The sequence below is a fragment of the Sphaeramia orbicularis genome, chromosome 13 (genome assembly GCF_902148855.1).
Source record: "Sphaeramia orbicularis chromosome 13, fSphaOr1.1, whole genome shotgun sequence".
NCBI classification, from domain to species: domain Eukaryota; kingdom Metazoa; phylum Chordata; class Actinopteri; order Kurtiformes; family Apogonidae; genus Sphaeramia; species Sphaeramia orbicularis.
Genome location: NC_043969.1, coordinates 50409011 through 50479068, shown reverse-complemented (window position 1 = coordinate 50479068; position 70058 = coordinate 50409011). Strand labels below are relative to the sequence as shown.

At 42.1% G+C, this 70058-nt stretch overlaps 3 protein-coding genes across 4 annotated transcripts; all 3 read right to left on the bottom strand.

Annotated features, from left to right (window-relative positions):
* Positions 1 to 9780: 9780 nt before the first annotated feature.
* On the bottom strand, positions 9781 to 14468 carry LOC115431206 (uncharacterized). Its single transcript, XM_030151437.1, has 3 exons — positions 14213 to 14468; positions 10281 to 10376; positions 9781 to 10055 (listed from the first exon to the last, which is right to left on the bottom strand). The coding sequence occupies exons 1-3, from the start codon at positions 14466 to 14468 to the stop codon at positions 9781 to 9783; spliced, it is 627 nt and encodes a 208-aa protein (XP_030007297.1).
* Positions 14469 to 18032: 3564 nt separating this feature from the next.
* Positions 18033 to 48926, bottom strand: LOC115431743 (endothelin-converting enzyme 2-like). 2 transcript variants are annotated; one of them, XM_030152381.1, is made up of 19 exons: positions 48682 to 48925; positions 33615 to 33701; positions 33290 to 33425; positions 32309 to 32524; positions 31936 to 32060; positions 30649 to 30795; positions 30173 to 30238; positions 28780 to 28968; positions 23485 to 23627; positions 23220 to 23334; positions 22448 to 22558; positions 22258 to 22356; positions 21537 to 21614; positions 21331 to 21434; positions 19881 to 19991; positions 19251 to 19318; positions 18830 to 19020; positions 18662 to 18757; positions 18033 to 18523 (listed from the first exon to the last, which is right to left on the bottom strand). In XM_030152381.1, the coding sequence occupies exons 1-19, from the start codon at positions 48712 to 48714 to the stop codon at positions 18347 to 18349; spliced, it is 2292 nt and encodes a 763-aa protein (XP_030008241.1). In that variant the 5' UTR covers positions 48715 to 48925; the 3' UTR covers positions 18033 to 18346. The 2 variants fall into 2 exon arrangements, with proteins under 2 accessions (XP_030008241.1, XP_030008243.1); XM_030152383.1 differs by lacking the exon at positions 19881 to 19991 and having other exon boundaries at positions 48682 to 48926.
* Positions 48927 to 56457: 7531 nt separating this feature from the next.
* On the bottom strand, positions 56458 to 60755 carry sst1.1 (somatostatin 1, tandem duplicate 1). The gene is made up of 3 exons (XM_030152434.1): positions 60624 to 60755; positions 59246 to 59254; positions 56458 to 56780 (listed from the first exon to the last, which is right to left on the bottom strand). Exons 1-3 carry the CDS (start codon positions 60753 to 60755, stop codon positions 56565 to 56567), a joined length of 357 nt encoding a protein of 118 aa, XP_030008294.1. The 3' UTR covers positions 56458 to 56564.
* Positions 60756 to 70058: the final 9303 nt, after the last annotated feature.

Below are 70058 nucleotides of genomic sequence, written 5' to 3'. Positions count from 1 at the left end.
TTGAGGTCAAGTTCATCCACACCAAACTCTGTCATCATGTCTTTAGGACCTTACTTTGTGATTGTCCAAAATCTCTGCTTCAGAGTACAAACAGATTTTGGACAATGCCATACTCCCAACTTTGTGGGAACAGTTTGAGGATGGCCCCTTCCTGTTCCAACATGCTGTGCACCAGTGCACAAAGTAAGGTCCATAAAGGGGTGTACAGGTGAACAGGTGTACAGGTGAACAGGTGAACAGGTGAACAGGTGTACAGGTGAACAGGTGTACAGGTGAACAGGTGTACAGGGAAACAGGTGAAACAGGTGTACAGGTCTACAAGTGTACAGGTGAACAGGTGAACAGGCGTACAGGTGAACAGGCGTACAGGCGAACAGGCGAACAGGTGTACAGGTGAACAGGCGAACAGGTGTACAGGTGAACAGGTGTACAGGCGTACAGGTGAACAGGCGTACAGGCGAACAGGCAAACAGGCGTACAGGTGAACAGGTGAACAGGTGTACAGGTGTACAGGTGTACAGGTGAACAGGTGTACAGGTCAACAGGTGAACAGGTGTACAGGCATACAGGTGAACAGGCGTACAGGCGAACAGGCGAACAGGTGTACAGGTGAACAGGTGAACAGGTGTACAGGTGTACAGGTGTACAGGTGAACAGGTGTACAGGTCAACAGGTGAACAGGTGAACAGGTGTACAGGTGAACAGGTGAACAGGTGAACAGGTCTACAAGTGTACAGGTGACAGGTGAACAGGTGTACAGGTGAACAGGTGTACAGGTCAACAGGTGAACAGGTGAACAGGTGTACAGGTGAACAGGTGAACAGGTGTACAGGTGTACAGGTGTACAGGTGTACAGGTGAACAGGTGTACAGGTCAACAGGTGTACAGGTGTACAGGCGTACAGGCGAACAGGTGTACAGGTGAACAGGTGAACAGGTGTACAGGTGTACAGGTGTACAGGTGAACAGGTGTACAGGTCAACAGGTGAACAGGTGAACAGGTGTACAGGTGAACAGGTGTACAGGTGTACAGGTGAACAGGTGTACAGGTGTACAGGTGAACAGGTGAACAGGTGTACAGGTGAACAGGTGAACAGGTGTACAGGTCTACAAGTGTACAGGTGAACGGTGAACAGGTGAACAGGTCTACAAGTGTACAGGTGAACAGGTGTGCAGGTGAACAGGTGTACAGGTGAACAGGTGTACAGGCAAACAGGTGTACAGGCAAACAGGCGTACAGGTGAACAGGTGTACAGGCGAACAGGTGTACAGGTGTACAGGCGAACAGGTGTACAGGTGTACAGGTTAACAGGCGAACAGGCGAACAGGCGAACAGGTGTACAGGTGAACAGGTGTACAGGTGTACAGGTGAACAGGTCTACAGGTGAACAGGTGTACAGGCAAACAGGCGTACAGGCGAACAGGCGTACAGGTGAACAGGTGTACAGGCGAACAGGCGTACAGGCGAACAGGCGTACAGGTGAACAGGCGAACAGGCGAACAGGTGTACAGGTGTACAGGTGAACAGGTGAACAGGTGTACAGGTGAACAGGTGTACAGGTGAACAGGTGAACAGGTCTACAAGTGTACAGGTGAACAGGTGAACAGGTGTACAGGTGAACAGGTGAACAGGTGAACAGGTCTACAAGTGTACAGGTGAACAGGTGAACAGGTGAACAGGTCTACAAGTGTACAGGTGAACAGGTGTGCAGGTGAACAGGTGTACAGGTGAACAGGTGTACAGGCAAACAGGTGTACAGGCAAACAGGCGTACAGGTGAACAGGTGTACAGGTGAACAGGTGTACAGGTGTACAGGCGAAAGGTGTACAGGTGTACAGGTTAACAGGCGAACAGGCGAACAGGCGAACAGGTGTACAGGTGAACAGGTGTACAGGTGTACAGGTGAACAGGTCTACAGGTGAACAGGTGTACAGGAAAACAGGCGAACAGGCGTACAGGTGAACAGGTGTACAGGCGAACAGGCGTACAGGCGAACAGGCGTACAGGTGAACGGCGAACAGGCGAACAGGTGTACAGGTGTACAGGTGAACAGGTGTACAGGTGTACAGGTGAACAGGTCTACAGGTGAACAGGTGTACAGGCAAACAGGCGTACAGGCGAACAGGCGTACAGGTGAACAGGCGAACAGGCGAACAGGTGTACAGGTGTACAGGTCTACAGGTGTACAGGTCTACAGGTGTACAGGTCTGCAGGTGTACAGGTCTACAGGTGTACAGGTCTGCAGGTGTACAGGTCTGCAGGTGTACAGGTCTACAGGTGTACAGGTGTACAGGTGTACAGGTGTACAGGTGTACAGGTGTACAGGTCTACAGGTGTACAGGTCTACAGGTGTACAGGTCTACAGGTGTACAGGTGTACAGGTCTGCAGGTGTACAGGTGTACAGGTAAAGGTGTACAGGTGAACAGGTGAACAGGTGTACAGGTGAACAGGTCTACAAGTGTAGAGGTGAACAGGTGAACAGGTCTACAGGTGAACAGGTGAACAGGTGTACAGGTGTACAGGTGTATCTCCACTCACCACTCGGTGTCTCTGTGTTGTTGTGAAGAACGTTCTTTGTTGTCACTGCCCAGAAACCTGTAGAACCAGAACCAGGTTATGGTCAGAATTAAACCTTTGAGCCTGAATGAGCTTACATTTATGGAGTTTCAGTGTCAACAAAAAGTTTTATCTGCTGTCAGTATTTGTCTGTATTAGTGTGTATTTGTCTGTACTTTTGTCAGTATTTGTGTCTGTTTCTGTCTGTATTTGTCAGTATTTATCTGTATTTCCGTCTGTATTTGTCAGTATTTCTGTCAGTATTGATCTGTATTTCTGTCTGTATTTGTCAGAATTTGTAATATTTATCTGTATTTGTCAGTATTTGTCAGTATTTGACTGTATTTATCTGTATTTCTGTCAGTATTTGTCAGTACTTGTGTCAGCACTTGTGTCAGTATTTGACAATATTTATCTGTTTCTGTCAGTACTTGTGTCAATACATGTGTCAGTACTTGTCAGTACTTGTGTCAGTATTTGACAGTATTTATCTGTATTTCTGTTGTATTTGTATTTCTGTCAGTACTTGTCAGTACTTGTGGTCAGTATTTGGGAGCGGGTTGGTACCTCTGCAGTTTGCTGGTTCTGAACTGACAGCTGTAGTACTCCGGTGGGGGTGTGGGAACGTCCTGGGCCATGAGGTTGGGGAAGGACACCTTCTTCAGGGATCTTCTCAGACCATTGATGTTGGACTGATTGATGATCTACCAAACCCAAGAGCAGTAGAACCAGGAGACTTCAGATGTCAGACCCATGAACCACAGAACAGAGGAATACTTCAGACTCCCGTGAAGTCAAACTAAACTGAACGGAATGTTCAGTTTGGATCAGATGGACCTGGGTTTATCTCCCAGTTCCGGTCCAGTATGGACCAGTGGATGGCATTCATTCATTAACCCTGTCATGGGGGAATTAGGAGAACCCCGAATCCAGATTGTTTCTCTGTTTTTTTCCTCTTAGACATGAGAAAAACAAACAATGCAACTGAAATTATTTCTATGACCCTTTTTTCATGTAGTTCCATAAATGTCCACTCAGATGGACACCATGAGTTTAACTTTAGAACCAAGTAATATGAATTTAATCAGAAAATGATAAAAACTATGAAATTAAAAACACTTTTAATGCTGATAATGTGATGTTTTCTCACAGTTTAACATATTTTAACACTAGTCACTTCTCACTTTATAGAGATAATATAGAAAAAAAAACCCTGTTAATTCCATTCTAATAATAATTTCCATTGACTTCCACTCAAACCTGTTGGTTCAGATCAGGTTTATCCACAACAGTAAAGTTACACTAATGGGATGAAAACAGTGTAAATACAGACACTGATGTATGAAGTCACATTTAATCCACATGGGACTAGTTGTAAATTTCTTCCGATATTAAGTAAATCTGTGTAATTTTGACCAATGATAATCCTTAGATGTTCTTCCATATTTGTTCTACCTTCAGGGTGTTTCCTGAAATAGAAGGATTACTGCATATCATGGGATGGTCCGCATTTAGGACTTCCTGTCGGCCATCTTGATATGTGTAAAAAAAAAAAAACAACTGCACTTCCCTGACTGTCCACTAGGTATCAGTGTCTGTGATGATGCCCCAGTGTCCAATGTGTCGGCTGATATGAACTAAACCAACCAAACCATGAATACACAACGAGACAGCAGGAGAACAGAGGAACCCTGGACTGAACTCTAGGGGTTCTGATTTACTAAGGTTTACTCGTGTAAAAACCTGCATAAACTTGGACTGTTCACACCAAAAACAGTTTAAAAGTTGATCTACTAACAGGATGCACTGAGGGTTTGTCTCTGAAATGGTCAAAATAACTCGTCCAACCATTTAACATGTTGTCCTGTTGAATATGACATATGGGGCTTTCTGCCAGAACAAGAAAAATTATTGGAGGAAGTAGATGGAAATATTATTTATGTGTGGAATGTGATGACCAAACCTGAAACTGGTTGCGGTGGCTGATTCTGCGTCTATATTTAGTCTGGTCTTAAAGGCAGGTTTGAACTGGAACAGCTTCACCACAAACGGACTGAGGGGGCGGGGCTTAGGCCCAACCAAAGGCAACGCTCAAAACCAATCTGTTTCTGATCACATTAACATTTATGGAACGACCCAAACCAAATAATACAGACGTATGTCCTACCCACAATGCCATTGGAGAACTTCTAGATGAACGAGGGGCTGATCTGGGTCCAGTCCAGTCCCGGTCATCAGTACCTTCTAGGACTAAACTCCTCCTACGGTTCATTTAACGTCTGCATCATTCCAGTCACTGTTCCATTAGTGCTGGTGGATCCCAGAGCAGTTTATACAGCCCACTGTCTCCATGACGACAACCGGTAGCACACGCAAAAACCCTCATTCAAATAGGGTGGTCTGCAAGACTTTGACCTGGTGTCATTCATGCAGGAAATCTGAGTGATCACCTGTGACACACAAATCAATAGCACACACATTTTTAGTGTGAGCAAGTAAATATTTGATCTTACTAAATCAGACCCTTGGAATGAAGGGGTTCAAGTTCTAGAAATCATGGATTTCCTCATAAAAGCTGAAAACTCAAACCGAATTCCAACAAGTGGTTCCAGGCACAACAAACTCCACCCCTCGCACGTATTGTATCTTATTTTGGCATTGATCCTGCGGATGTCATCAGTCTATGCATGTGGCTGATGTCATCATAGACACATTAGACTCTTTATAAGTAAACACAGAAAAAAAGATTTAAAAATCCATTAAAATGTGAACTTATGACCTACTTTTAACTGTAACCCATCTATTCTGGGTCAGCTGATAATCTATTAAACCAATATGGTCTGAATTAACCCATAGTTTTTTCTTGCTAAGTGTAAACAAACAAACAAACAAACAACCAAACAGAACCAAAACAGTCCCCCTCTCCTCCCCTTTGTGGGCGGGGTCACACAGTCAGCTGATGTGAGTAAAGGCGTCCAACCTGCAGCGGCGCTGCTGAGCTGATCTCCTCAGCGTAGAAACACATGACGCTCCCAGAGCGCTGAGGAGGATGAAGGACACTTCTTTCTTTCTGCGGAACCAGCCTCGCCTCTGCAGAGAAACACCGTCACCATGACAACCGGAACAGCGCGGCATCAGGATGAATCAGCTGAGCGGAACATGAAGTAGCGTCATTTGGTCCACTTTGGACCAAGATTAAAGTTATTCGTGTGAGTTTATTATTAGGAATGGAATTAACCCTTTCAGACCCACACCTGCTTTTATATCAGTTCAAACTTCATTTTGTCTCTTTAATCTTTCTTAAGCAATTTATCACCATTTACCTCTAATGTTATCCTCTGTATTTTACTTTTTTTCAGTGTAAATCCTGTGTTTTCTCTGTTTAATTCACTGATCATGTACATGTTCATTAAAGCACAGATTAAATTCAAGGTTATTTTATAAAATCAGAAAAAATAAAAGAAAAAGTGACTTTTTCAGTCAAATCTATCTATAACTGAACATAAAAAACAAACATCCACAACCCTATAATGTTCATGGCACTTATTATTTTATTCATTTGTTTTATCGTTTAATTTTATTCATTTTACTTGGTATTTTATTAGTTTTTGTTCATTTGTTACTTATTTTATGTATTTAGCTTTATTCTCTTGCCCATTTTATATTTTTTCTTCAGTTTTGTTCAGTTTGTGGCTTATTTTGTTCATGTTAATTATCATTTTATTGGGTAATTATTCATTTTTGTTAATTTTACTGATTACTTTGGCTGTTAATTTTGTTGCTTATTTTTTCTCACATTATTTATTATTTTGCATTTGTTCAATAATTTTTGTTCATTTTATGTATTATTGAACATGGGTTTACTGGTGAATCAGTGTTTTACATTTTTTATTCATTTTGTACTTTTCTTAATTTCTCCAAGTTATTTATTATTTTGTTAACATTCTTATTTGATTTTGTTCATTTTGTTCCCCTTTTTAAATGTTTTTTCTTCAAATTACTTCCGTTTGTGGCTCCTTTTGTTCATGTTAGTTATTATGTTGTTGATTTATTAATCCTTTTTTTTTCGTTTTGTGACGTATTTTACTTTTTTATACTTAATATTATGACTTTTTTTGCTAATTTATTGAACCAGTGAGTCAGTAATAATCATAAACAGGTCATTACCTTCTCCTGCTGAAGTCCCGCATGTTTCAGTCGGTCCAGAAACGCCTCCCTCCACTTCCTGTGGGCGGAGTTAATACTGGTCGTTTCCTTCAGAGACTCCTCCCACACCAGCACGAAGTCTGTCCAATTTGAGCAGAGCATTTGACGTCTAACCAAATACACACCTCAACCAAATCTGATCCAGATTCATCCTCATACAGGAGCTCAGTACTCGCTTTTCCACTGATCCTCAAATTGCGTGAATATAACTTATGCATAAAAATTTGTCTAATGGAAAAACACAAATTTCACTAAAACTCATTTATCGACGTAAATTTTTTGTGCTGGCAAGAGATGGTTTTTCAGGCGTAGTTAAATTGGTATATCATGCAAAACTGTAATGGAAAGACATTTTAGTCCAACTAGAGTCACATGACCAAAACAAACAGATGTTAATGGATGTTAGAACAAGAGAAGAAGAAGAGTTGAACCCAAACATGTGTGTGTATGTGTGGACACAGCAGGAAACCACATCAGTTTAGAATTTAGTTGGAGATAGAGGGGGAGTGAGCATTCTAGATTCAAAACAACACAGATTATGTTCGTGTTTATGGAAGGACTGACACTGACATCTACCAGAAGAAAGAAACTAATCAGCACATTTAGGATTGAATGGAAAAACTAACATTACACACTTGTGTTTGGAACACATTTAGGAAATATGGGGAAAGTTTAGCTCAGATGGACCATGGAAAAGCAGCTACTTCTTTCTCAGCGGCCAGTGGGACATGAGATACTATGAAAGTGTAGTGTCCAGTGTTGTCTTCGTCTTCGTCATCTTTGTCGTCATCATCGTCTTCATTGGCATGTTCATTGTGTTCACCCTCGTCTTCATCTTCGTCGTCATCCTCGTCTTCGTCATCTTTGTTGTCTTCATCAGCGTGTTCATCGTCATCTTCATCTTCATTGTTGTCTTCATTGTCGTCTTCATCTTTGTCGTCTTCTTGTCTTCGTCTTCACTGTCGTCTTCATTGTCTTCCTTGTCATCGTTGTCATTGTCATCTTCATCGTCCTCATCGGAGTGTTCATCGTCGTCTTTGTCTTTAATGTTGTCTTTGCTGTCATCGTTGTCATTGTCCTCATCGCCGTCTTTGTCGTCATCCTCGTCTTCATCATCTTTGTTGTCTTCGTCGGCTGTTCATTGTGTTCATTGTTGTCTTCGTCAGTGTGCTCATCGTCGCCTTTGTCATCTTCATCGGCACGTTTATCGTCGCCTTCGCTTTCATCATCGTTTTCTTCATCATTCTCGTCTTCATCATCGTCATCTTCATCATCATCATCGTCTTCATCATTGTTGTCTTCATCATCGTCATCTTCATCATTGTCGTCTTCACCATCGTTGTCATCTTCGTCATTGTCATCTTCATTGTCCTCATCGGCGGGTTCATCACTGTCTCTGTCTTCATTGTCATCTTTGCTGTCATCGTTGTCATTGTCATCTTCATTGTCCTTGTTGTCATTGTTGTCATTGTCATCTTTTTCGTCTTCGTCATCATCATTTTCATCGACGTGTTCATCGTTGTCTTTGTCTTCATCAGTTATTTCTTCAAACATCTTCTCTGAATCTTCGGTCAGATTCATTACATATTTGATCTGTTTTTTCTTTGGACAATGTTTACAAAGTTTGTTCACAGTTTTGAGAAATCTTGACTTTTGAATTTTTTCTGAAGTTTTTAAATATTCTACCTGTTCCTTTCCTTCTACTGGTCCATATGTTGATGGTTTAGAACATGTAAATGGTTCCAGATATCAGTCTAGTTCCTGTTGGTCACTGATTGGAGCCACAGATGGACGTTCGTTAACTCACCCACACGAGTCGTCCCATCGCTGAACACGTTCCTGTCCGGGAGCCGAACAGCAGGATTCTGGGAAAAAGCAAAGACAAACATGTTTACCTGTCAGGCTGTCACCACGGTAACCAGGTAGAGGGAGGGGTCGTAGGTCAGGGGTGTTTGTCAGGGCTTAGTAAACGTCCTGCTCATTAATGTGTCCATTGTTCTTAGAGACAAACATGGACTGTTTTGTCCTTAAACTGTTTAATCTGCACAGCTGATCACACTTCCTGCTTCCTGCTGCGAAAACACCAAAGTAAACTGGACCGTTTCAGACTCTGGAGCAGTTCCAGGTCCTCCCAGGACACACCACAGACCCCCAGAAGTCCACCAGGAGAAGCTGATCCACATCATGGATCTGAGGTGGTTTAGTTCATCTTCATGTCAGTCTGATTTAACTCTTTCATGCGCCAACAGAGCAATCTTAGTTCAGATTTTTCTTCTTCTTTAGGTTTGGAAAAAACAGTGCAATTGAATTTTTTTATGCACCTGTTTTTCATGGAGTTCCATACGGAAGAGGATTAGGGCCACTTGAAAAAAACAAAAAGTCCAATATCATTTTAAAATTATTATTATTCTGAGAAAAAAGTCTGATTCTGACTTTAATCTTGGAATTCTGACTTTTTTCTCAGAATAATAATAAAAAAAAAATATATTGCACCTTTTTTTTTTTTCCCACTGTACCTAATTCTCTTTCATAGTTCCATAAATGCTGGAAGCAATTATATATGAATTAACAAACCAATGTCAGAAAAGGATGAAAACTACGAAATAAAAACACTTTTAATGCTGATAATCTGACATTTTCTCACATTTTAATATATATTAACACTACGTGTTACTCACTTTATAGAGATAAGATGAAAAAAACAACAACTTTTTGTTTAAAAAAACCTGTTAATTTCACTCTAATGATAATTTTCCATTGATTTCCACTCAACCCTGTCGGTTCAGAGTCAGGTTTATCCACAACAGTACAGTTACAGTAATGATATTTAATGGAATTACAGTGTAAATACAGACACTGATGTAATGGAGTCCATTTAGTCGACAGGGGATTAACAATAAATTTCTTCCAATATTAAATAAATATGTGTAATTTTAAAAATTATATTAATCCTTAGATGTTACTTGATGTTTCCATATTTGTTCTACCTTCCTGATATAGAAGGATTTATTACATATTCATGGATGGTTGATATTGATGACTTCCTGTCGGCCATCTTGGTTATGAGTAAAAAATGTAAGGGATGGTCCAAGGTGGTCCAGGATGGTCCAAGATGGTCCAAGATGGTCCAAGATGATCCAGGATGGTTCAGGATGGTCCAGGATGGTCCAAGATGGTCCAATATGGTCCAAGATGGTCCAATATGGTCCAAGATGGTCCAGGATGGTCCAAGATGGTCCCAGGATGGCCCAGGATGGTCCAAGATGGTCCAGGATGGTCAAGATCTTCTCACCTACAGCCTCAAAGCTTGGTTTGGCATCCACAAAAACATCACCAGTCCACATATACCTGTCCAGGTGATGGACTACAGACTCCGCCCACTTCCTCTCCAGCTGTGTTTATCTGAACATCGTCCTCTTGGACCTTGACTTTAGTTAAACTGTTCTGCTAAAGATGGGACTTTTAATCATCCCATCCTCAGCCCATAACATGACTGATGACAACACACTGACGTTACCGTGGGTGATGCTGCCGTAGGAGTTGTCGGGCGGGGTCTCCATGGCGATGAGCGTGGCGCCGTCCTCCACATGCTCCGCTGTCATCTTCATCCCGTCTGTGGAAAAAACATCATGAACACATGGTTTTGACCTTTTACTGGATCAGTGTCTGAGCTTCTACTCTAATGCTGCCTTCATGTGCAGTGGGAATTATGGTAAATACTAGTTTATGAACATGAAACTACACATGAACGCCTCCTCATGTCATTTTACATACTGGAGAAAAAGTCTGTGAATTATAATGAACGTGTAAATGATAAACTGAGGCAGAATACTGTTAAAATTAAACTTATTTTCCTTAAAGCACTGATATTAGTCTTTTTGAAATGTAATTCTTCATTTTCCCACATTTCCCTGTGGTCTCCATAAACTGTAAATGCTCTGCTTGGCTCTGATTCTTCATTCATTCAACTCCACAGGTCCATCTTCACCCTATTTCTGAGGAATGACACCAGAAAGGTGGTTGGAGCGCTGGCCCTTTAAATACACCATGAGGCACTTCAGGCCCCGCCCCCTCCATGTTATTGGCTGTGCTGCTCTGTCCCGTTCAACCAACAACTGAACATTTGAGGTAATAGGCTCCAAGTTTGGACATATTTTCAGTCTGGACTACAACCGCTGATGACGACAAACAATTATGGAGAAAAACTGGAGAAATGTTGGACTGAAGTCTGGACCTGATATGAGCAAATGTGGAGACGGAACGAGTAGAGACGCAACTAATTAAGAAAAATTCAAATGAAAGAAAACGAATGAAAATCGAGTAAAATAATAAAAAAATTAACAAACCAAACAAAAATCAAGCAAAACAATAAAAAAACTAGAAGCACTCGGAGAGCGCAGACCTCCGCCAAGGCTGATCAGTGGCCCCCCCCGTGGGCCCCCCACCCCCGATCACCACCAAAATTTAATCATTTCTTCCTTATCCCATTTCCAACAAACCCTGAAAATTTCATCCAAATCTGTCCAGAACTTTTTGAGTTATGTTGCACACTAACGGACAGACAAACAAACAGACAGACAAACAAACCCTGGCAAAAACATAACCTCCTTGGCGGAGGTAATGAACAAAACCAAACAAAAAATTGAGCAAAATAATGAAAAAAATAAACAAAACCGATATGTGCAAATGTCGTAACTAGTTATAGACACAACTAATTAAGCAGGAATTCAAACAGGTTGTAGAAATCCACTGGATTTTTGTCCAAATGAATCTAAAGATAGTTTTGCAGCAGCTGGAGGGTTCACATTCAAACTGTCTGAACTATTAGAGTCCAAATACACAAAGAAATGAAGCACAGACTAAGAAAAGGGGGTTTAGACAAATATGAACCTTTTAAAGACCCACAGCTACTTTTATATCAGTTCTAAAATCATTTTTCTCTCTTTTTAATCTTTCTTAAACAATTTATCCCCATTTACTCTAACATTATCCTCTGTATTTTACTTTTTTTTTTCAGTGTAAATCCTGCATTTTTCTACATTTAATTCACTGATCATGTAAATGTTCATTAAAGCTGAGAGTAAATTCAAAGGTTATTTTATAAAAACAGAGTAAAGAAAATAAAAATAAAAAGATAAATATGAGCCTTTAAAACATCTCAGGTTGTTCATGTTCTTCATTTTTTTTAAAGAATAGTTTATAAATGTAAACATTTCCATAATGCAAGTTTATTTTTTTCTCTTTAAAACATAGAGAAAAGTTTGTATTTGTCATTATTTACAGTTTATTCTGTTCTTATTTTCCTGGTTCTGATCACTTTAGATCATATGGATCTGAATGTAGAACCTGAACTATGAGTTTAACATTTCTACTCTACACTGGAAAAAAATCTAAATCTTACTAAGTGTATTTGTCTCATTTTAGTCCAAATACCTCATCACACTTAAAATAAGACAGAATCACCTAAAGAGGAACATTCCAGTGAGATATAAGACCTGATTTATAGACGATTTTGCTAATTTTTTAATAAACTAAAACCTAACTAACCAATGCACTGATATCTATCCCATAATACAAATCTCTATTCGGACATTAGTCCTTATTGTTTTTATCCCAGACCCCTGTTAGAAAAGAAACACCTGGATTCAACGGGCCCACAGACTGTGGTCCATATGATATATGACAATGGATATATGGATATAAGACATATGATGTGACTGAAACACAGACCATCCAGTGTCCATCAGGTAAATATTCACATTTTTAGTATTACTAAAGGTGTGGATTATTTTCATTCTACGTGTTTTTCTTCCTTTATTTAAAGTCTGTTTTATTGGTCTAATGCGCAGGTGTCAAACATGTGGCCCGGGGGCCAAATCCGGCCCGCCAAAGGGTCCAGTCCGGCCCTTGGGATGAAATTGTGAAATGCAAAAATGACACTGAAGATATGAACAATCCTTTTAGTTCAGGTTCCACGTTCACACCAATTCAATCTCAAGTGGGCAGGACCAGTAAAATACTATCATAATAACATAAAAATAATGACAACTCTTAATGTTTCTCTTTGTAAATGTAAATATTTAATGTATTTACACTACAACAAAGTATAATTTCGCAGAAAATGTGAATAACCTGAACAAATATGAACAACCTGAAATGTTTTAAGAAAAGCAAGTACAATTTTAACAATATTCTGTCTGTTATTAAATATTTTTGTCTTTGTAAATCCACTGGGATCTGTACGTTAGAATGTACATGTGTAAATGATAAACCGAGGCATAATATTGTTAAAATTAAACTTATTTTTTTCAGTTTGTTCATGTTATTCACATCTTTTGAAAGGATAGTTTGCAGAAGTAAACCTGTTCATAATGTAAGTGAACTTTTTTCGCTCTAAAACATAGAGAAAAGTTTGGAGTTGACATTATTTATATATTATTATGTTATTGTTTCACTGGTCCGGCCCATTTCAGATCAAATTTAGCTGAATGTGGAACTGAACTAAAATGAGTTTGACACCTGTGGTCTAAAGGGTCTGGTCTAGTCTGTAAAGTAGATCCACTGTCAGTGAAATCAGCTGTTTTACTAAAAACACATTAAAAACACAAGCTTTACAGATGTGCAGTCATTGGTTTCTGTTTTTCTTTGTTTTCTTTAAATGTTACAGTGAAATCCAGGATTAAGACCCAATGACAACTCAGACCTGGACCTGGACCGGATCCTGGATTCACATCAGAACTCCACTGTCATTTTATTAAATTAGTCATAAATTTAATATTTGAAACAGAGTCAAACTGAGTTAGAGTCAAACATGTTTGGATTTAAAGACATGAGATTAGGCTTTAATTAATCAGACTTAATTAGACTTTATTTGACTTTACTGTCATGTTTTAGAGTATTAGAGTCCAGTTCAATCCTGGATCCAGGTTTAGTTTCAGTTTTATTAAACTCTGAAACATCCGCATCAGCTCAGATTAAACGCGGCAATTGTTGTAGAGGTTCATTAATACGCACTGTTCCTAATAAATAAATAAATAAATAAATAAATAAATAAATTTCGGTTTGGTTTAAAAGTAAAAACAATAAACACCAGTTTTTAATCACTTTTAATGAATATTAAATTTTTCTACTTGTTTCACTGTGAACATCAGTGTTTTTCCATAGATTTAGTAATTAAAAAAAAAAAAAAAAAAAAGTTTTTCCTGTTAAATAGTTGAATTTTCTCTCGAATTAAAACATAACTTTTGCTGTATTTTCTTTTACATTTAAAACTTTTAATCAAACTAAAACACAGAAAACATTCGCGTCACGTTTTTCTATAAAGAAAATCTTCATTTACTGACATTAAAGGATCCTGGACCTGGAGGATCCTGGACCCGAACCGGGTCTGGGCTCAGGGTTTAGACTCCAGAAAGTCTTCAGGACCGGAACGGCTCGGGTCGGACTCACCTGAATGCGCGGAGTCCGGGTCCGGGTTCTGATCCAGGTCCGGGTCCGTCCACAGAGTCCTGCCTGAAATGAGACTCAGATCCAGACTGTGAGTGGCAGCAGGAATCCCCGCCCACCTGTGGCCCTGACCCCGCCCCTTCACACAAACAAACACCTGATCGGCCCAGGTGTCCGTGTCCGTCACGTGACCGTCGGAGAGGATGCAGAAAAACACGGTCACGTGATAAATGAAGCAGATTTTATTTACAACCAACATATTAAACCATTCAAGTCTGACTTTATCCATGAGATACAAATAAAAACAAGAAAAAAATGATAAAAAAAAAAAAAATACGGATGAAAAACTCATTTACTGTTTATGGAACATTTACAGTGAAGTTCAGCAAATGTGACGTTTTAAAAATATCATGTTTCTGTGATTTTTATTATTGTTGTTGTTTTGACTCACAGTTTTATTTTTAATATTTAAGTCAAACCTCATTCGTCCAGTTTTCAACTTCATGACGTATTTGATTCTGTTTCATCATCAGGATCTGTAGTGGACTCATGAGGACTGGGATCAGGACCGGGTTTACACTCACACCAAGACCACCATGGAGGATCACCAAGACCGAGTCCACAACTCTAGCCCACATCTAAAACCACCAGGTCTGGGTTCTGTTTAGACTAAAACCACCGGGTCTGAGCCAGGTTTAGAGTAAAACCACCTAGGTCTGGGTCGGGTTTTTGAATAAAACCACCATTTCTGGGTCAGGTTTAGACTAAATCCGCTGGGTGCGGATCAGATTTAGACTAAAACTATCGTGTCCAAACCAGTCCTGGACTAACATGGTCTGAACTTCCTGAGAACTGTCGCCATGTGGACCACCGTGGACCAGATGATGATGTGCAGATTCATGTGGACTCAGTGAATGACTGAACAAACTCTGCCCTCTACTGGTCGGGTTTGGGGTCCACATCCTGACTCTGATGACCTTGAACCCTTCAGTCTTCATTTGAACCCTTTAAGAAGGTCTGTGGACACCTTTGGAGGTCTGTGGACACCTTTGGGGGTCTGTGGACACCTTTGGGGGTCTGTGGACACCTTTGGAGGTCTGTGGACACCTTTGGGGGTCTGTGGACACCTTTGGGGGTCTGTGGACACCTTTGGGGTCTGTGGACACCTTTGGAGGTCTGTGGACACCTTTGGGGGTCTGTGGACTCTTTGGGGGTCTGTGGACACCTTTGGGGGTCTGTGGACACCTTTGGAGGTCTGTGGACCTCTTTGGGGGTCTGTGGACACCTTTGGAGGTCTGTGGACACCTTTGGGGGTCTGTGGACACCTTTGGGGGTCTGTGGACACCTTTGGGGGTCTGTGGACACCTTTGGGGGTCTGTGGACACCTTTGGGGGTCTGTGGACACCTTTGGGGGTCTGTGGACTCTTTGGGGGTCTGTGGACACCTTTGGGGGTCTGTGGACTCTTTGGGGGTCTGTGGACACCTTTGGGGGTCTGTGGACACCTTTGGGGGTCTGTGGACACCTTTGGAGGTCTGTGGACACCTTTGGGGGTCTGTGGACACCTTTGGAGGTCTGTGGACACCTTTGGGGGTCTGTTGATACTGTTGGTACAGTTTAAAAAAAGCTTCACCTGTGCAGATTCACTTTTAGTTTGTGTGTTTAAATTTCATCTTCTATGTTTTCATTTATATCATGCTCTTTATGGAAGTAAAACTGTCATCAGATTTGAATTATAAAAGACATTGAATTTGTAGCACTGAAATTTTTTTTTGGCGCTGAAATTAGTATCTGAATTTTTTTGCACTGAAATTATCTGAATTGTTTTTCTCTGAATTCAACTATGTTCATAAATTTAGCATTTAAAAAATTCAGATGCAATAAATTCAGATGCAAACATTCAGGTGCAAAAGTTCAGGAGCAAAAAATTCAGACACTTAATTTCAGTGCAAAAAAAAAAAATCAGTGCTAGAAATTCAATGTCTTTTATAATTCAAAATCTGATGACAGATTTACTTCCATAGTTCTCTTTTGTTCTGAAATGTTCAATTTAAATAAATTAGCTTTAAAACATATTTTCAACAGAATTCATGTTTGCATTCCATATAATCCACAAAGAGACAGAAGAACTATTTCAACTGCAGCCAGGATTCATGTCTTTATATTTATTTTCCAGCATTTTATGGATCAAATGATGTGACACATGATGGTTCAGGTGGTTTTAGTTCAACGTAATGAATCACACACAACGATCAGATGAGTGAAAACAGACAAATACTGTGCGTGTGCGTCATCATTTGATCCTGGAAACATGTGAAGGTCAACTTGAAGCTGGTGCATTATTTGGCAACGTTGATTTGAAGGGTTCGTCCTAACAGTGGTTTAAAACAGACTGATGGCGCCACCTGTTGTCATGGAGACGAATCATCAGGTCATGAGTGGGAAAATCAGAACAAACAGTGGAAAGACTGAGTCCAAAGTGACACTACTGAGTCTTTGTGTCGTACGTTTTCATTCCTGTGGGACATGCTGTGTTAGTTTCTGAAGCAGGATGTGTTAGAAATACTTAGTGTATTTGATCGGATCGACGGTACTTTTTGTTTCTGTAAAACACGGACGTTTGGCAGGAAATGAGCTGCACAGTGTTTTCTGGAGCCGAGGTTTGGTGGATGATCGAACTCAGGTTTATAGTCTCGTTTCTTCTGAGACTCTACAGCAGACATTTTGGTTTGTAAAAGCAGGAAACACCCAGGTGTAACATTAATGACAGCCACCGGCCCTGAAGCTTCCTCAGGTTTGACATGAAGCCGGTTCGACCTGAAACTGAAGCAGCTGATCTGGACGGGGCCGTCGGTGATGAACAGGGCTGTTAGAAAATATGGGTTCTGCAATATATCACGATTTTTAATTTCACAATACTGTAACGATATTAAAAAGTAATGTATCGATATTTTTTAGGTATTTATTCAAATGCAGATATGACAGAGGTTCATTTTTGTTTTTTAGTTTTCTTTATTGTTTATAGCTTATTTATTATTATTTAACACTATTTTATTAAATAATGGTTATTTGAATCATCCTAACAGCACTTTACATCTGAGAGGCAGATGGTAGTTCCTTTGTTGGGACTGAACTCAAATAATGTTCTGATGTTAGTTCTGAACTAATAGAATATGAACATTTGAGCAGGATCTGAAACTGTAATGTCTGTAAAACAGAATTTCAGTTTGAACACAGGAACATTTGTGATATAACATTAGATCCTGTTGTGATCAAATAAAAGTGTGTCTAGAGCTGCACCCGATTAATCGACTAGGTGCTTGAAGTCAATGCAAAAGTCCCGATTCAATTAATCGACTCAAATTGATTGAAGAGAGATATTCTAGTGCAGTTTTCCTGACCTGAAGCTTCTTTGTGCGTCACAATAAGCGTCTGTGTGAAACACAACAGTGGAACCAATGTTTAACAGCAGAGAAATGACAGAAAAAAAGCTTTGATTCAGGAGAATTGTGGTTGAATGATTTTTTTGGATCACTTTGAGTCAATTAATTGGTTGCAGCTCTAAATGTGTTTAGTATTTGCGCATATTTCTGGTGTAATTCAACTCTTCAAGGAAATAATCATTTAAAAAAGAAACAAACAAACAAAAAAAGCCTTTTTAACAGTATCATGATATATCGTGATATATCGTATCGTGATCCTAGTATTGGGATTTGTATCATATCACCAGATTCTTGCCGATACACAGCCCTAGTAATGAAATCGTTACCCAGTTTTCTGCGTTAACGAGCCAAAATGTCTAACCCTGGTGAGCAGACGCTCGTCTCAACGTGGAATATTTTATTTACAGCTTGTCAGATGATATCATTCAGTTGTAGAACCTAAGTGCACACACAGCAGACCTGAAACCAGCAGACGGATCCCAGTTCACGGCCTGCACACGAACTGCACACGAACCTGCAGGACACTGAGCTTCAGATTAAGACACTAATGAGTCCATCTGTGGTCAACAGAGCGTCTCCGCCCGTTAACCACCGGACCTGTCTGTTCATTCATTGGTCCCGCTCCCATGCGGCTGTCCATCCATTGGCCCCACCCCCTCTAGCCCCTCCCGGTCCCAATGGTCCAGTCCAGTCGGTCTACCAGACCTCACAGCGCTTCCCGCTGTTCATGGGCGTCCCTACAGGACAGTTGAAGTGGCGACTGAAGTCCATAGAGTTGGCGAGCGTCCCGATGACCCGGTAGCGTGGCGGACTGTGGGGGTCTGTCACCAGACCCTCATGAGCGCTCTCCGGGGTCCGAACTGAACACCACACCTGACAGAACCAGAACCAGGGTTAATACATACCAAAAGAACTGAAAGTGTACTGAATGTCTCTAGTTTTGGCGTGACAGGTCCGATCCGCTTCGACCTGAGCCGTGACAGTTCACAGGTGTCGGGTCTCTGGACTCACCTGGGCAAACCCCACAAAGAAGAGCTGGTCATTGGTCAGATTCACAGCAGGAAGTCTTTTTTCATCTCCGTTCTTCTGAACCCAGGACCGGTAGGCCTGAACCGGACACAGTCAGTCAGTATCACATCCAGGTTTATCGGGGTCATGTGACTTCAGGTGTGTACTCACGTTGTAGGCGGCCTTTAGACCTCCGTTATCAGCGATGTTTTCTCCAAGTGTCTGCTTTCCGTTGACGTGTTCTCCATTAACGGTGTACTGGCTGTACTGGTCCATCATACACTCGGTCCTCTGTCGAAAGGCCTCCACCGATGAGTTCTGCCACCACGGCCTCAGGTTCCCCTCCTTATCGTACTCCCGACCTGAGGGGGAGGAGCTTATTAAAACAACTCTGTCACAATTAGAGTCTTGAAGTCACGAGGAACCATTTGTCAACAGGATGTTCTATGAATGATCAGCATCAGGAGAACTTGGCTCTAATGTCAAATGATTTAACATCACTTTTCAACTAAAGAGATGAAAAATAACAGTTTAATACAAAACCCACACAACACACGACAAAGACATGTTCAAAAGGAATAAAATGACTAACCCTGGTCATCGAAGGCGTGAGTCAGTTCATGACCCATCACCACCCCGATCCCACCGAAGTTCAACGCCCTGAAAACACACAAACATATACGAGGTGAGACAGGTCAACACACATGCACAGAGACAGACAGACACACAGACAGACACACAGACAGACACACAGACAGACACACAGACACACAGACAGACAGACACACAGACAGACAGACAGACACACAGACAGACACACAGACACACAGACAGACAGACAGACACACAGACAGACACACAGACAGACAGACAGACAGACAGACACACAGACAGACACACAGACAGACACACAGACAGACAGACAGACAGACACACACACACACACACACAGACAGACAGACAGACAGACACACAGACAGACACACAGACAGACAGACAGACAGGTCAACAGACAGACACACAGACAGACAGACACACACACAGACAAACAGACAGGTCAACAGACAGACACACAGACAGACACACAGACAGACAGACAGACACACAGACAGACAGACAGACACACACACACACACACAGACAGACAGACAGACACACAGACAGACACACAGACAGACAGACAGACAGGTCAACAGACAGGTAGATGAAGGCTGGGACAGACTTGGGATGGTCTTGGGCGTAGAACGGAGCCTGAAGGATTCCAGCAGGGAAGACGATGCCGTTCTTAGTGGGCATGTAGTAGGCGTTAACAGTGGGAGGAGTCATACTCCACCTGGAGAAAGAGGAGGAGACAGTAAACACAAACTACAGACCAGTATCTGAACAGAAACTAGTAATGTCTCAACTGGAATGTTTAAGCTGAACGGGAAGATTGATAAGATACAACTTCATCAACATGTCGAATGAATCAAACAGATCCATGAACTGAGAAGAACCTGAACGACTTTGAGGAGGTAGTCTGACAGATCTGAGACCTGTTCACCAACGTAGGACCAGAACATGTTCAACCTAAGGCGGATGTTTGGGAGATGAGTAACAAAATCTGTGAATCTGGTCTTACTGGTCTTTGTTGGGCATACTGGTCTTACTGGTCTTTGTTGTCAATACTGGTCTGTGACTGATCTGGTCTTACTGGTCTTTGTTGGGCGAACTAGTCTTACTGGTCTTTGTTGGGTGTACTGGTCTTACTGGTCTTTGTTGGGCATACTGGTCTTACTGGTCTTTGTTAGGTGTACTGGTATTACTGGTCTTTGTTTGGTGTAATGGTCTTACTGGTCTTTGTTAGGTGTACTGGTCTTACTGGTCGTTAGGTGTACTGGTCTTACTGGTCTTTGTTAGGTGTACTGGTCTTAGTTTGGTGTAATGGTCTTACTGGTCGTTGTTAGGTGTACTAGTCTTACTGGTCTTTGTTAGGTGTACTGGTCTTACTGGTCTTTGTTGGGCATACTGGTCTTACTGGTCTTTGTTAGGCTTACTGGTCTTACTCGTCTTTGTTGGGTGTACTGGTCTTACTGGTCTTTGTTGGGCATACTGGTCTTACTGGTCTTTGTTAGGTGTACTGGTCTTACTGGTCGTTGTTGGGTGTACTGGTCTTACTGGTCTTTGTTGGGCATACTGGTCTTACTGGTCTTTGTTAGGTGTACTGGTCTTACTGGTCGTTGTTGGGTGTACTGGTCTTACTGGTCTTTGTTGGGCATACTGGTCTTTGTTAGGCGTACTGGTCTTACTCGTCTTTGTTAGGCGTACTGGTCTTACTCGTCTTTGTTTAGTGTAACGGTCTTACTGGTCTTTGTTAGGTGTACTGGTCTTACTGGTCTTTGTTGGGCATACTGGTCTTACTGGTCTTTGTTGGGCATACTGGTCTTACTGGTCTTTGTTAGGCGTACTGGTCTTACTCGTCTTTGTTTGGTGTAACGGTCTTACTGGTCTTTGTTAGGTGTACTGGTCTTACTGGTCGTTGTTAGGTGTACTAGTCTTACTGGTCTTTGTTAGGTGTACCGGTCTTACTGGTTGTTGTTAGGTGTACTGGTCTTACTGGTCTTTGTTGGGTGTACTGGTCTGTACTGGTCTTACTGGTCTTTGTTGGGTGTACTGGTCTGTACTGGTCTTACTGGTCTTTGTTGGGGGTCTTCCTCAGCTGGTCGGCCATCACTCGGGCAGAGAAGTTGTAGAAGTTCAACATGTTTTGGAAGAAGCTGTCATCAGACACTTCGTACTGAAAAACAGGAAATGCATCCGGTGATGATGTCATACTAACCCTAACCCCTCCCACCTGTCCTCCTGCAGGTCACTGACATGATTGACAGCTGTCACTCACCCCATCATAGACATCATCCAGCTCTTTGGGATCCAGGATGAATTCAGGGAAACCGATCATATCGTAGATCGCATCTGCCTGATGAAGACAAAACAAAAACGGCATTATTAACCTGTCTGTCTGTCCGTTAACCTGTCTGTCTGTCCGTTAACCTGTCTGTCTGTCCGTTAACCCGTCTGTCTGTCCGTTAACCCGTCTGTCTGTCCGTTAACCTGTCTGTCTGTCCGTTAACCTGTCTGTCTGTCCGTTAACCCGTCTGCCTGTCCGTTAACCCGTCTGTCTGTCCGTTAACCCGTCTGTCTGTCCGTTAACCTGTCTGTCTGTCCGTTAACCTGTCTGTCTGTCAGGGGTGCAGTTGTTATGATGGAATCAGAGTCCTACCACAGAAAAACATGTTTGTCAAATGTCTCTGGTTGTAGATGCATCTTAGAACTTTTCGTCTTTTTCATATTGATGAGGTCATGAACACACAGAGATGTAAACTTTACATGTCTGTGTGTTAACAACCTCATAAAAGTTTTGACAGACACCAAAACTGTCCAGCAGGGGGCAGAGTTGGACTGAATTTGACAGACAGGAAGAGGCGGCGTTCTTCAATTCTACTGCAGAGGTGGACACGTTCCTGGACATACACCATACTGCATCATAAAATAATACGAGCATAAAAGTAAACAGTAAAACGACATGTCCCTGTCCCCCGTCTGTCCACCTGTCCATCTACCTTGTCTTTGGCAGCCTGTCTGGTCTGGTCGTCCATCCAGTTCAGTCGGTCCAGAGCTGCTTTAAATGCAGACCGGATCTCATTGATCATCTCCTCAGCCTGGGACAGAGACAGAGACAGGTGAGGCTGTATGAAGACTTTGGACCAGTTCCAGAACCAGAACCAGAACCAGCTGCAGTTTGAAACTCACAATCTCTTTGCTGTGTTTGTCGAATGTGGCCTTGACAAACAGTGCTCCGAGAGCGAAGCCCAGCGTGTCATCTGTGTTTCCGATGCAGGTCTGCCACCGGGGGGTGCAGGACTGAAACAAAAACCACATGGAACCACTTAGAGACCTGGAGAATCAAGAAGAACTACTACTACTGCAAAGTTATTATCGTTAACGAAAACTAATGAAATGACGAAAACTAGAATTAAAAAAACATTTTCGTTAACTGAAAAAAATAAATACTATAATTAAAAGAAAAAAAACGATAACTAACTGAAACTGTATTGTGTGTTTACAAAACTAAAACATTTAAAAATTATGGATAAAATTCCCTTCGTTTTCGTCTTTGTCAAAGTCGGATTGACACGAAAGCAATGTATTTCGCTCTAGCAATTTTAGCTAGTGGCACCATCTGATATTTAAGGGTCCGTCACTTGTGGTTTCCAGTCGTCTTCTGGTCCCCACTCTACCTGGAAACATGGAGACTAAAGTTGGGAGAAAGCAGCAGAGTCCTGTCTGGGATTTATTTGAATACGACGACAAAGAAGAGAAAAAATATAAAAAAAACCTAAAACTAAGCATTTAGAAAATAATGAAAACTAATAACACCTAGGAAATCTGCTCTAAAAACTAATTAAAACTAACTGAATGAGAGAAAAAAAAAAAGTCAAAACTAAATAAAACTAAACTATAACGAAAAGTCCAAAACTATTAGATCCTTGTACTACTGCAGTAGTACTGTGAGTATTTGTACCTTCTTGGTGCCGTACAGACTCTCCAGCAGTTTGTCCTGAGCGTTTTCAAATCGTTGGTCCAAACTGGCGACGCTCTTCTGAACCAACGTCCACATCATGTAGTTATTCAACAAACTGCAGAGACAACAGATATTTAAGGACCCGTCTGAGGTACTTGTACTCTAGAACATGTATCGTTGTACTCCAACTCATCTCAGTCCAGATTACCATTTGTTTGTTCTTCATTCAGGTCTGGACTCTGTCTCTGACTGTGGACAGACTTACCTGCGGTCCGTCTTGTTGATCAGCTCAGACACCTGCTGCAGGTATTCTCTGGCATAGAGGACGACTGGTTCACTGTCATTCAGTTCTAGGGGAGACAGAGAGGACGACAGGTAGTCCACCCAGTCCACTGCTGGAGCCAGCCCCTGCAAACAAACAAACAAACAAACATCAGGCCCAAACAAAGCACCGTCAGGCTCCTCGGCCGTGTTGGACCTGCTAGCATCACTTCAGTTGTATTCATTCATTTCCCAGAAGGTGGCGTTTTTACACCTGGACCAGTGTGAAACAAACATCCACATTCACATTCAGTTACTGTCTCTGGACTGAAGACATGAGTGGACCACTGCACCTCCCCGGTATCTGGGGTCAGGAGTGATTTCTTTTGTTCCAAGTCTTATATTGAGTGAGTAGGTCAACAGGCCGGTACCGGACCCTAACCCACTTCACTACCTCAGCACTGATCGAGTGTCAGCTTCTGTTGAGTTCAGTGTGGTTAACCTACTTAACGGCAGTCCTCGTTTATTCATCTTCAGTAGGAACCGGTGCAGAAAACAGACAATATAACATCACCTTCCTGCTCCAGCCCTTTATAAAAGTTTACAATATGGAGACGTGGAAGACGACCAGAGACCAAGGTTATTATCGTTAACGAAAACTAACGAAATGACGAAAACTAGAACTGAAAAAACATTTTCGTTAACTGAAATAAATAAAAACTATAATTAAAAGAAAAAAACGATAGCTAACTGACACTGTATTGTGTACTTACAAAACTAACTAAAATGTATAAAAATTACAGATAAAATTCCCTTCGTTTTCATCTTTGTCAATGTCGGATTGATATGAAATCGATTTATTTCCCTCAAGCAATTTTAGCTGCTGACACCATATGACATTTAATGGTCCGTCACTTCTCGTCACTTGTCTTTTAGAGTCATCTTCTGGTCCTCACTCTACCTGGAAACATGGAGACTAAAGTTGGGAGAAAGCAGCAGAGTGCTGTCTGGGATTTATTTGAATTAGACGGTGAAGAAGAGAAAAGATATAAAGAAACTAAAACTAAACTGGTGCAGTGGTTAGCACTCGTGCCTCACAGCAAGAAGGTCCTGGGTTCAATTCCAACACCAGTTGATGGGGGGTGGAACCCTTCTGTGTGGAGTTTGCATGTTCTCCCCGTGTCTGCGTGGGTTCTCTCCAGGTACTCTGGCTCCTCCCACCATCCAAAGACATGCACTGATAGGTTAATTGGTTAATCTAAATTGATGTGGTAAGAATACTCCAAGAGAATGAACTTCCTACGAACACAAGTCGCAAGTTGACAGTAACATGAAATGCCTCATGGGATATTTTCCAGTCAAGTCCACGAGTCACCAACCAGTCCATCCTAGGTTTAAGGGAGGAGACCAGAACCACATCCAGAAATTCCATCTGATCTTGGTTTGTGTAAACTTTTAAGTGGAACAGTACTCAGGCCTCGACTGATGAAGTTTCACAAGATCGCAAGAATAGAAGAACAGACAAAAGCACATATTGAGAAACGCCTAAAGCTTTGGCTGAGCTTATTCTTTATTGAATGATGTTTCAGATAAATAAGGGGTGGGGCTCCAGGGTCCAGCGTTGGGTCTGGAACCAGGGGTTTGACGACCGAGACCCCGGACTTTGAGGTTCTGGAGAAACAAGCTGAAATGTGTCCGTCGCTGGAGATAAAAGCACGGACGATGACAAATTAATGTCGCTTCAAAAGAGAGGAAGGAAAACCGGACACTCGTCGTCACAGGCGTCAGTGATGAATGTGACTGTGGACGCTTCATGTCAGGTTTGTCTGGCTCGTCTACGTCCACTCAGATCTGACCTGAGGTTTGAGCGACACGTTTGTTCACCGTCACACTGATCAACGCTGGGACTGAGCATGTGCTGTTTTCTGTCATACGTTTGATAAATATACACCAGTTTTTCACGACTGTTAGTGTTAGCTCTTCCAATCACCACTGTGGAAGTCCCCGTGGCCCCGCCCACTCTGCTACTCAGTCTGGTTTGTCCACGTGCACGTTGAAGGTCACGTGTACACATGAAGCGGACACTGAACATCTCAACCATCAGCTCTAAAGCTCAGTCTGTACCGTTTCAGACCTTCTGCTCCAGTAATGAGACAGACAGGTCCAGAGTTCAAACATGGACACTGTTGTTGTCTTTCAGTTTTGCTCCTGTGCACATGGGGGTGGGGGTGGGGGGGCGCCGTCAGCTCCCTCTGATGCCTGCAGGGGGCGATCCGCTGACAAACACCGCTGTGACACATGTTTATATAATAACCTGTTATCTAACCTCTCTGCCACAGAGATGCAGCACATAGCAACAGCTCCTGGCAACGGTCGCCATGGTGACCCCCGGAGCATCTGCAGCGGGAGGCTGAAGGACGAGGAGCTGCGGCAGACGACCATCACAACCAGACTGCAGATAACCATCGGAGGACAGATCCGTCACAGCCTTTATCAGACTAAACAGGGGGTGACGTGTCGCAATCTGAATCTGAGTTTGAACGTTTTTATGCAAAGAAATGTTCGCGTTTGACAGGATTCAAGTGAAAATGTTCAGTCATAAAAGGAAATCTCATAAACCAATCAAATGAGCAGAGTGTGATTGACATCCACTCGACTAAATGAGTTCTCCTGCCATGAACAGATGTCCTTCATGTTCACGGTTGAACGTCATGGTCATGATTAAACCATAGTGGGTTTTGGGTCCGAGTCTAGAGGTGTTCTGTTCCTCTGGACCTGATACACGCTCCTACTGTTTGGTGGATCTACAGATACATACATAGATATACACTACCAGTCAAGTTTTAGAACACCCCAATTTTTCCAGTTTTGTATTGAAATTCCAGCAGTTCCAGTCCAATGAACAGCTTGAAATGGTACAAAGGTAAGCAGTGAACTGCCAAAGGTAAAAAAAAAAAAAAAAAAAGGTTAAGGTTAAACAAAACTGAAATATAATGTACATTTCAGAATTATACAAAAAAGCAAACAAGAAATGGGTGAACAACTTAAAGCAGTTCTGCAGCAATGGAGGTTGATCAAGCCTCGAAAGTTGGTGCTACCAGTTCCTACAGGTGTCCCAACATTTGTGAATTACATTGTCTGCATTCTAGATTCAAAACAATACAGAAATGGGAGCATTTTCCAGGACCTAGAGGGCGCTGCGACAGAAATATGAATATATCAGTAAATCAAAACAAATTTATGCTGGAGACATTGTGGACAAATTGGAGATCACACACACATTTTTTGGGATTGTCCAAAACTTAAATCTTTCTGGGAGTGAATTAGGGGGGAACTTTCTAAAATACTACACACTTACATTGAATTTGACCCACTGATTTTTATCTTTGGAGTGCTCCCTGTTAATTTCTTAAATAAGGATAAAGAATATCTTTTGAAAATTCTTGTCTTGGTAGCAAAAAAAATGATAACTATATCCTGGTATAAACCACTTCCTCCAACAATAAATCAGTGGAAGGAAAGAATTGTGAGGGTCTATACAATGGAAAAAATAACAGCAAACCTAAACCTTACCACTGATTTGTTCAAGAAGAGGTGGAATCCTTTGATAATCCATTTGGATTTGATATTGTAGCATTTGAGAGTCTGATGCTGGGGGGATATTGTTTGTATTTTTATGTAATTATTAAAATAATTGTAGGCAGATATATTAGGTATGCAAATAAGACCTTGTAACAGTACACTGATTTGAGGTACCAGTTTGCCGAGAAGTTATGTTTATTTGTTCATTTATTTTGTTCTTTTTATGTTATAAAAGATATGTAGCTTTCTACATTAACAATATGTAAGAATTGTACATATTGTAAAGCTTGAAATATAAATATGAATAAAAATTTTGTTCAAAAAAAAAGAATATATCAGTAAATCAATCTGATATTTAAGTTTGTCGTCATGTTTATGGCATGACTTCTCCTGACATCTCGCTATAATAAATAAATAAATCATCACATTTGTGATCTAATGGAAAAACTGACATGACGCACTTCTGTTTTTTCGATATTTAGTAAATATTGGTACAGTTTTGTTCAGATGTCCAATGGAAAAATGACTAGTGTATCACTGGAGGTAAGGTGGGTGAAGTGTCTTGCCCAAGAACACAACGGCATATGACTAAGAGTGGGATTCGAACCGCCAACCCTTCTGTTATTGGATGAGGTGAGCCACAGCCGCCCCCAAGAAGAAGAATGATAAAAACGACATAAAATAGGTTTAGAAAAATTGAGCGTCCGCAGCAGGTGGGTTCTTCGATGACTTTTGGGACCAGTGGATTCAGTGTTTCTGCGCTGTCCCGTGTCCACCAGTTGGACGTCCTCACTAGGGATGGGAATCGAGAACCAGTTCTTTTTGAGAACTGGATCCCAGTAGCTCGATTCCTTGGAGTCGTTTGCTTGCCTGCTTAACGATTCTGCCTATCGATTCTACCTTCGTTGCACATTCGCGATGACGTCACATGTATGTTGCATTGTTTTGGTCAGAACGAAGCCAACATGGTGTTGAGGCAGAAACGGTCTAAAAAGACGACACCAGGTCCAAACAGACCACACCTGGTCCACTTGTAACACTGTCAAAGTTTCCATGTCTTCAAAAGGGTGGAATCCCTCCAGTATGTTCAAACATTTGTCCACAGCATGGGATTCATTTACAGAAATGTCACGTATTTGATTCGCCACTTAGCGACACGTATGAATGTAGCGGCAGAGTGAACGCTGGGCCCAGTTCCGGTTCCGGTGCGGGTAACAAACCTCGTACCCCCTCAAATACAAGTTTCCGAAGGTAGGGGAAAGGAAATGAGGCGCACAACAACAGGAGATGAGCCAAGCAGAGTTGAATCGGTTCCATGTAGTGGACATGCGGCAACAAAGGAATTAGTAAAGCATCCTAAGTTTCACTTTCACTGTACACCCCCCCACCCCCCCAAACCGGGCTGTGCTTCATCTGTTATTATTATTTGTACATACTGTATATGTTATATTTCTGTGCAGAGATGGAAATATAAAAGAGAGTTAATGCAAACACACCCATTTTTACTCTTTTATTCCCTCACCCAATGAGAATCGATAAGGAATCGGATCGATAAGCAAAATCGATAATGGAATCGGAATCGTTAAATTCTTATCTACCGCCACCGCACAGATGATGTCAGACCAGGACCATGACGGGTCTCCGAACCCTATGACTGGACACTTGGGGAACTTTTAGCCTTCGAACTGATTCGTTTGGACCAGACATGGATCGGTACCTGGAGCTCAGAGATGGTCACTTTGTGGTAGATCTTCTCCTCGTCTCGCCGTTGGTCTTGTGGGACAGTGATGTTGGCGAGCGCCGTCTCAAACTCCAGGATCTGCTGCATCTGGACCTGGGTGGAGGTCCTCTCTCCACCCAGCAGCATCCCCAGCTCCACCATGTAATCCAGGTAGGCCACCAGGACCTGCAACCGGGCCAAACCAGATCGTGAGGTGGACGAGCAAAGGACTGAAGACCAACACTAGGGTTCATTCATGAGTTTAATGTTTGTTTTTTATTGACAAGAACTTGGAATAAAACATGACTCTGGGTTTTATTAACCCTTTTAAGACCATGTGTGTCTCTGGTGACACATTTAACATTTTACGGCCTTTAAATCAGTGTAACTCCTGGACAAAACAAATGTCATCTTTTAGCTGAGATTAGGTTTTTTCTGTTGGTCTAGAACACAAAGTAGAGGTCTGCATTGGCTGAGGGGGAGGGGAGGAAGTGGGCGGGGCTTAGAGCTGCAGAGTGCAGTCAGTGAGCGACACATGGAAGATTTCTAATTACTTTTATCAGTGTTTTATTGAGGTTTTACTGGTGAATTCTTGGACATAATTGTAAATAACAGTGACAGTGCTGTTTTGAAGTGTTCTACTAGGCGTGTTTTTGTCAGTTTTTGTTTTTCTCTGTATTGTCCTGGTTTGTTTAGTCCATTGATAGTTGTATTTTATCTGTAAATATTCTCTAAACGTCTGTATAATTGTATATATGTGTAAATCTCTATACATATCTATCCAGATCATACACAGATGCAGTGTCTGTATTTGAATCAGACAATGGATGGACTATGACACAGGATCAAAAAGACGAGAAAGAACAAAAAAAAAGAAGAACGTGGACACACAATGATGTGGACAAACTCAAATGTATGAACACATGGAAAATAGGTGAACGTTTATTTCTATAATCTCATTCTGATCATTTACAGTTGTTTTTCATAATAAATGTGATAAAAAAAATTCAGGTTAATTTTTTACTGTAACACACTGTTTTGAGTATTTATTACATATATAATAATGATAATTAATGGAGAGACAATGAAAGTTACATTATTCCTGAAAAAAGGTGCAAAAGAATTGGCAAAAAAATGACATTTTCTGAGACTTTTATTGCAAAGAAACCCATAAATAAATGGAGGCCTGTTCTAATGGGAGTCATTAAAGGGTTAATGCTGTGGATTATATAACAGTACAAAAACCACCAGATTCAATGTGTGCTATTTGTGAAATTATGAACACATGGACCAGAGTGTCCATCAGAGGACCCAGATAAACCCAGATCCTGATGAGACCAGAGTGAGTCCTGGTCCAGACTCAGTCCAGTACGTCTGGAGGACTTCCTACCTTCTCATTGGCTGTCTTGTTGAGGTAATAGTCCCGGGACGGCAGAAAGAGACCGGATTGGTCCACCTCAGAAGAGAAGAGTGACAGGTGAGTTAAAGACACGCCCACTGTTGAACCGTTTGAACCAATCAGCACGCAGTAGAGGATGAGGGTTCTAGACCAGGTCCCAGTGGTTCTGATTAGATCAAGTATAAAAATGTGTTTTTCAAATGAAACACAGGAAGCAGAACTCACACCAGGTCTCATGATCCAGTCCTGGTTTTGATCCGGATCAGAGCTTCAGCACAATTTTGTTCAGTATAAACATAAAGAACTAGATCCAATAACAGGTTCACTTAATACATGGATCAGATCAAAGACTGGTTCTGGTCGAGTCCAGATCATATCAGAGTCTGGTTCTGCTATAGTCTGGTTCTGCTATAGTCTGGTTCTGCTATAGTCTGGATCTGCTATAGTCTGCTTCTGGTTCCGTTTACCTGGATCACGTTGCTGTTGGAGTTCTTTGGGTCGGCGCTGACTCCAACGCTGAAGAAGGGCTGGGATCGGTACGGTCCAGACACCGTCTTCAGAACTTCCATGAAGTTGTCTTTGTCCCAGGGTCCGGTCATGTTCCACCCACCGATCTGTCCAGAACCAATACTCAGGTCAAGTACTAAATACATATACTGAAGTACTACACACATATCCTGAAGTACAACACACACATACTGTAGTACTACACACACATACTGAAGTACTACACACACATACTGTAGTACCACATACACATACTCCACTATTACACACATGCTCTAGTATTACACACACATACTGTAGTACTACACACACATACTGTAGTACTACACACACATACCGTAGTACTACACACACATACCGTAGTACTACACACATATCCTGAAGTACAACACACACATACTGTAGTACAACACACACATACTGTAGTACAACACACACATACTGTAGTACAACACACACATACTGTAGTACCACATACACATTCTCCACTATTACACACATGCTCTAGTATTACACACACATACTGTAGTACTACACACACATACCGTAGTACTACACACACATACCGTAGTACTACACACATATCCTGAAGTACAACACACACATACTGTAGTACTACACACACATACTGAAGTACTACACACACATACTGTAGTACCACATACACATACTCCACTATTACACACATGCTCTAGTATTACACACACATACTGTAGTACTACACACACATACTGTAGTACTACACACACATACCGTAGTACTACACACACATACCGTAGTACTACACACATATCCTGAAGTACAACACACACATACTGTAGTACAACACACACATACTGTAGTACAACACACACATACTGTAGTACAACACACACATACTGTAGTACTACACACACATACTGTAGTACCACATACACATTCTCCACTATTACACACATGCTCTAGTACTACACACACATACTGTAGTACTACACACACATACCGTAGTACAACACACACATACCGTAGTACTACACACATATCCTGAAGTACAACACACACATACTGTAGTACAACACACACATACTGTAGTACTACATACACATACTGTAGTACTACATACACATACTGTAGCACTATATTCTCCTCTGCTGTGGTTTCATTTCTGTCCCTGTTGACCTTTGACCTTTAACTAACACAGACCTCAGTGTAACCTGGGGGTGTGAGGTGTTGCTGTTGCCATGGTGACGGTGCCTGTGAACAGTTACCTTGGCGATGAGGTCGATGAGGGGCTGTGCTCCCAGTTCTTCGATCCTCTGGGTGTTCAGACAGGACAGGTAGTACGACTGGGTCTTCCTCTCGGCTTCGCTGCTGCCGTTAAACGTCCCGTTCTCTGAAAACACAAAGAGTAACAATCAATGACAGTGGATGAACACGCCCACATCTCACCCAGCAGGTCACTGGCCCCGCCCACACCTCATCCGGCAGGTCACTGGCCCCACCCATATCTCGCCCAGCAGGTCCATGACCCCGCCCACATCTCACACAGCAGGTCCATGACCCCACCCACATCTCACCCAGCAGGTCCATGACCCCGCCCACATCTCACACAGCAGGTCCATGACCCCGCCCACATCTCACCCAGCAGGTGTTTGAGCAGCGCCTGGTTCTGCTCCCAGATGCTGTTGAAGGTGGACCAGCGGGACCGTCCGTCCGGCAGCGGGTTCTTCCTCATCCAGCCTCCGCAGGCGAACTGGTAGAAGTCCTGACAGGGGTCAGCGCCGCGGTCCATCGCCTCCACCATCTGACTCGCTACAGTGACGCAGGCTTCCGACAGGCACAGGCCCCGCCCACCATCTGAAACAGACACCAAAGGACACATGTGGATCTGGACCAGGTCTGGACCAGGTCTACAGGTGGTCTCCTTCTGAGACATGGATCTGCTCTGAAAACATGATGAAGACGGAACGATTTCCACAGAAAAGACGAAAAACATCAGAAAAGACGCAACAACATGAAAATGATGAAAACATTTAAAAGTCTGAAGTCTGTCTGTGGCCAACGGACGGCTGAACTGCACGCTATAAACAAATAATGTTTAATAACACAAAAATATTTGTACACATATATTCATGTCTATTTCTTTCATGTTCATGTTGATAATATCGTCCAGGTCTGTCCAACTGTTATTTTACTGATCTGACTTTAGATCATTTTGGTCTGAATGTGGATAATGAACTTAAATGATTTTAACTCCTCATTTGTTCAAATCTTCAGTGTCATTTTTACCCGTGGTTCCTGATCGGACCCTTTGGTGGGCTGGTTTTGGCCCATGAGCCACAAATATTTATATGTCTGATGTAGAACCACATTTCAGACCAGTGTTAAAAGATTACATCCCATAATATCAGCAGTGTTGAGTGATAAACACCAGAATGACTTAATGTTTCTCTATTTTCTTTTTGGCTCAGCTTCATTAGAAAACGGACTGAAATCTGAAAACTCTAAACAGACTTTTATTACTTCAGTCATTATAAATTCATCACAGACCTGACCACTGTCAGGGTCAACTCTGGCCTGGGCCCAGGTGTCATCTGGGCCCGGGTGGGTTTGGGTTTGTACCTGAGCTGTATCCCAGTCCCAGAACCAGGAGACAGGCCAGCAGAGCCAGAAGAGCAGCCATGAGCAGAACCGACAGCAGAACCTCCAGCTGAGTCCTCCTGCCCAGAATGTCCACGCCACCTTTACGGAAGCCCACCTGGACCAGAACCACAGACCCACATCAGAACCACAGACCCGCATCAGAACCACAGACCCACATCAGAACCACACAGAAGACTACAAACATTGCTCAAATTCAAACTGAAGGAATTGAAGACCCCACAGTGGAAACGTCCAAACTGTCCTTTCATCATGTGCATGTTGAGTGTGTAGTGCGTTCACTGACCTCCACTCTGTCCGGAGACGAGGCCACCTCTGCTGGAGCATCCGACACCTCCTCCTCCTCCAACGTAGCTCGTTTATAGCTGGACATCTGGAAATGGACAAAACACACCTGAGTTATTCACACTTGAACCCTCCAGTGTCCAGGTGAGTATATTTAACACACTTGAACCCTCCAGTGTCCAGGTGAGTATATTTAACACACTTGAACCCTCCAGTGTCCAGGTGAGTATATTAAACACACTTTAACCCTCCGGTGTCCAGGTGAGTATATTTAACACACTTGAACCCTCCAGTGTCCAGGTGAGTATATTAAACACACTTTAACCCTCCGGTGTCCAGGTGAGTATATTAAACACACTTTAACCCTCCGGTGTCCAGGTGAGTATATTAAACACACTTTAACCCTCCGGTGTCCAGGTGAGTATATTAAACACACTTTAACCCTCCGGTGTCCAGGTGAGTATATTTAACACACTTGAACCCTCCAGTGTCCAGGTGAGTATATTAAACACACTTGAACCCTCCAGTGTCCAGGTGAGTATATTAAACGCATTTTAACCCTGTGGTGTCCAGGTGAGTATATTAAACGCATTTTAACCCTGTGGTGTCCAGGTGAGTATATCAAACACACTTTACACTTCATCTAAATAAAGGTCAGATTATTTTTCACTTTTTGTTTTTGGTCTGAATTCAAAAGTTGTTAAATTTTGTCAGATTTTTAAAATTCTGATCTATTCATTAAAATCATCATTTAACATTTGACCTAGAACCAAAAACAATAATAATATGAACCAACGTTGGTGTTAATCACTGACATATGACAGGAGGACCAAATTAAAAATAACTAATACAATTTATATGTGGAATTTTGACATTTTTAAAAAAAATTTTAGGGTTTTTTTTCCATCAAAACCATGGTTTGTTTCCATTATAAACATGTCATTTAAAGGGTTAAAATATGACAGTTATTGAGTATTGGATATTTTTGTTTATGGATCATGTTGATAAAAATATAAAAAACTTAAAACCACACTATGAAATAAATGTCGACCATACTACGGTGCTGTGCTTTGGTGGTTAAAGGACGTCTGTGGGTGAAAACACAGGGTTAATTCTAGAACTGGGTTAAAACGTCCTCTGACATGTTGACATTTAACCCACCACCGTCCTGGGACCGGTCTCAAAGTCCAACCATGTTCTGACGTGGTCCAAACCGTGGTTCTGTTTGTGACCACAGGAGTGCCAACTAGTGAGGCACTATTAAGACAGTTGATGTTCAGTTGTATGTGTCGCCTGGATACATCAGAGAACCACATAATAGAAGCCCTAGTCAGCCCCTGAACAGCTGCTGCCGATTCACTTCGAAAACAAGAAAAGCACTTGGAGAGCGCAGACCTCCACCAAGACAGATCTGCACCCAGCCCCCCGCCCCCCGATCACCACCAAAATTTAATAATTTCTTCTTTGTGCCAGTATCAACATTTCCTGAAAATTTCATGAAAATCCATCCATAACTTTTTGAGTTATCTTGCTAACAAACAGACAAACAAACATTCACACAAACACAAAGCAAAGGGATCACAATACCTCCTGGCAGAGGTAATAAGACGGCATTGGTGCAATAGTTTGTATATCTTATAAAGTGCACAAATTCTGTCTCCTTTTTTATTTTATTTATTCTGTCTGTTGTGTGCTTGTGCTATATGGACTTGTGTCTGCAATAAAGTTTATTATATTATAATCATTATTATTATTATTATTATTATTATTATTAATAATAATAATAATAATAATAATGATGACACCATATTTTCTTGTGGGTTTAATGTGAAAATAAATACTTACATTATACTTATAAATAATGAAAACTATTTTTTCTCTTTGTTTTAGTGCAAAAAAATTACATTAAAATATGAAAATATTTGCATTTACAAACTATCCTTTAACAATAAAATGTCATTAACCAGAACAAATATGAACCTGAAATGTCTAAAGAAAATTGTAACAATATTCTGTTATTAAATGTTTTGTGTCCTGTACTTGTATAAATGATAAGTTGAGGCTTAATCTTGTTCAAATTGCACTTATTTTTCTTCAGAAATTTCTTTGTTTTTTCAGATTATTCACATCTTTTTTGTTTGGATAGTTTGTAAATACAAATCTTTTTATTAATATTTTATTTATAGACTATTAGGTTATCATTGTACTGGTCTGGCCCACTTAAGATCAAACTGGGCTGAATGTGGATCCTGAACTAAAGTGGGTCTGACAGTCCTGGTCTACTGAATGGACCCAAACCGTGGTCTGAAGGAGTTCAGGTCCCATTACCCACAAAGCCTGGACATGAGCGTCGAGCAGAGCATCATCTCAGTCACATCCCGTCTTTGTAAAGTTTCGTCAGAACCTCAGACATCGTCCACAAACCCACGACCCCAAAAACCATCTCACAAACTTAACCAGTTTTCAATTTTAATAAGAATAAAATGATAAATTTAATTAATTAATTTTATTTATTTTTTTTACAGTGTTAGTCACTCAAAGCCATTTGAAATATTAAAAATATAATCAATTAAAACAACCTGAAGTTCATGTCACAGAATATCTTTCATTTAAATGTGTGCAGATGCAGGAGTCGACTGTACTGAAGTAAAACAGTGACTGTAGTTGGAGTTTGAGTATTTAATGACCAGACGTAAGCGTCATGTTGAAGTTTAAAGAACTCCAACAGGTAACGAACTCCACAGAGTTTGAAAAGTTGTTTCTTTTGTCGACACAATCTAAAGGTACTTCCCCTTTCAACAGACTTCAAAATAAAATCACTTCCTGGGTCTCCCGGAAGAGTTTACCCAAAACTCCACTAAAGAATTGGAAGTAATATTTTTGACCTCCCTGATCGCTAAATGCCACCTCCTTCTGAACTGGAAAACTACAACAGCTCCTTCCAGCACACAATGAATGAATGAGGTTTTGTCCTTTTTAAAAGCAAAGAAAATTAGATATTCAAAACAGGGAAACTTGAACAAATTCTACAATAAATGGCAACCGTTTATGGATTTTTTTTTGAGACAATGTAATCCCCCCCCCCTTTTTTTCCCTCATTATTATTTTTATTTATTTATTTATTTTCTTATGTTTATGTCACCAGTTTAATTATTGTATTCAGACTATGTCTTAGTATTCTTTTCATTGTATTGTTTGTCAGGTTTCATTGTTATTTGTTCCTAAAAGTGATGGCATTTAAAAACCGGGATAATTTTGACATCAGTGTGCCATGGTATTGGTATGTACCTTTAATTCTCTTGTATACACATCAATAAAAATATGAAACAAAAAAAAATTACTTCCTGAAATAACTGGAATCTCAGCGTTTTCTCCTCATAATTATCAGCTTTGTCACAACTCTTACTGTTAACAATCAAATAAAACATCCGAAAAATAATCTACCATTAATATAGCATTTTAATATAAACTCAAACCAACATGAATCGCCTGTTTTCCTCTGAACTCAATTAAATTCGCCACTACTGAGACACCAAGTAATCTGATTACATCTGTGTTAAACCTGACCTTGTGGATGTGGAGGAAATGATGTTCTTCTGTCTGTGAATGTGATCAAATCTAACCTTGAAACACAGAAAAACATCAACTCCAACAGACAAAGAATCAAATCTACCGGAAAAACCCAGAGACGTGAACGAACAAAGACAAAAACTTACACGGCACAAAGAAGACAAACCTGGACAAAGGCAGGTGGAGGCTGACTGACAGCTGATGCAGCTCAGGTGGGAGGGGGCGGGGCCTCCACGATGACTGACATGCAGAGTTCAATGACAATCAGGTGATTTGATCAGGTTTACGTCACCTCATGTGTGAATGAACCACCTCTGCTCCACCAGTGCTCATTCAAAACAACCTAGAGGACCCTGAACGCATCATCTGAGTCAAACCTTAATAACGTCACATCATTAGAATCAAACAGAAGTTCTGATCCAGAACCTGCTGCTGCTGCTGTGTCCTGGTCCTCCTGGTCCTCCTCAGAACAAACACACCAGCTCAGTTTACTTTTCAGCACAGAATCAAATCAGGGCTTTTGTTCGTTTTTTCATTCATTCGTTTTGTTAATCGTGTGTTTCTAGACATATGCGTTGTTTTTCGGCAGGGCTCTCAAACTCATTTTCTTTCAGGTTCCACATTCAGCCCAATTTGATCTCCAGTGGGCCGGACCAATAAAATAATAGCATAATAACCTATAAATAATGACAACTCGAAATTTTTTGTCTTTATTTTAGTGCAAAAAAACTCCATTAAATTATGAAAATATTTACTTTTATAAACTATCCAAACAAAAAAGATGTGGATAACCTGAAAAAACTGAAATTTCTTAAGAAAAATGAGTGGAATTTTAACAATATTATTCCTCGACTTATCATTTCTCCATGTGCGTTATGGATCAGATCTACAAAGACACTAAACACTGAGGAACAGACAGAAAATAGTTCAAATTGTGCTTAATTTTCTTCAGAAATTTCAGGTTGTTCATATTTGTTCAGGTTATTCACATTTTATTGTTACCGGATAGTTTGTAAATGTAAATAATTTCATTATTTAATGTGATTTTTTGCACTAAAACAAAGACAACAAGTGTTCAGAGAACACAAACCTCTGCCAAGCACCCTGAACAGTGTGCATGTGTGGATCGACTGTTTCTTTTTAAACTATGGATGTGCAAAACAAATTTCATAATGGTATTTCACGAATTGCATTTTTATGATTTTTTGAAAATGGTGCATGAAAAATAAAAGTCAACAGGGCGTAAGGGAAGAGAAATGGAGTGGAACGATATTTCGTACAAAGTTGAAGCTTGGTACCAGTCATGTGTTTGTCAAATTATATTCAATTCCAATCAATATTTGTTGAGTTATAATGAAAAATGTGTGGGAAATGGGATTTTCAGTGTTAAATGTAAATGCCCACAGAGTCCACATTCCACAGTGGATGTGGACGATTTTGTGCCAGATACAAGATACTGTTCTAAGCTACAGGTGGATCAAATTGGAGGCTAATCAGAGACATTGTGAATTTTTTATGAATTTTCGAAAATTGCTCAATGATGACAGATGGAAAATTGTAGATGTTGTGACCTTGCTGTGACCTTGAACTTTGGCCTACTGGGACCAAAATTTAATGGGCTGGTCCCAGGGCCTCGGCCTATCTGTGGGTACAGTTTGGTAAAGATGGTTGGAATAGTTTTCCCATACAGTTGCTAACAAACAAACACACAAACAAGCAAACACACAAAGCAAAGTGATCACAATACGTCCTGGTGGAGGGAAAAATGTGAAGTTGACATTATTTATTGGCATAATGTAAAATTATTTTTTTCACATCAAACCAAGAAGAAAATCTGGACTCATTCTTTTTTGTGGGTTCTTCTGCTGTTATTATTTGACTGTAGATCCTATTGGTCTGAATGTGGAACCTGAACTAAAATGAGTTCCACAGCCTTGAATGTGGAATTTTTGCATTTCACAAATTCATCCCACGGGCCGGATTGGAACCTTTGGCGAGACGCATTTGGCCCCCGGGACGCATGTTTGAAACCCCTGTTTTTTGGTGTCCGCTGCTTCTCCGATGTTTCGGTGTTTTGCGCCGCAGTCGCAAGTTGGTGTCAGCAGGTGGAAACATGAGACTGTGAACAAATAAACCTTCACTTCCTCTGTTTACACTCAGACAAAACCCAAGCCGGCGCTGATGCCAGACCAGCCGGAACCACCTAAGGCACAGGTGTCAAACATGCGGCCCGGGGGCCAAATCCGGCCCGCCAAAAGGGTCCAATCTGGCCCGCGGGATGAATTTGTGAAATGAACAGATTAACAATCAATGGTGTCAAAATCATTTTAATTCAGGTTCCACATACAGTCCAATTAGATTTCAAGTGGGTCAGAACCAGTAAAATATTATCAGAATAACCTATAAATAATGACAACCCCACATTTTCTCTTTGTGTTTTTTGGTGTGAAAAAGTAAAATTACATGAAAATGTTCACTTACCAAACTATCCTTTTACTAAAAACATGAATAACCTGAACAAATATGAACAAAGAGAAATGTCTTAAGAAAAGTAGACTCAATTTTACCAACATTCTGCCTGTTGCTAAATGTTTTGTACGACTGTAATGCACATGTGTAAATGATAAACTGAGGCAGAATATTGTTAAAAATGCACTTGTTTTTCTTAAAATTCAAGTTGTTCATGTTATTCAGATTTTTAAGGAAACTTGTAAACCTGATCATAATAGAATTTTACTTTTTTCACTGTTGTTATTTTACTGGTCCGGCCCACTGGAGATCAAACTGGGCTGAATGTGGAACTGAACTAAAATGAGTCTGACCCCCCTAACCTAAGGTTTTACACCACGGAGCCACGGTCAGAAGGTCCCGACACGAACCTGTTGTCGATTCACGTGTAAATATTCATCCATTCATCACATTCAGGAGCAATTTATAATGAATGAGTGAAAACACTGAAACAGCCCTGATCAGAACCAGGCCCACGGGTCGTTTTAATCAGGGTCTGGTCTGATTTAACTGAACAGGGTTAATATGTGAACCTTCACCTGGAGTCAGGGCTCAAGGGTTCAAGGGTTAACCCCATAAAACCATTAGTGTCACATTTGCTACACCAGGTTCTGAGAATCTACCTAATCAACAAGATCAATACTTTCATTAACCCTTTGACCCCTGAACCCTGATTCCAGGTAAAGGTTCACAAATTAAGGACCCCCCCACCCACTCCCACCCTCATACATCCACCTGCAGGTCACCATAAATTACATATCAGGCATCTGTCATTTCACTATGACAACAAAAGCACTTGAACACAACTCATTTGTAATTTTGAAGTCACAAGTGGAAAGGCTCATTTCCCCAACAGCACCTGAAGGCATCATAAACAGTTCAGAAAATAGATGCATTCAAGGCCGTCCATTTGACCAGGTGACTGGACAGATAATGTCCCACTGATAATGTCCCGGTCCGTGTTTTTACAGTGACAGACTGGGTGGTGGTCTGATGGTGGACCTGCTTAGACCTGGTCCAGGGTGGTGGTCTGATGGTGGACCTGCTTAGACCTGGTCCAGGGTGGTGGTCTGATGGTGGACCTGCTCAGACCTGGTCCAGGGTGGTGGTCTGATGGTGGACCTGCTTAGACCTGGTCCAGGGTGGTGGTCTGATGGTGGACCTGCTTAGACCTGGTCCAGGGTGGTGGTCTGATGGTGGACCTGCTTAGACCTGGTCCAGGGTGGTGGTCTGATGGTGGACCTGCTTAGACCTGGTCCAGGGTGGTGGTCTGATGGTGGACCTGCTCAGACCTGGTCCAGGGTCTGCACCTCTAAAGCCTGGTCCTCACAGTTCACTTCCAAACTCTGCTCCTCTGTTTACTCTCTCTCTCTCTCTTTGTGTCCATTCTTCCTGTGTGTCTCTCGGCCGCTCTGTTCTCTTTAATTGATGACGCACACTCGGGGGTTCGGTGGGGGGGGGCGGGCTCAGCCGTTGCTAGGAGACCACAGCGTGTCCTATCAGTGAGAAGAGGCTGAACTCACTGTGTATGTGTGTAATTAGATAATGTGTGTGAATCATGTCCATTCTGCTCTAATGGAGTTTTACTGCAGCTTATATAACATCTGTCAATGTGGCTCTGTTTGTCCTCTGACAGCCTCCATACTGTAAACACACACACACACACACACACACACACACACACACACACACACACACACACACACACACACACACACACACACACACACACACACAACATCTGCTCCAACACGGCCAAACCAGCCTGCAAGACACTAAAACCAGACTGAACACACTAAAACCAGACTGAACACACTAAAACCAGACTGAACACACTAAAACCAGACTGAACACACTAAAACCAGACTGAACACACTAAAACCAGACTGAAGACAGTAAACCAGACTGAACACACTAAAACCAGACTGAAGACAGTAAAACCAGACTGAACACACTAAAACCAGACTGAAGACACTAAAACCAGACTGAACACACTAAAACCAGACTGAACACACTAAAACCAGACTGAACACACTAAAACCAGACTGAAGACAGTAAAACCAGACTGAACACACTAAAACCAGACTGAACACACTAAAACCAGACTGAACACACTAAAACCAGACTGAACACACTAAAACCAGACTGAAGACACTAAAACCAGACTGAAGACAGTAAAACCAGACTGAACACACTAAAACCAGACTGAACACACTAAAACCAGACTGTAAGACACTAAAACCAGACTGAACACACTAAAACCAGACTGAACACACTAAAACCAGACTGAAGACACTAAAACCAGACTGAAGACAGTAAAACCAGACTGAACACACTAAAACCAGACTGAAGACAGTAAAACCAGACTGAAGACACTAAAACCAGACTGAACACACTAAAACCAGACTGAACACACTAAAACCAGACTGAACACACTAAAACCAGACTGAAGACAGTAAAACCAGACTGAACACACTAAAACCAGACTGAACACACTAAAACCAGACTGAACACACTAAAACCAGACTGAACACACTAAAACCAGACTGAACACACTAAAACCAGACTGAAGACACTAAAACCAGACTGAAGACAGTAAAACCAGACTGAACACACTAAAACCAGACTGAACACACTAAAACCAGACTGTAAGACACTAAAACCAGACTGAACACACTAAAACCAGACTGAACACACTAAAACCAGACTGAAGACACTAAAACCAGACTGAAGACAGTAAAACCAGACTGTAAGACAGTAAAACCAGACTGAAGACACTAAAACCAGACTGTAAGACAGTAAAACCAGACTGAACACACTAAAACCAGACTGAAGACAGTAAAACCAGACTGTAAGACACTAAAACCAGACTGAACACACTAAAACCAGACTGAAGACAGTAAAACCAGACTGAAGACAGTAAAACCAGACTGTAAGACACTAAAACCAGACTGAAGACACTAAAACCAGACTGAACACACTAAAACCAGACTGAAGACAGTAAAACCAGACTGAAGACAGTAAAACCAGACTGTAAGACACTAAAACCAGACTGAAGACACTAAAACCAGACTGAAGACACTAAAACCAGACTGTAAGACAGTAAAACCAGACTGTAAGACACTAAAACCAGACTGAAGACACTAAAACCAGACTGAACACACTAAAACCAGACTGAACACACTAAAACCAGACTGAACACACTAAAACCAGACTGAACACACTAAAACCAGACTGAAGACAGTAAAACCAGACTGAACACACTAAAACCAGACTGAAGACACTAAAACCAGACTGAAGACAGTAAAACCAGACTGAACACACTAAAACCAGACTGAACACACTAAAACCAGACTGAAGACAGTAAAACCAGACTGAACACACTAAAACCAGACTGAAGACACTAAAACCAGACTGAAGACAGTAAAACCAGACTGAACACACTAAAACCAGACTGAACACACTAAAACCAGACTGAACACACTAAAACCAGACTGTAAGACACTAAAACCAGACTGAACACACTAAAACCAGACTGAACACACTAAAACCAGACTGAAGACACTAAAACCAGACTGAAGACAGTAAAACCAGACTGAACACACTAAAACCAGACTGAACACACTAAAACCAGACTGTAAGACACTAAAACCAGACTGAACACACTAAAACCAGACTGAACACACTAAAACCAGACTGAAGACAGTAAAACCAGACTGTAAGACAGTAAAACCAGACTGAAGACACTAAAACCAGACTGTAAGACAGTAAAACCAGACTGAACACACTAAAACCAGACTGAAGACAGTAAAACCAGACTGTAAGACACTAAAACCAGACTGAACACACTAAAACCAGACTGAAGACAGTAAAACCAGACTGAAGACAGTAAAACCAGACTGTAAGACACTAAAACCAGACTGAAGACACTAAAACCAGACTGAAGACACTAAAACCAGACTGTAAGACAGTAAAACCAGACTGTAAGACACTAAAACCAGACTGAAGACACTAAAACCAGACTGAACACACTAAAACCAGACTGAAGACACTAAAACCAGACTGAAGACAGTAAAACCAGACTGAAGACACTAAAACCAGACTGAAGACAGTAAAACCAGACTGAACACACTAAAACCAGACTGAACACACTAAAACCAGACTGAACACACTAAAACCAGACTGTAAGACACTAAAACCAGACTGAACACACTAAAACCAGACTGAACACACTAAAACCAGACTGAAGACACTAAAACCAGACTGAAGACAGTAAAACCAGACTGAACACACTAAAACCAGACTGAACACACTAAAACCAGACTGTAAGACACTAAAACCAGACTGAACACACTAAAACCAGACTGAACACACTAAAACCAGACTGAAGACACTAAAACCAGACTGAAGACAGTAAAACCAGACTGTAAGACAGTAAAACCAGACTGAAGACACTAAAACCAGACTGTAAGACAGTAAAACCAGACTGAACACACTAAAACCAGACTGAAGACAGTAAAACCAGACTGTAAGACACTAAAACCAGACTGAACACACTAAAACCAGACTGAAGACAGTAAAACCAGACTGAAGACAGTAAAACCAGACTGTAAGACACTAAAACCAGACTGAAGACACTAAAACCAGACTGAAGACACTAAAACCAGACTGTAAGACAGTAAAACCAGACTGTAAGACACTAAAACCAGACTGAAGACACTAAAACCAGACTGAACACACTAAAACCAGACTGAAGACAGTAAAACCAGACTGAAGACAGTAAAACCAGACTGTAAGACACTAAAACCAGACTGAAGACACTAAAACCAGACTGAACACACTAAAACCAGACTGAAGACAGTAAAACCAGACTGTAAGACAGTAAAACCAGACTGAAGACAGTAAAACCAGACTGAAGACAGTAAAACCAGACTGAAGACACTAAAACCAGACTGTAAGACACTAAAACCAGACTGAACACACTAAAACCAGACTGAAGACAGTAAAACCAGACTGAAGACAGTAAAACCAGACTGAAGACACTAAAACCAGACTGAAGACAGTAAAACCAGACTGAAGACACTAAAACCAGACTGTAAGACACTAAAACCAGACTGAAGACACTAAAACCAGACTGAAGACACTAAAACCAGACTGAAGACACTAAAACCAGACTGAACACACTAAAACCAGACTGAACACACTAAAACCAGACTGTAAGACAGTAAAACCAGACTGAAGACAGTAAAACCAGACTGAAGACACTAAAACCAGACTGTAAGACACTAAAACCAGACTGAAGACACTAAAACCAGACTGAAGACAGTAAAACCAGACTACTACATAATAAAACCACTGTAAAACTGGAGTAATTAAAAGTAAAAACACTGTAAAAGGTTGTGAAAGCAGTTTAAAATAAGGATACAAATCAATAAAAGATGGTAAAACTAGTTAGAAATATGGTCAAATCTGAATGAAATATGGTCAAATAAGAGGAAACAATTCTAAAACCAGACTAGACGATGGTAAAATAAGTGTAAACTATAGTAAAACCAGACTTAACTAGAAAAGCACACGGAGAGCGCAGACCTCCGCCAAGCGCAAAAATTCCCCACATAATCGGTGATACAAATCCTACATTTATTTTTTAAAATAAAATCCGCCTTCTGGATCAGATCCGGATCAGCCTTTGAAATGTGACAGAGGACCCCATTGTCAATTCCTGAGTTAAATTTCATGAGTTTTGGTCAATAATTAAGCGAGATATTGGGAAACGAAAATTTTGGCCCCATTTACTACAATGTTAACGAAAATTTCAAAGTGATCCAGAATTCAGGATTTCTTCCGGATCACCCCCAAAATTTAGTCACTTCTTCCTTATCCCATTTCCAACAAACCCTGAAAATTTCATCCAAATCTGTCCATAACTTTTGGACTTATGTTGCACACTAACGGACAGACAAACAGACAGACAGACAAACAAACCCTGGCAAAAACATAACCTCCTTGGCGGAGGTAATTATCGTAAAACCAGACTATAAAATGAGCAGAAGTTCATGGCTGTTACACATTTTGGTCACATGGTGGCAGCGTTTAGTAAGAAAAGGGTTCCACAACTTGACCGAATGCATCCTGGTTTTTCTAAATTTACCTTGAAGAGACATGGACCTTGGACCTTTTCAGAACCTTGGTGGGTCTTTGGTGACCGGCTCAAACTGGACGCATTCGTCTTTTCCAAATTAATCGCATTTTTAAGGTGACCCACACAGTGGAAAACCATCAGAGCCCGTTCCTTTTACTCTGGGTCTTGGTCTTAGTGTGTCTCATGTGGTTCCTCCAGAATTAAACATCTGAGTCCTGCATGAGGTCTAACGGAGGTCCAGATGAACATGAAACCCAACAGGAAGTCCACGTCGACCCTGAACACCTGATGTCAGGTCCACTGTGGGTGATGGGGTCGGCGCCCATGATCGCTGGTTCAAAGACGTTTCCTGTCAGGTTTATCAGAGACTAGGGTTAGGGTGAACCAGTCCAAAGTGTCCTTCATGACAATAACATCTGAGGTTGTGTCCCTACATGAAGACCGGCAGCTGATCGGCTGTCAATCAGCAGATCAGACCGATCAATACCTGGTACGGCAGAGGTCCACCCTGACCCAGAAGACATGAGATGATGGTAAAAGGGTTTCTGGGAAGTCTGTGGAGGTTCTCATTTGTCCAGGTCATCGTTCTTCGCAGTTCTCGGTTGGACTGGTTTAGCTCTCATGAAAACGTTTAAACATTTTGAAAAGAGCGACACCAGTCCAGTTGGACCGAGAAGAACCACCAAGAAGGTTTCAGGGAAGTAAGAGGATTCTAATCAGTGCATTTACCCATGAGCCTCAGCTCTGTTTCCATGGAGAAGAAGCTTCAGAGCTGAACCAGATGAAGGTTTAATGGATTCCACCTCAGATGTGGTTCTGATTTACCAGTAAATTCAATGTCTCAGTTTTAGTTTCACATTATCCACTTTCTAAGTAAAATCTGTGGCTTTATGGAAACCATCAGGAGTGTCGTCTCCATGGTAACAGCAGCTGAGGCACATGGGTAACAGAGTATGTGGCGTCTGCATATGAGACTTTGAAGGCGTTGTGTTTCAATTTCCTTTATTTGGCGTCGAACATCTCCTGTGGACTTCAGGGCGGACTTCAGTCTGTGTCGCTGTGGTAACCGCCGCCCATCCCCGAGGACGGGAAGGTACTGACAGTCCCAGGAGCTCTTCTGTGACCTCTGACCTTTCAAGCAAGCACAACTTAGAACAAAGAGTCCACGCCCACTTGCGGCCGCTGACCTTTGACCTGACAAAAGCAGCTGTTCAAGCAGAGGAACAAACACAGTGAGGATGAGGACGTGATGAAGGTCAGACTGTTTTGTTTCTCAGATGGAAACTGGGCGTCTTAAGACAGGAAGTCACAGCGCCGCAGACAGGAAGCAGCGAAGGCTGCCCAACCCAGAGCGGAGTGGCAGAGGAGCAGAGGTTACACAAGGGCCGAGCCTGAGCCGCAGGCCGGAGGCAAGGGGGACCACTGAGACCACAGAGCCCGGTCTGAGGGGTTAGGACCGGGACCAGTGGGGTAGGAACCAGTACCAATGGGTTTGGAATCGGTACCAATGGGTTAGGACCAGTACCAGTGGGTTAGGAACCGGTCCAATGAGTTAGGACCAGTACCAGTGGGTTAGGAACCAGTACCAATGGGTTAGGAAGTGGTACCAATGGGTTAGGAACCGGTCCAGTGGGTTAGGAACCAGTACCAATGGGTTAGGACCGGTACCAGTGGGTTAGGAACCGGTCCAATGAATTAGGACCAGTACCAGTGGGTTAGGAACCAGTACCAATGGGTTAGGAACTGGTACCAATGGGTTAGGACCAGTACCAGTGGGTTAGGAACCGGTCCAGTGGGTTAGGAACCAGTACCAATGGGTTAGGACCGGTACCAGTGGGTTAGGACCGGTACCAGTGGGTTAGGAACCAGTACCAGTGGGTTAGGAACCGGTCCAATGAATTAGGACCAGTACCAGTGGGTTAGGAACCAGTACCAATGGGTTTGGAACCAGTTTCATGGGTTAGGACTGGTACCAATGAGTTAGGAACCAGGTCAATGGGTTAGGAATCAGTTCCTATGAACCCATCTGACCAAACATCCAGAACCACATCAGACCAACGGTCCAGGTCCACATGAGACCAAAGGTCTAGCTCCAGATCAGACCAAGCATCCTGGTCCAGGTCCACATCAGACCAACATCCAAGTCCAGGTCCACATCAGACCAACATCCAAGTCCAGGTCCACATCAGACCAACATCCAGGACCAGGTTCACATCAGACCAACATCCAAGTCCAGGTCCACCTCAGACCAACATCCAGGACCAGGTCCACATCAGACCAACATCCAAGTCCAGGTCCACCTCAGACCAACATCCAGGACCAGGTCCACATTAGGACCAACATCCAAGTCCAGGTCCACATCAGACCAACATCCAGGACCAGGTTCACATCAGACCAACATCCAAGTCCAGGTCCACCTAAGACCAACATCCAGGACCAGGTCCACATTAGGACCAACATCCAAGTCCAGGTCCACCTAAGACCAACATCCAGGACCAGGTCCACCTCAGACCACCATGTGATGCTCAGCTGAACCTTCACGTGTTCGTCCGTGAACGCACAGATCTTCTGAACTTCGACAGTTTTACACCTGTGGCCTCAGACCCGGACCTCAGACCCGGACCTCAGACCCGGACCCATCACAGGTCCACTGAGGATCCGGTCCACATGGACGGGATGAGGTACCACTCACTCATCATGGAGGGGGAGGGACCGAACCAACCAGATCGATCACAGTGACTGACAGCTGATCACAACACAAACACAACCGAACCGAACCGAACCGGGCCGGGACAAGGCGTGTGTGCGTCATGTTCACGCGCATGTGTGCGTGTGCGCGCGTACTCACGGTGTTCCGGAGGTCCTGCAGCGCTACGCTCATCCTGGAGCTCCGACCCCGAACACAGAGCTACCGACGGCCGCTCCGCCGGCCCATCCTCCCGCGTCGGTCCGTCCGTCTGCCGCCTGCCTGTCTGTCTGCCGGTCCTTCCGCCTGTCTGTCTGTCTGTCTGTCTGTCTGTCCTTTGTCCTGCAGCGCAGCGCCTCTTTTCCTCCTCGTCTCTCCCTCTGTCTCCTTCTTTCTGTCTGTCCTCAAACCCCGCCCAACATCCACCAGCCTCTTCCTCACAAACAAACACACCCCGAGACACAGGCTGACGTCATCCCACCGGCGCTACGTCACCTCCTCTATCTATCTATCTATCTATCTATCTATCTATCTATCTATCTATCTATCTATCTATCTATCTATCTATCTATCTATCTTAAAGGATGCATCACATCCTCTTCATTTCTATTTTTCTGTTTCATTCATTCATCATGTAAATGTTCATTAAAGTTCAGGGTAAATTCAAAGGTTATTTGATCCAAACTGAAGTAAAAGTGACGTTTTCATTCAAATCTATCATTAACTGAGCATAAAAAACAAACATCTCCAACCTTATTTTGTTTATGGCACTTATTATTTGGTTCATTTTTTAATTCACTTTTCATTCATTTGATTTGATTCCATTCATTTGTTATTTATTTTGGTTATTTTTGTTCATTTTGTTCCCTATTTTATTCATTTTTCTTCAATATTTGTTCAGTTTATGGCTTATTTTGTTCATGTTACTTATTATTTTGTTGATTTATTATTCATTTTTCTTTGTTTTATTGATCACCTTGCCTGTTTTTATTTATTTTTTTTTAAACTTTATTTTAGAACATATTTTGCAAATTTTTCACTTTATTTAAAAATTTTTTTTTTCATTTGTTTTTGTAGGTTTTTATTCATTTTACTTGATATTTTATTTGTTTTTGTCAATTTGTTACTTACTTTTGTTCATTTTTTGTACATTTTGTTAAGAGCGCATGTATTATTATTATTATTATTATTATTATTATTATTATTATTATTACAATGATGATGATGAAGGCCTCACATTGAAGCCTGTGAACACATGTCCTGATGCGTGTGTTTTCCGTGTGTTTCCTGGAACCAGACCAGCTGATCCACTTCCAGTCGCTCAGACCATGTAGACCTGGAAGAACCGGTTCATCTGGATCTGAGGGTTTCATCAGGTCCACTTTCATTTCCTCATGTTTGCACTAACGTTCAGGAATAAAACAGAGAAAAGGTTCAGATTCAGATGTAGAGATGTGGAACTGAAACACAAACACATGAACAGGACTGGACCCAAGGATTCACCTCTGTGACAAAAGAACCATCAAACCAAAGTTCATATGAGACGAAGGAGAAGGAATAAAACATACACTTTAAAAATGAAGAAGAAGAAGAGGAATGAATGAAAGAATGAATGAATGAATGAATGAATGAATGAATATTCACAAAAACAGAATCAACAAACTGGAAACAAAAACACAAGGAAACAAACAAAACACAAACCCCTCAACATCCATCCATCCGTCCGTCCACCCACCCACTTGTCTGTCTGTCCATCCATCCATCCGTGTTCTTTCTTTCTTTCTTTCTTTCCTTCTTTCTTTCTTGTATATTATTGTTCTTATTTGACTGGTCCCGCCCACTGCAGATCATATTGGTCTTAATGTGGAACCTGAACTTGAATGAGTTGGACGTCTGTGGACCAGTGGATCCACAGGTGTTAAACAGATCCATCAGTGGATGGTTCTGGTTCCAGGTGGATGTTTGGGTCTTCAAGGGTTATAATCAGACTGTGGTATCTGACACGTTCTGTCTGAATGAACCAGAACATTAGAACCGGTTCTGAAGGTCTTCATCTAAACGTGGAGTTTTCATGTCTGCTCATAAACCTGTGTGTGAAGTGGGAGAGCGGCGCCCCCTGCTGTCCACCCAGAGATCTGCAGAGGAACACATTAACCCTCAAACCCACAAGCATTTACCAAGGACCAGAACCTTCTACTGATGGAGGAAACTCCAACAGATTCCTTCATGTCTTTATGTTTTAGTTTCACAGCCGGTTCAGTCGAATGCGTCTCCGTCCACCAGAGGGAGCTTCAGACCAGTTCAGTTCAGGTTCCACATTCAGACCAGTATGATTTAAAGAGTCGGGAAAATATCACCAGAAGAACCTAGATAGAAACACAACTACCAATATATGTCTTTGTTAAAAAAAAAAAAAGAAAGAAAGAAAGTGAATAACCTGAAATGTCTTAATATAAATAAGTGTAACTGTATTAATATTCAGTCTGTTATTAAATGTTGTTTGTATTTGTAGACCCACTGTATCTGTACGTATTAATGTACATGTAGAAATAATAAACTGAGGCAGAATATTTTTATAATTGGACAAATTTTTCTGAAGAAATTTCTGTTTGTTCATGGTTGTTCATGTTATTCATTTTTTTTAAAGGATAGTAAACTTTATTCATATTCACTGGTAAAAGCCTCCAAAATTCATCTTAAATGCTACTGAATAAACTATGAACTGACAGAGACTGAAACTAAGACTAAAAACAAGTATAGAATAAGAATAAGACTAAAGAATAAAAATAAACTAAAGAATAAAAATAAGAATAAAAGTAAAAAATGAGAATAAAATCAAAAACAAGAATAAAAATGAAAATAAGGATAAGGATAAAAATAAAAAAAATAAGGATAAAAATAAAAATAAGAGCAAGAATAAAAATCAAAACAAGAATAAAAATAAGAATAACAATACAGATAAAAATAAAAATAAGAATAAAAATAATAACAAAAGTAAAAATAAAAATGAGAATTATAAATAAATAAAGGTTATTGTCTCAGTTCCATCTGTGTCCATAGGTTTTATCTTAGTGTTTCTACTCCATTAATTGAAGTTTACAGTCATTTATTCATCTTTTCTCTGAGTTTGTTTCTTTTCATTTGTGTTTGTTTGGACCGCGTCAAAGTGGTCCATGGCCCGGTTCTGGTTCTGGTCTTTAGGCCGTATGTTGGCCCTCGTTCCTATTAATGAATGAATGATCTTCAGACTCCACTGCCTCCATCTGGACGTCGTTGATAATGTTTCCGTGGTAACTGTGTCTTTTCTTCAGGTTTACCAGCAGCTCTCTGATTGGCCGGGCATGGCCGACAGCAGGTTGACCTTTGACCTCTCAAGGTCAATGGCATCCGCATGTGATTAGAAACAATGACTGGGTTTGGGTCAGTGTCTGGAAGGAAAGAGACATGATGAAAAATGAGAAGAAATAATCAAGAAAAGGAAGGAAAAATGATGAAAATATACAAAACAATCAACTAAATGAAGGGTTGTAAGCGTTAAATGAACAAATATGGACAAAAGAGGAAGTATAAAGGAAACGCAGAAGATGGAAAAGTAGATGAAGACAAAAGAAGAACACGACCAAACCTGGAGTGACTCAACGATCCCAGAGCAGCAGAAACATGGACCATGTGCTCATGGGTTTAATAACGTCTCCTATTAAAGACTAATTAAATATTATTAAAGGTTTCTCATTAAAACTCAGCATTTCCCAGAGCAGAAAAAACAAAACAGTAGAAAAAGTCAAAGCATCACATAGAAGCAGCGATCACAGGATTTAGAGCCTGAAAGGACGACATTTACACTGATTCACTGGAGACAGGACCAAGATGATGAAGATGAAGATGATGAAGATGAAATCGATGAAGATGACGAAGATGAAGATGATGAAGATGAAGATGATGAAGATGAAATCGATGAAGATGACGAAGATGATGAAGATGAAATCGATGAAGATGACGGAGATGAAGATGATGGAGATGACGAAGACGATGAAGACGAAGATGATGACGAAGACAACGACGAAGACAGTGATGAAGGTGACAACAGTGATGATGAAGGCGACGACAAAGATGACAACGAAGACAAAGATGACAACGAAGAGGACGGCTAACATGACAACGAAGATGACGATGAAGACAACAATGAAGACAGTGATGAAGATGACAACAATGATGACGAAGGTGACGACAAAGGCGACGATGAAGGTGATGAGGAAAGCGAAAATGAAGACAACGACAAAGACAGTGATGAAGATGACAACAATGACAGTGAAGGTGACAACAAAGATGACAACGATGATGAAGACATCAACTGAGACAGTGATGAAGATGATAATGATGACGACGAAGGCAACAACGAAGGCGATGACGAAGATGACAACGAAGATGAAGATGACAATGAAGACGACGACAAAGACAACGATGAAGACAGTGATGAAGATGACAACGATGATGATGAAGGCGACAATGAAGATGACGATGAAGATGACGAGAAAGAAGACAACGAAGAAGACAATGACAACAACAAAGGCGATGACCAAGACAAAGACGACGAAGATAACGATGAAGACCACGACAAAGACAGCGATGAAGATGACGCTGGACACAACGCCGTCACGACAGCATGGATTAAAATGTCAAACTGATGTGTTAGAAAGAGAAGCTCTACGTTGGACCAGGTGTCTCCTAACCCCAGTCCAACCTGTGCATCAGGTTTGACTTCACCGTCCAGTCTTTCATCTGGTCTTACATCCAGGTTACAACAACGGTGGCAAACGTAGGATTGGATAGTGGCCTTTTATAGGCGGGGCTTAGCGAAGGGTCAGTTCTGTAAAACATAAACAAAACTGAACGACTGAGAAAAGTTCAGTTTGGATTTAGAACAGACAAGAACATCTGGTCAAAGTCAAACTAACTCGGTCGCCTGTAAACTACGATTTATGTCACAGAAAACCATTATTTCTAAAACTCTGAGCAAACACAAGAACTGTTTGTGTTTCTTGTCACAGTATGAGACAAAAAATAGTCCCAGTGTCCCTGTCCGTCAGCGTCTGTTCTATGTGGATCAGAACCAGTTGAATGCGTTCTATGTCAGGTTCTGTTCTATGTTCCAGTCCTGTGGTCTGGATGCACATCAATCTAACTATAGACGTGGGCGGGACTTTCACTGGAGGAGAACTCAACTCATCCAATCACACTCCATATATGGCTTCAATTAGTGATCAGTGGGAACTAGACTGATATCTGGAACCATTTACATGTTAATATTCATAAACTGAAAACAGCGACTGAGGTGGAAAGGTCCAAGTCCACCTTAAATGACACAAAAGATTCAAAACCCAACGTTATTCTGAAGTGTTTTTTATCAAAGGCTCATTAACGCTGAAGGTTGTGATGATGGTGTATTTGTCTGTAAATCTGTCAATGTTATATCTTATATGTACCTTTGGGGATCAGGACTCTGTTGGTGGATCAGGACTCTTTTGGTGGATCAGGACTCTTTTGGTGGATCAGGACTCTGTTGGTGGATCAGGACTCTTTTGGTGGATCAGGACTCTGTTGGTGGATCAGGACTCTGTTGGTGGATCAGGACTCTTTTGGTGGATCAGGACTCTGTTGGTGGATCAGGACTCTTTTGGTGGATCAGGACTCTGTTGGTGAATCAGGACTCTGCCGGTCTGAAAACATTTCATTATGTTCCTGGATGTGTTTTCTAACTCACTGATATTAAAGTAGAGCAGAACCTTCAGCTGAGGTTTGGAACAGGTTGGAGAACAGATTAAAAGCATGTGATGACAGATTGATGGTTTGTTCAACTGCTGCCAGTGAAGCTTTCAGCTCCATTAAAACTTATTAGAGCTGATTATTTCTGATTGGAGGCAACACAACATTACGGCTGCAGCTTCCTGTTTATTCTGAGTCTCATTAAAGAGGACAAACACCTGCAGCGTCGAACTAGAAACTGACCCGACGGCAGCAGAACGCACTGAAAACATGGCAGCAACACATCAGATGGCAACGGAAACATGAGGGAAATGACAGAATGATGTGAACACCAGCAAAGACGTCAATATGAGTGAAGTTAGCCTCAGCAACGGCACGAAGTGAAACAAACATTACTCACAACATTCGCAACGATTGGAAACAAACACCACCCACAAATTCAGCAAAGATCGGAAACTAACACCATCCACAGCTTCAGCAAAGATCGGAAGCAAACACCATCCACAACTTCAGCAAAGATCGGAAGCAAACACCATCCACAACTTCAGCAAAGATCGGAAGCAAACACCATCCACAACTTCAGCAAAGATAGAAAATGAACACCACCCACAACTTCAGCAAATATCGTAAACAAACACCACCCACAACTTCAGAAACGACTGGAAACAAATATTATCCACAAATTTAGCAAAGATCATAAACAAACATCATCCACAACTTCAGCAATGATCGGAAACAAGAAAACTCTTAACCCTTCAAAAACGTTCATAAATGTTCATGAATCAGGTGTTGAACGTCCAGAAGGTGTCTCCTTGTCCGTCTGGACCTACATGAACCTGACACTGTCTCATGTCTCTGGGTTAAATTGTCCCTCAGAACGTCGGTTCAGGATCCAACGGCGTCACAGAGAACCTGAACAACGATTGGTCACATGTTTAGCCCCTCCCTGTTTTCCTTTGAATGTCGCCTTCACAGCAGCATGGATTAAAATCTCAAACTGATGCATCAGAAACAGAAGGTCTACATTGGACCAGGTGTCATCTGACCCTGGTCCAACCTGTGCATCAGCAGACTGATTGTTCTACACCCAGGAACTCCGCTACCCCCTGTGGGCCCCATGAAAGGAAAACATTGTGGACCCTTTCATAAAATGCACTATCTTGTCAGTCTGTCAGAGTGGGGGGTGGGGGTGGGGGGGTTACGCATGTAGGGGTGTGGTCCATACATAACGTCACTTACGCTAGCGTGAAAACAAAACTGAAACTTAACATACTTTCAACATCTGACACCCGACTTCTATTCCTCTCTTATTCAGCGGATCTTACATGACATTTTCACAACTTCTACCCTGTATCCACTGGACCCCTCCACTGCTGTATCAGCCCCCCCACAAATGCTGGGCCCCATGAATTTGTCATGTTCACCACCCCCAGTCGGCGCCCCAGGCTACACCTATGCATTTTTGTCCTTTCGCATGTTATTCAACGCCATTTGATTGGGTGTCATTTTACGTCTCATAACCCTAACCCTCAGTTCGCGGTATTTGACGCTAATAACAACATGAACCTACACGTGCAAAGCTCATAATGCATACAGACAACACGACAATTAAAAGTGGCGTGTACATTTACGTGAGTCATATCATGTTGCCTTCAGGTTTAACGTCACCGTCCAGTCTTACATCCAGGTTACGCCGTCCCTCGTCCTCCATCATCATGTGACCTTTGCTTATCCTAACTTTAACCACAGGGTGGCGCTCTACAGCGGATTTTTGTTGGTTCATGTAGATGAAACTCCCTGAAAACCATCTGATATGTATGTTATTATTATTATTGAAAATGGAGGCGGAGAAACATCTGTTTAAATTCATACATAAATACACAACGTCAGCTGACGTTAACCCACAAGTTCATCCATGAAGACAAGGACATGTGGGTCAGATCTGGTCCATCTGCAGGACTTCACAGGTTCTTATTATTTAAACCACACATTCATTCTGAGCTCAGACGCTTTCAGAAGGAGTTTTGCTCTGTCATCGTTGTCACCATGGTAACACAGTGACTGGAACAACTCATTACATGTAATTAAAACACATTTCAGCTCATTATTAACGACTGATCTTTATTAAAAACCAGAGATTGATTTTGTCAAACAGCTTTTATTCAAACAACGATTAAAAAGAGTTGGTTTACATTCAGAAAAATCTGATCAAAGCATCAAACTAATCAATAAACTGATCAATACAGTGTCTGTACAGTGCTGTGGTGGTGCGGAGCGTCTGCTCAGCAGGACGTGAAGGTTTTCCAGAAGAAGTTCTTGCAGCCGGCTTTCCTCTCCCGGGGTGACAGCAGCGGTCCGGCGGCGGCGGCAGCAGCGGCTCGTTCCAGGTCCATGTGGACATCTTCAGGTTCTGGTTCGGACCGAGACGGCCCATCCTCCACCGCCTCGTTCTCCACCTGCAGGAGGTCTGAGAGGAGCAGCTGAGCCAGAGAAGCATCCTACAGAACCAAGAACAGAGCCAGGATCAGCCTCAACAGAACCAGAACACCAACCCACAGCAGAAGGACCAGTCCACCAGGTCCATGAACCAGAACCATGTTAATGTAACGGAGATAATAGACCCTCCGGTGTCCAGGTGAGTATATTAAACACACCTTAACCCTCTGGTGTCCAGGTGAGTATATTAAACACACCTTAACCCTCTGGTGTCCAGGTGAGTATATTAAACACACCTTAACCCTCCGGTGTCCAGGTGAGTATATTAAACACACCTTAACCCTCTGGTGTCCAGGTGAGTATATTAAACACACTTTATCCCTCCGGTGTCCAGGTGAGTATATTAAACACACTTTAACCCTCTGGTGTCCAGGTGAGTATATTAAACACACTTTAACCCTCTGGTGTCCAGGTGAGTATATTAAACACACTTTCCACTTCCTGTTATTAAAGCTCAGATTATTTTACAGTTTGTTTTTGGTCTGAATTCAACAGTTGTTCATTTGTGTCTGATTGTTTAAATTCTGATCCATCCACTAAATCCATCCCATAATAAACAGTGTTAAATTCTTACACTAACACCCTTCTACCAAGTGAGTATAAAATACACACTGACACATTTAAAATTAGACCTAGAACCAAAAATAACAATAATATGAACCAATGTTGGTGTTAACCACTGACAGATGACAGGAGGAACGAATAAAAAATAAATAAATAATACAATTTATACGAAGAATATTAGAAAAAAGGGGGTTTTGTATTTTTTGCATAAAAAATATGGTTTGTTTATATTATAAACATGTCATTTAAAGGGTTAAAAATATGACAGTTATTGAGTATTTAATATTTTTGCTTATGGGTTAAGTTGATGAAATACAAAAAAACTAGAAAAGCACAAGGGTGTTAGTGTAGGAATTTAACACTGTTTATTATGGGATGGATTTAGTGGATGGATCAGAATTTAAACAATCAAACACAAATGAACAACTGTTGAATTCAGACCAAAAACAAACTGCAAAATAATCTGAGCTTTAATAACAGGAAGTGGAAAGTGTGTTTAATATACTCACCTGGACACCAGAGGGTTAAAGTGTGTTTAATATACTCACCTGGACACCAGAGGGTTAAAGTGTGTTTAATATACTCACCTGGACACCAGAGGGTTAAACATTAAAACAACACAAAGGCTGCAGATGTGATGTTGGAGAACTTTAAGAGTACTTCAGGGTTTCAGTTCTGTGTAGGTAAAGACTTTACAACAAGAAAATACTGTAAATATAGCAAATATAATAAATAAGAAATACAGTAGATATAAGAAATATATCAAATATATTAAATATAAGAAATAAAGTAAATATAAGAAATACTTATATTATGTTTTTCTTTGTTCAAAAACAATAATATTTGAGTATTTAGACCTGATGGATCAAATATGATACAAAATTGAAACTCATACCTGAAAATTGGTATTATTAAAAAAATAAAAGTTTGGGTTGGTCAGAAGGACCTCCAGTATCAAAGAACTGGAATTTTCTGTCAATAATTTAATGTTTCAGGCTTTAAAGGGTTAAAGACCATGAACTGGACACCTGACTGCTGGACGGTTTATTCCAGGTTTGGACTCTGGGACTAAAGTACGACTTGTCACTAATAGGTTTTTCATTGACTGTGTTCAACCTACTCCTGCTGCCAGTAGGTGGCGCTGTCACATGATCATATCATATACATGACAATAAAAACAGAGAACGAGCTCATGAAATCGTGTTGCATGTCACGACTGTTCTTATCCCATGTGGTGTGGTATATGTACGCATTTGTGACCTTTCATGTGTTATTCAACAGCATTTAATTGCTTGTCAATTTACGCCAAGATCTCAGGTTCACAAAACCCAAACTGCTAACCCTAACTGCTAACTGCTAACCCTAACTGCTAACCCTAACCCTAATACTAACCCTAATACTAACCCTAACTGCTAACTGCTAACCCTAACTGCTAACTGCTAACTGCTAACCCTAATACTAACCCTAACTGCTAACTGCTAACCCTAACTGCTAACTGCTAACTGCTAACCCTAACCCTAATACTAACCCTAATACTAACCCTAATACTAACCCTTACTGCTAACCGCTAACCCTCAGTGCGTGGTATTTGACATGAACATACAAACAAAAAGCTTATAAAGCGTACAGATACCGCACACATTAAAAGTGGCGTCTATATTTACACAAGTCCTGACATCACATTGAAAATCATGACTGGACATTTGAGACAAAACACATTTAGTTCATTTATTTGTGTATTTGCTCTGTTTTCTATTTACATATTTAACTATTGTTGTGTGTCTTTCTGTTTTATGTATTCCTTTTTTTCAGTGTCTCATCATTTTTGTCCATTATTATTGTCACCGTGTCGATGGTCCACGTGGTTCAGGTCTGGACTCTGTGGGTCCAGTCCCTGTGCCACTGATGTCTCCTGGTCCTGATCCACAGTTTGGATCCTGGTGTTTTCATCCTTGAATATGAGGAAGAACTCCACTGAGGTCCAGGTCCAGGTCTGGGTTCAGGACCAGGTCTGGGATGTCGGTCCTGGTCTGGGATCAGGGCCAGTTATGGGATCTTGGTCCAGGGGTGGGTCCAAATCAGGTCTGGGTGTGGGTTCAGGTCTGGGTCTGGTTAAGGTTTGGGTCTGGGTCCAGGTGTGGTTTCAGGTTCAGGCCCGGGTCCTGTTCAGGTCTGGGTTCAGGTCTGGTTTTCGGGCCCTGTTCAGGTCTGGGTCAAGGTACTGGTTCAGGTCTGGGTCCTGTCCAGATCTGGGTCCAGGTCTGGGTACAGGTGTGGATCCAGGTCTGGTTCTGGGTTCAGGTCTGGGTGTGGGTTCTGGTCTGGATCTGGTTAAGGTTCGGGTCCAGGTCTGGGTCCAGGTCTAGGTCTGGATACGGGTGTGGATCCCAGTCTGGGTCTGGGTTCAGGTCTGGGTCCGTTTCAGGTCAGAGTATGGCTCCAGGTCTGGGTGCTGGTCTGGTTCAGGTCTAGCTCCAGGTCCACATCTGGGTCCAGGTCTGGGTTCTGGTCCAGGTCCAGGTCCAGGTCAGTGGTCTGGGTCCAGGTCTGGGTTCTGATGGTGAATCACTGCCAACATCTAGTCTGTGATTCTGTTTGATTCTGTTTCATCTTTAAATTCTTTATTTTTCAGTGAATCTTTTCTTTCAGTGACTGAATCGTTTTCATTTGTTTGAATCTCAGCATCATTTCATACATTTATTAAATGTTCATGTTAATAAACGTCTGTTGTTTTTTTTTTTAAAACCATCAGAAAGACTGACACCATGAAGAACACCTGGTACCTGGTTCTGACCCGGTGCAGCCTGAGTAAAGGTACCGGATGAAGTCCACGACACTGATCTTCAACATGTAAATGGTCTTCTATGGTACTGTTGGACTGAACCAGAACCAGAGGAACCACTGGACTGAACCAGAACCAGAGGAACCCACTGGACTGAACCAGAACCAGAGGAACCCACTGGACTGTACCAGAACCAGAGGAACCCACTGGACTGAACCAGAGGAACCACTGGACTGAACCAGAACCAGAGGAACCACTGGACTGTACCATACATAAACGTTCATCTAAACCAGTAGAACCTGGTTCTACTTTTGGCTTAAAGTTAAACTGAAGGAATGAGTTTCTGTGTAAAATGTATTTAGTCTGCGCTTCTAAAGTTGCCTCTAAAGTTGCTTCTAAAGTTGCGTCTAAAGTTGCTTCTAAAGTTGCGTGTAAAAGTTGCGTCTACAGCTGAAGTTGCGCTGTGGTGCGTGCAGGGTGCGGGTCGTGCGGTTCCGACCTGTTTGGAGCCCAGCAGGGGGGTCCTGTGCAGCAGCAGGCGGAGTTTAGGGTCCCTCTGCGCGGCGGAGGAGCCGCTGAAGGAGCCGCTGAGGAGGAGCAGGAGGAGCAGGAGGCAGCGGACCGTCTTCATCCTGAACGGGTCGGTCTGGGTCCGGAGCGGAGCGGCGGGTCTTCTGGTCCGCGTCCGCCCGGTCCCACTCTTTTAAAGGCCGGCGGAGCGCGTCACGGCTGCGTCCTGGTGTGTGTGTGTGTGTGTGTGTGTGTGTGTGGGGGGGGGGGGGGGGGGGGGGGGGGCTGATGGTGTTTCCACCTCCCGCTTCAGTGAAATGATCCGTGTTAAACGGTGTCGCTTCCCGCTGACCGGTTCTCAGCCGGTGGTTCGCGGACTCGGCGGGTCGGAAACATTAAATGTGTTCGGTTCATTGATTATCGGTGATCAATAGGCTGACAGAGGCGCGTGTTTGTCTGAACCCGCTGAGGATCTGACTGAGTTCATGTGTGTTCTGTCTGATGGAGGGTGGACTGTTTCATCCTGGGGTCTGATTTATTCTTTCATTGTCTTTTCTGTCTGTTTTGCATCATTTTCAAAGCCTTGGGTTCATTTCTGACTGTTTCTGTTCAGGGGTCCGTGATTAACGGAATGAAGGCTCTGTGAACAGAAGAACCCTGAGGTTCTAATGGATGGAACATGGTTTAAGGCACAAGGAGGAAAAACAGGAACCAGTGTTTTCATCCTCCAACTGGAATTAAAGACAACTGAGCTATGATGCACCACAGCAGGGGAGACCGGGTACTGTCCGAGGGTTTAGGGGAGACCGGGTACTGTCTGAGGGTTTAGGGGAGACTGGGCACTGTCTGAGGGTTTAGGGGAGACCGGGTACCTGAGGGTTCAGGGGAGCTCAGGTACTGTCCGAGGGTTTAGGGGAGACCAGGTACTGTTCGAGGGGTTAGTGGAGACCGGGTACTGTTCGAGGGTTTAGGGGAGACCGGGTACTGTTCGAGGGGTTAGTGGAGACCGGGTACTGTTTGAGGGTTTAGGGGAGACCGGTTACTGTCCGAGGGTTTAGGGGAGATCGGGTACTGTCCGAGGGTTTAGGGGAGACCGGGTACTGTCCGAGGGTTTAGGGGAGACCAGGTACTGTCCGAGGGTTAAGGGGAGACCAGGTACCCAAGGGTTTAGGGGAGATCGGGTACTGTTCGAGGGTTAAGGGGAGACTGGGTACAATCCAAGGGTTTAGGGGAGATTGAGTACATTCCTAGGGATTATGGCAGACCGGGTATGGTCCAAGGGGTTATGGGAGACCGGGTACACTTGTAGGGACTATGGGAGACTGGGTACCGTCTGAGGGTTTATGGGAGACCAGGTACTCTGAGGGTTTATCAGAGCAGCTGCTTGTCACTTTAAAAGAAAAGAAAAATATTAAATAAATCACAGTGTAGATGTGAACAGAAGTTCCTCAGTACAGGTTCAGTATTATTCTTCCTGGTGTTTTTACTCTGGTGAACGAGTTCACTCTCAGACAGAAATGAAAGAGCAGAATAAAAACAGGAGGATCGTGGTCTTCAAGGGTCAGTTTGTTCTGGACTCAAAGTCCAGCTGTAACATCTTGTTTTATGTCTCATAATGTTTAGTCTGGGATGTCATGTGACCTGATCTGGTCTTCCATATATGCGGTCCTGAAATCACCATGGCGTTCCTCAGGGTCTGACTGAACTCGAACCCGAATGCAAAAACCACACGAAAAGGACGACAGTGACGTCGTAGCTGGTCCTTCGTCGCCCTCCTCATCCTCCTGGACTCAGATGGACCGGACGTCTGGGACTTGACTGAGACCTCGAGTGCTGGTCCTCCTCCTCACGGTGTCAGTGTGGGTGGGGCCTGTCACCATGACGACACGGCGTTATTAAAGCTTTTATCTCCACTCACAGCTGGTCTCAGTGTGAGGGTCTGACCTCCTGCTTCTCTTCAACGACTCATTAATATTCATGAGGAAACTGTTCCTGATTGGTCCCTGAACCTGAACCCTCAGAGGTGGACATAAAGTACTAGTACTTCATTTAATACTTCCTTCTTGGTCTTTAGTTTCCAGTATGTGTACGTATCCTCAGTACTTTCTACTCCTTACATTGTCAGACTGTCAGCTTTAAGACTGATCTGAACCTAAATTAATGAAATAATTAGAGTTAATTTGATCTTTTGTTGAATCCATCAGTGAAAAAATAACAAATATCACATGACAAACTAACATGAAAACAATTTCAGGAGAATGGTGGAGTCCTGGTGGGGGTTCAAGGGGGTGAAGTGAAGCAACATTAACATGATAAAAGCTTCAAATCACAAAAAAATGTATTTTTCTTTATTCTCATCCACTAATAAAATGAATTCATTTGGACCAGTTTATGAACCAAAGCACAACGCAGTTGGACTCAGTTAATGATACTGAATTCCATTACAGTCAAATAATTTAAAACTAGAACCAACAGGATCCGGTCCAGGTCTAGGCCTGTGTTTGACACCTGTGTGTGTTCAGACATATTTCCTCTTCAGTCCACTTCTATAGTTCCATCTGTTCAGTCACACATTCAGACCTTCTGTTACTCACATGGAAGATTTCTTTATTTAATTTCTAGAACTTCTTTGCTGATCTCAAAATGAATTATGAAGAGGAGATACTTAAAAAATGCTTCTGTGAACCAGTGCATTCCAGAAAGGATTCCACTAACCCCTAACCCTAACCCCTAACCTAACCCTAATTAACAGCAATTAAAAGTGACATGTATATTAATGTGATTTCATGACATCATGCTGTTCAAACTTCTGCTGCTGAGGAGAATGTGACCACACACACGGATTTATTATTTTAATGTAAACTCTGACTAAGGTTATTATACAACTGAGAAACAAGAGAACAATGAGTTCAATAAAGACAAAAACTCAAAACCTGAAGAACAACAGAGAACCAGGGGCTCGTTTCTGGGTTAAATAGTGAACGCAGCCGTTTTTCAGCACAAATAGAGAGCGAACGATGGGTCGCAGAGGCCTAACGGACGCAAAATCTGTTTCTGCGCTCATTGCGTTCGCTAAACATCGTTCACTCACTATTTGCATTCAAGGGTGCGCTAAAAGGTGCGTTCACTATTTAACCCAGAACAACGCCTCCGCTCCTGTTGTTTCCACTCATCTGATCTGACAGCACTATGGTTCAAATGAAGAAGTATTAGAAGATATCTGTGACCTCCTCCCTTACCCTCGCCTGCTTGGATGGACCTCCTCACCCTCATCTGACTATAGATGGACCCCCTCAGCTGTCTGCATGCCCCCCCCCCCCACTGAACTGAACTGAATTATTTACACATATATTTATGGTGCGTCTGGCTGGACGTCTATGGATGAGCCCAGTTATTCCACTGGTGACTTTATGAACAGAACTGTAAACGGTCACTGTTGGACGTAACCACGGCAACAACAGGACAAACAGATTACGCAGAAAAACTGAACGCTGTTCCGTTCCTCTGATCCACGCGTTCATATCTCATTACACGCACGCACGCAGGCGTAGACACACACACACACACACACACACACACACGCTGGTGTGTGTGGCACCAGTTCACTGGCTCTGCCCCCATACAGTTCTCATTCATTCATTCATTCATTCATTCATTCATTCATTCATCTCTCAAAGCCACACACACTTTGTCCTGAACTAATCTATATTTTTATCCATAAATCGATGCAGAGAATAAAATTCAGTGAGCGGGTCAGTCCTCACTCAGTAAATTAGTTTTTATCAGTACAAAATGTCCATGGGAAAAATCTGATATCATTAAAGATATTGTCAGACTTGTGTTAAAAATCTTCTTTTTCAGATGTAAATAATATTTCAAAGGAAATACATGACAGAAGTGAAGTGAAATGAAGCTACAAGAATACATCCTCATTCTAACACGAAACCTCTGAGGTCTGTTTAAAATCAGCCCTGGAACGAGGAACTGTGCAAGTGCTCACTTTTAACAAACTAGCCCAGAAACGGAATAGTGCATTTTGCGTTAGTTGGTTGTTAACGAACAAAGAGCGAGCCCAGAAATGGGATAGTGCAAAATACGTTAAATGGACGCATTTTGCGTTGCGCTGTGCTTAACGATTTAACGAGCTAGTGCAGAAACGAGCCCCAGAACCATAAAACCATGGAACAGTAGAAGCCTCTGAAGGTCATCAGAACTTCATCAGAAGGTCATCTGAAGGTCATTTTTAGGGTCTGGATTCTGAGTTTGGGAAAGTCCACCGTACAGATCCGGTCTGTTCTGAATCTGAATCATTTCCTGGTGTTATTCAGGTGCATGATGGGTAAAACTAAAACAGGTGGAGGCTGTAACATACAGTTACAGTTGGTCATCGGCTCTGGTTTGAAAACACAAACTGACACCAGTTCAACGCTCTACGTCCAAACTCATCCAACTCGATCGCCGTAGAAACACGTCACCTAGCAACCGCAGCTGAGAGTCGTCAGGGCAGGGGAGGCGGCTAACAGCGGCTGACAGGTCGTATTTCACACCTGTCGCATGTCGTTTCCTTGAGTTCGTAGGTGTCGACGCTGAGGCTCAGGTCCAGGTCAAGAACCGGGACCACAGCGCAATAGAACTCTGAACAGAACCCGGACCTCGGTGAAACAGAATCCATAACATCTGGACAGCACCCACATCAGAATGGAACCCAGACCAGGTTGTAACAGAACCCTGAACACCAGAACAGGCCCCAGACCACAGTGCAACAGAACCCTGAACAGAACCCGGACCACAGTGCAAGAGAACCCTGAACGGAACCTGGAGCTCTGACTCGTGAAAGGTCTCCCTGGACTTCACAAACTGTTCAGAACCCAACCATCAGAACCTTCAGAACTTCAAAACACTGTCCAGACTAAACTCAGCGTCTGAGGTCTGGTTTTGTCCAGTCGTAAGGAATCATCCACAACAGGAAAAGAAAAGAGAACACAAGTGGAATCTGTTTAACTGGGTCCAGATGAACCCGGAACAGTCTTCAGTGTAGTCAAGTATGATTAGATGAGATAAAATGAGATGAGATTACATTATATTACATTACATTACATCCGATTACATTAGATTAGATTAGATTAGATTAGATTAGATTAGATTACATTACATTGCATTAGATTAAATTAGATTAGATTACATCAGATTAGATTACATTAGATTAGATTCATCCTTTCTGGGAAATTAACGTTCCAGTATCTGCACAAATATTAAGTGTACAGGTATTAGAATTATACAAGAATTTCCTGCTCCTCTTTCTGCTCCTCCTCTTCCTCCTTCTGCTCCTCCTCCTGCTCCTCCTGCTCCTCCTCTTCCTCCTTTTGCTCCTCCTCCTCCCCCTCTTCCTTCCTCTTCCTAGGTGAAGATGTTCAGAAAACATCCAGAGTCTGTCCATGTCCTCGTCCTCATATTAAATTGTAAACCGAACAGCTGGCTGTGCTCAGTGCTGGGTCTGTCTGTCTTAATTATGTTTTGTCTCCAAAAGAGCACGTTGAAAAAGGTGTTTTCATAGACCACGAGATTCCTTTTGCTGAAGTTCGTATTCATACATAGGAGTTTCATGACTCGGGGATACCACAGGGCACAGTACTGGGCCCGGAACTAAATGGGATTTCCGGATGATTCTGTCATGAATACGTTTTGCCAACCAGATGTTTGGTCTTTCAACAGAAGGTTAGAAGTATCTGTAGCGCTGGCCCTGAGTGATGACATCAACAGGAGGTGTTGGAGGGACTTTCTGGAGGTAGGAAATTTCAGTTTGATCTCAGAAAAATTTACCAGGAGCAGTTTTACCGACATGAAACTAATGAACGTGACTAAATACTGAAGTCACCTCACACACACACATACAAAAGATGATTTGTTTAGTTTGAACAAACCAGATGAAGAGTCTGTTAAAGAAAACAAACATGTACTCAAGTCTGAGAAAAGCTGGACCCGAACCTCCTGGACCTGGATCTAAACCAAGTCTATAGAGGATTCAGGATTCAGGAAGTTTCTCCTCCTTTTATTAGTTTAGCTCACATGGACTGGTCGGTCCAGTCACAAACAAACATGAAACGCAGATGGAAACAACCTTTAAACCAGTTTATAGGCGTTCGTGCACATGTTCATAATGACACACAGCTGGTTCAGGTCCAGGCTTTGTTCTCTGGGATCCCCGTTCTGTTCGTTTCATAATTTACTTCATACTTTGTTGAAAACAAAACTCACTTTCATTTGACGTTTCACAGTTTTCAGGAGTTTTGTCTAATGTACGTCTGCACTAACACAGATAGTTTTCTTAACACATATTTTCTAGTTGTTTTTTCATTTAAATTCTGTCCAAATTACTTTCATTTTACTAAATATCTCATCATTAAATCATCTCCAAACGTGTCCGACGTCTGGTCCATAGTTGTCGTCCAACCTGTGGATGAAACTGATGAAACAGATGCAGAAGCTTTAATCATGAAGATGAATCATCAAGTTCAGTCATAAACTGAAGTGTGTGTGTCTTTGTGTGTGTGTTGTGTGTTTATGTGTGTGTGTTGTGTGTTTATGTGTGTCTTTGTGTGTGTGTTGTGTGTTTATGTGTGTCTTTGTGTGTCTGTTGTGCGTTTGTCGTCATCCCACTGTGTCTCCACATGAGCTCATTTCCATCAGACCCTCAGAGCCAATCAGTGATCTGTATTAAACGACTGCTCTCATCACCTATTGGTTCATCAACATTTAGTCTCTAAACAGTTTTCCCAGAATCCCGCTGGGCAGCAGCAGGAGGTCACATGGTGCGTGGTGTTTGATGGACAGACGCCTGCTGCGTTTCTGCCGTCTGATTGGTCTGCTCTGATGGACACATTCACCTCCAGCGGCGCTTTTGATTGGTGGGTGCGGGACGAGGCGTTTTATTGGACGACTCCTCAGCAGGACATCGTTGTGACGCACAACCTCCCGCCACCTACGCCTGCCGTGACCTTTGACCTCATTAAAGAGGAGACTCACATGTTCAACTTCATCAGAGAACGAACGAAAAACGAAAAGAAACTTAAGGAGAAACTAAAGCACAGTAAGAACTGGGACCCCCCCCCCCAGGAGGATGGATGGAGCCTTAGACATGGATAGGACCCCCCCAGGAGGATGGGTGGAGCCTCACACAGGGGTGGGACCCCCAGGAGGACAGGCTGGGCCTAAGGGGGGTCAGGACCATGAGGAGTCTGTAACTCAGTAACAAAAGTGTCAGATTATGAACCAGGAAAAGGGATAGGCTGGACTTAACTGGACCAGCTGGACCAGGTAGTATGGGGCAGAGGTGTTTTCTGTCAGACTGCAGTGGAAGCTCAGCTTCCCCTAAAATGACTCAAATTAAATGCTCAAATCTGTTCAGTTGTGTTGACATTTCATTGACTACAAATGTGTTAGAACACGTTCATCTCACAGACCAGTTTGTTCAGAATCAGTTTTATCCCAAATCATCGGACTGGATGTTGTTCACTTCTCCTCCATTCCCGTGTCTCTGTTTTCTCCTCCATCTCTGCTCAGTGCATTTGTCCGTAGACGCTCAGCGTCCATGCACTTCAATGGGACTGAGTGGAACTGGGTTTTTAATTGACTCTAAACTGGACGGTAATTGGATAAATGCCACGATGTTGTCCCGCCCCCGGACACTCAGTGTCTCTGGGGGTGAATGGAGCTGTGGGCGGAGCTCGGCCGGGCTGGACGCCAGGCTTCCATGTGCTGATTGGAGGATCGGTCGAAAGGCTGAATCCCGTTTGATTGACAGCTCTTTTGAGATCTACTCCTGCACTTGACACAGTTCAGTTTAATACCGTCGCACATTTTGCTGTGAAATCGAGCGAGAAACCACTACGAAATTACTCTTTCATTTCTTGCACTGTAAATAAAACACACTCATTGTACTTCCTTGTTTCAATTTAACATAATTTCAATGTTTTCTTGTTTCAGTTCCATAATTTAATCATTTCTTGTTCAAGTTTAATATCATTTTGCAGATAGTTAAATCAATCATACTTTCGGCTAGGTCGGAGTGAACTAACTATCAAGTCCCTGGAAAAGACACCTACTTGGTACGATAAGGTCACTGAGCATTTTCTTAAAAAGGAACTGAGGGCTGAATTTATGTTTAAATAACTTGACAATTTTTTTGATGGAAGCCGATAATGAGCTTCCCCTCTCTGAAAGACGAGCAGCCGCCACTGGTATGGGGGGATCTGTCCCCTGGACCAGGAACCAGGACCGGTGTGGACTTGATGGGGGCCACAGTAAAAGCTCAGATCCCCAGACTCGACAGATCCAGGAACAGGATCTGGTCCCTTCTGGTGCAGAAGAACTGACTTGGGACCAGTGCCAGAAAACCGGACCCATCCAGGATCTGGGTCTGAGGTCACCTGAACATAGACAGGTGAGACCGGGTCCACGTTTAGTCTGATCCAGATCCAGTATGAGCCGAGGGAGCGGAGGTGGAGGAGGCGTGTGATTGGTGTGGACGCGGCTGTAACGAAGCCGATGGCTGTGATTGGCTGCTGAATGTGCAGACGATGTGCAGACAGTGTGAGGCAGAGCTAACAGGCTTTACTGTGACGGCAGATAACAGATAACAGCTGTTAATTGACCGTCTGACTCACACTCTGCATTCACATCCTACAGGTGGACGGAGACGGAGACGCTAAGACAACGCAGTTTAATCCAGTAATAGAAACAGAGCGCAATGAAGCCCCACCCACTGCCAGGGGAAAACCAATCAGCTTTCTCATCAGTCCCATGGGTCACTGAGAACATCAAGAACGTATGTTTACAGTTGAACCGTTGAACCACGTATTATGCGCACATTACACCTACTGTTATAAAAGGTACTCTGTGGTCCCACGGTCCCTGAACTACCCTTCACATCCAAACCTGGACCTGCATCTGAACCGGTTTCACAACCACCAGGGTCCCAATGTTTCTGGATCCAAAGAAGATCCACCTAAAAGTCAACACACATGTACACCCACACTGTTTTTATTTGATCTATTATATTTACTATGTTTATTATATTTACTATATTTACTGTATTTATTAAATTTATTATATTTATTTTATTTATTTATCATATTTACTATATTTTTTATATTTACTATATTTACAGAATTCAACAGCTGTTTATTTTTGTCTGATTGTTTAAATTCTGATCCATCCACTAAATCCATCCCATAATAAACAGTGTTAAATTCCTACTCTAACACTCTTCTACCAAGTGAGTACAAAATACACACTGACACATTTAACATTTGACCTAGAACCAAAAATAATATTAATATGAACCAATGTTAGTGTTAATCACTGACAGATGACAGGAGGAAACAAATAAAAATACAGTTTATATATAAAATTAGGAAGCGTGTTG

Excerpts from the sequence above, each read along its gene's own strand:
- LOC115431206 (XM_030151437.1), bottom strand. The coding sequence starts at position 14,468 with ATGTTGGTTGTAAATAAAATCTGCTTCATTTATCACGTGACCGTGTTT. Across the intron at positions 10,377-14,212 it reads CCCGGACTCCGCGCATTCAG|ACGGGATGAAGATGACAGCG; the intron begins GTGAGTCCGACC and ends TTTTTTCCACAG. Across the intron at positions 10,056-10,280 it reads CTACGGCAGCATCACCCACG|GTGAGAAGATCTTGACCATC; the intron begins GTAACGTCAGTG and ends TTGAGGCTGTAG.
- sst1.1 (XM_030152434.1), bottom strand. The coding sequence starts at position 60,755 with ATGAAGACGGTCCGCTGCCTCCTGCTCCTCCTGCTCCTCCTCAGCGGC.
- LOC115431743 (XM_030152381.1), bottom strand. The coding sequence starts at position 48,714 with ATGAGCGTAGCGCTGCAGGACCTCCGGAACACC. Across the intron at positions 32,525-33,289 it reads GGGACTGGGATACAGCTCAG|ATGGTGGGCGGGGCCTGTGC; the intron begins GTACAAACCCAA and ends TGTCTGTTTCAG. Across the intron at positions 21,435-21,536 it reads TGGATGATGTCTATGATGGG|TACGAAGTGTCTGATGACAG; the intron begins GTGAGTGACAGC and ends CCTGTTTTTCAG.